The following is a 72,089-nucleotide window of genomic DNA, read 5'->3' on the forward strand; positions in this document are numbered from 1 at the left end:
TAGTTTGCATATTAATTCAAGTTCAGCAGTTTCTCTTTGAAGTCCGTTTTTGAAGCTTTTCTGTTGCAAAATTGCCAAACCTAAGAGGAGAAGGACATTTATGCTTTATGTGTTTGAGGCCTCAATTCAGGAAGAACATCCCTGTTCAGGACTGCTCTTAGGCACATGTTTACATTTAAAATTAAGCATGTGTTTAAGTGCTTGCCTGAACTGGGGGCTGAGAGAGCATAGAATAATGAGGTTCTAGAAGTAATATCATGTATAGCTTGCAAACAGAATTTCTGAGAAGTGGCTGAAATGTTGCTTGCTTCTCCATTATTTACTATGCTGGAAGTGTTGTGGGATCCAAGGACCAAATTCTACCTTCATTGAATTCACTGGAATTGCATGGGTGTAACTAATGATAGAAGAACAGGAGTACTTGTGGCACCTTAGAGACTAACAAATTTATTAGAGCATAAGCTTTCGTGGACTACAGCCCACTTCTTCGGATGCATATAGAATGGAACATATATTGAGGAGATATATATACACACATACAGAGAGCATAAACAGGTGGGAGTTGTCTTACCAACTCTGAGAGGCCAATTAATTAAGAGAAAAAAAACTTTTGAAGTGATAATCAAGATAGCCCAGTACAGACAGTTTGATAAGAAGTGTGAGCATACTTACAAGGGAGATAGAATCAATGTTTGTAATGGCTCAGCCATTACAAAAAAAAAACTTCAAAAACAGACTCCAACGAGAGACTGCTGAGCTAGAATTGATATGCAAACTAGACACAATCAACTCCGGTTTGAATAAGGACTGGGAATGGCTGAGCCATTACAAACATTGATTCTATCTCCCCAATATATGTTCCATTCTATATGCATCCGAAGAAGTGGGCTGTAGTCCACGAAAGCTTATGCTCTAATAAATTTGTTAGTCTCTAAGGTGCCACAAGTACTCCTGTTCTTCTTTTTGCGGATACAGACTAACACGGCTGCTACTCTGAAACTAATGATAGAAAATGTTACCAGTAGTGCGGGAAGAATCATAAGTACGGTGTGCCTGAAGTGTCACTTATATATAGCCAAAGAGTTTCCCAGCTCTTTGCTGAAATATGGAAACTTTGTGAAAGCAAATGAAAATTAAGTTCAGGTAAATTTTTAATCATAATGATAATTTCTGTATAGAAACCAGGATGCTGGTGGTCAGGTCATTTTCATATATAAAATATTTTTTCTAATGTATTTCCCATAGGCCAAGTTGGACAGATGGGTTAAACTAGTTCTGCTCCAACAGGAGAAAGAATTCCAAATGGATACTTGAGAGTAAGTAGCGGGTCTTAGTTACTTCTCTATCTTCAGTACATTAAAATTTTACATTTAGAACACCACTCAGAAAAATGTGTTCTGTAAACTTCACTCCAGCAACTGTAAAATGTGCCAAGAATAACTTCTGGCTGACCCCAGTCTAGCAGAGCTCCAATTGGCTGGGCCAGAGGGAGGTTCCCGTTTGGCATTTTGTTAGATCCACAAAAAGACTTAGGCATTGTTAATGCTCAGTGTTGCAGCATCTTATTTCTGAATGCTTTTCCACCCAGTGAAATCTACAGCCCTGAATTAAGTGCCTAGGCTCCCTACACATTGCCTGAGGAGGAGAGGGGTTTTAAAATAGGAACCACAAAAGCCAGCATGCTAAGGAGAAAGCTGCCTAAGCTAGCCAATAGAAGATGGTGAAGAGAGTGGTGGGTCCTAAGCCACACCTCTCAAAAGGACTTAGGTGTCTAAGTCCAGGCTGGAGGGAGCTGCCAACCTTCACGTGGATTCATGACCCCTCTGCTGGAATTAGCTATTCCATGGAGTTAGATATTTCATGCGAGAAAGGCTGTAGCCTTCTATATAACCTTTAGCTCAGTGGTAAATACACTCACCTGTGATATGGGAGACCCAGATTCAATTCCCCTTTCTGCCTGATGTGGAGAAGGTATTTACACACTGTTCAGGTGAGTACCCTAAGAAGTGGACAATAGAGTCATTCCCACTCTCTGGACCAATGCATATGAATTATTTATAAACCGTGAAAGAGCAACAGCAGAGACTGAGAGAAACCCACACCAGAACATCCCATAGCCCAGAAGCTAGAGCACTCATCTGAGAGGAATGAAATCTCTTGTCGTCAGGCTGGGGAGCAGGCGGGAGGGAACAAAACTGGGCTGTCCCACATTCCAGGTGAATGCCCTAACCCCTGGGCTAAACATTATAAGAGAGGCATCCTCCACCTCCTCCATCTACCCCTGGCTATTCTGTGTGGAGTCAGGTATGCTCTGAACATGCCTATGGGTCCTGATCCTGTAGTCAACATAGGTGGGGGAACATCAAGCTTGGGGATCCTGGTGGGGGTTAGGTGCCCAGACTGAGGTGGCGGTGACAGAAACACAGCATGTCAACATGCTACTGACAGAAACACAGCTTCCCAGGGAGCATTAACTTTGGAAATGTAGGCACCTAGAGGGGAGGAGGCAGTTGAGCAGGAGTTTTGAGGATCTAAATGGTGGACGTAGGTGCCTAAGTCCTTTTGTATATCTAGCCCTTTGTGACTTGCTTACCAGAGCTGCTGCTTTCAGTCCAAGCAAACAAACCAGATTTCGTTTGAATCAGCCTGAACATTATCACCACTGAGAGAGGATAAGCTAATCCAGCCACCAGGAAGGAGTGAGGGGTGGGGATGACAGAAGACACTGTTAATTGGATGCCTATTCCCCTGTCCAGCCATCTGTTTCCAGATGCTATAGCATCATAACTCTGAGCCCTGCCCAAGAGAACATGGCAGTTGAGTTGAAGGCCACACAGTCGAGTTCCAAGAATGTCAGTGTTTTCCTAGTCTGAGTTTAGCCTCATGATGGAACAGAACATTCTTACTGTACAGTTACAATTAGAGTTATTTATTGACTGGGATCTCAGTTCATCCCAGAATGCATCTGGCTTCCACACTGCAGAAACCTGAACAAGGTTAGGGGGAAGCACTCAAAGCTGATTTCAATTACAGCCTTGCCTAGTCTCCCACAGCAAGAGTAGCAGCTGCATATTTTGTTGCATCAGACCCTGAATGATTCTGGGTCTCAGACATGAAAATGGGAAAGAGGAAGATGTCACATTCAAGAGCAAAGGGTAATACTATTAATTAAAATGACGGTTAAATTCTGCCCTGAGATGTATTCACATAAGGGAGCTTTATCTATACCCTGGAGCCCATTTGTGGTTGTGCTAGAGCAGTGGTTCCCAAACTGGGGTTCGTGAACCCCTGGGGGTTTGCAAAATGTTACAGGGGGTTCTCAGGAAAAAAATCCCTAATGGTGGACAGAGCTGTCCCTAGGGACCCCAGGCAGCACGGGGCGAGCAGCACGGAGCCCCTGGACTTCCAAGAGCTAAGCAGATCAAAGCAAGCATATCTATCACACTGAGGAGATTTAAACTTCAAGACTCCTTATAAGAAATGGAAAGGGAGGTGGATATTTTTTGCTGTTTTTAAAATTAAATAGGTAGCTAGTCTTGTTTTTTAAATTATTATGAAGAACAAGTTTAAGCTTTGTTGTAATGTGCGTTGTTTGCCTGGACTGCTCAAGACCTGAATGCTTGTGTAGGAGCAATTCTTTGAGATGGCTTCTTAAATACCTTCATGCTCTTTCACATCTGATACTCCTTGATGAAACATAGGAGCCTTGTCTTATAACAGGCTTATTCAAAGTGATACAAGCTACGAAACTGAGATCTTGGAAGAGTGTTGCCATTTTCATAATGTAATAGAAATACTGTAATGATAAATAATAATTAATAATAGTGTGTAATAAGCATATCATAAAACAAATTTTATATTTCCAAGATCACTGCTTTTATAATTTATACTCAGGTAAGGGAGAAAATCCCTGGAAATATTCATTTTGAGGCGGGGGTTCACGAGACTTGACATTTTAATGAAAGGGGTTCACAGGTTGTTAAAGCTTGGGAACCACTGTGCTAGAGTAAAGGGGCCATGAAGTATCTCCTGGCCAGCTATAAGGGCCTCTCCAGTAAAAGCAGAGCCAGCACCCCATAGGAGCCCTTGGCACAGGTTGTATGTCAAAGGCAGAAGGAGGCATAACTGGGTCATTACTCGCCAGTGGCCCACAGGGCCATTGTAGCTGGCCCACAATCTAAAGCAGTCCTCAGGGCTGTTCTAAACTTCACCACTGGCCAAACTGCCACCTGGTAACCCTATGATTGCCACCTGGTGACAAGCCAGTTCCCTTCCACTGTCCTGGACTCTGTGCAGATCTCAGAACGGGCTGCTGATGAATCGGGGCCTTAGCTCGCAACTAAGTCCCATTGATGTTAGCCTGTACAATCAAGGAATGACAGCAGTTTGTTTACTCTTGTTTTTATTGTTTTAAAATGGTCTCCAACTGTTCACATAAGCCCCCCCCCTTTTGTTTTTTTACTTTTAGGGTGGGCAGAGTGAAGGAGGCTAGAATTTGACTGGCTGGAGCACAAAACTAGTCTGTCTGAACAAGTGAGAATGTGGCTTTTTAAAAATGGGTGCAGTGAGCAGTGGCATCTTATATTACCAGCTGGTTTTACAAAGCAGGCAATTTACTGGAACTGTCCTGGCTAAATACCAACTTGCCAGTTTAAGTCCCACACTCTTCATCTTCACAGTAATTTACAGAAAGTAGCAATAATCAGTACTTTTTCCCTCAAGTTAAACACAAAACTACTTCTAACCAGTCCTGCTGGAAAGGCTGAAATTGTGCACCTTCGAGATTAAACATGGTGTATTTTATCACCAAAACTTCACCTCAGTGTTATTTCAGTTGAAATCTGCAAAGAAATGGCAACTTACCTCTGAATGCAGAAGCAGTCCTTTTCTATGTGTTACTATAATGACTGAGATGGGGGTGAATAATGTACAACCACTATTGAACTCCCTTTTCCTGCACCTCACCTTAACTCCTGTTCAAGCACAGGCCAGAATTCTGTCTTTTCAGGATTTTCCAGAAAGTATTAGAAGAGGCAACCCCAGGCAATTGTTTTCAAAACGCTGCATTTATATGTTAGTAACAACTCCTGTTCATCTTCAAAGAGAGGGTACTGCAAAATTTGCTAGTAAACAAATCTTTAATACGAACAAAGAAAAATGTTGTAAACAATATTTTGAAATAACTGTTAAACAAAAACTATTAAGTAGTAATTGCAATATTTTTTTTCTAGATAGTTTTTCATAAACTCTCTCTGCTGCTATTAAGACTGTCAGACTTCTAGTTAAACCTCTATGTTTTACTTTAGCCAATTGAAATAATCAGGGTGTGGGCAGTCATGCATAGTGGTCAGAGCAAGAGTCAGGCCTAATGGTCAGAACCAGGGTTGACAACCCTGTATTTCAAAAATGAAATGAAGATGAAATCACAGATGAGATGGGCAGGCCATGTTACCAGGATGTCAGATGAGGGACATCAGATGGGGAGGGATAGCTCAGTGGTTTCAGTATTGGCCTGCTAAACCCAGAGTTGTGAGCTCAATCCTTGAAAGAGCCACATAGGGATCTGAGGCAAAAATCCATACTTGGTCCTGCTAGTGAAGGCAGGGGGCAAGACTTGATGACCTTTCAGGGTCACTTCCAGTTCTATGAGATAGGTATATCTCCATATATGACTACCAAAGATCTTTTATGGTGAAGGAAAGTGCTCTCAGGGAGGCCAAAAGAAACATTTCAAGGACTCCCTCAAGTTATCTTTGAGCATTTCAACATAAATCCAGAGTTTTGGGAAGATCTTGCTCATCATTGTTCTACCGGGTGAAGTCTCGTCCATACTGGAGCTACATGCTCTGAGCAGAGGAGAACTACTGAGGCAGAGCAGAAGTGCTAGTAGCGTAAATCTCGCAACAGCAGCATGTCCGCAGTTAATCAAATAACCCATAGTGGCATTTCTTGTTCAGTGTGCCAGAGACAGCTCAAAGCTCAAATTGGCCTGATCAGCTACTCATGTGTTCACAGAAACCAAACCAATCAGTGATGTCCTGGTCATTTTCGAACTCGGACGAACAACAACATTTCAAAAATAAGGGACTGTTTTCTTAGCACCCTTGCCCCACCCCTCCTCTCAATATTCTTATTCTTATTATTTATTATTAAGAAGAAGAAGCACTCACCTACATTCCCCACGGGTACTTCTTTCTGCTTTTTGCAGTACTCAGCAACTTCCGATCTTATTATACAGAGATGAAGAAATAAGGGACATCCCTTGTAATATGGGACTGTTGGCAACCCTAGTGAGAACAGACGGTCAAAACCAAAGACAGTATCAGGTGCCAGGCCAGGGGTCAGAGCCAGTATTAAGGTAAGGCAGAGGAGCAGGGTCCTGAATTAAGGGCAGGTCATCAGGAACTGGGAGTAGATGGGTTCTGCAATGGGAGGACAGGAACCGGGAGCAGGCAGGGAAGCAGGAACTGGGAGCAGTCAGGAATACAGGGCTCAGGAGTCAGATAAGCCAGTGGGATTCATATTTGCCACCAGCCAAGGATTCCTCGAGTTGCTCAGAAAACTTCTTGTTGTTACTTCCTGGTTTATATAGTACTCCCTTGACAATTGGGGCAGATGGCCCCTCTGCAAGCTGGCCTTTCCCTGGACCATTCCCTAATTACTCAGGTGAGCTGCTGGGTGTCAGTTATGGCCTGAGTAGTGCCTGTGGGCCTGGGTTTGAGGCCTGAGATCCCTCACACCCATAAATATAACAGTCCTATATCTCTGATATTCTCCAGGGGTGATTTTTCCAGTCTATTGTGTGCCTGGATTCTGAATTCTTGGTTGAGGAGAGCTGGCTATGGAACAATCTTCCAGAAGAGATCAGGTGAATCCCTTTTTGGGAAAATGCTTCAGAAAACTTCCTCTTTGGAAAAAGCCTTTCTACCATAAAAATGACATTTGCAACACTGACACCCCTCCACTTTTGAAGGATACAATCTGGTTTGCTGATATCTCATGTGAAACCAAGGGGAAATGTATCCATGCTCCTCTCAGCACTATACTGAAATGTCAAAAGATTCACCTTTCAGCATAAAGACTCAAGAGCAGAGAAGAGAAGTCATTGGCATCATCCCTTGAAATCGCACACCTAGCCAAGAAGTCAAATAAGGAAGGAGTTCTGCCGTCATACTGATTTTTAAACACTGTATTTGAGGGACCCACCTATTAAAGATTTTCTTATTCTAAACATTACATCCTAAATTTTCAAAAGTGAAGATTTATCCATGCAGCCACATGCACTAGGATTCATAAAACACATGTAGACTTAAGTTTTCAAAAGGTGCTAGTGATTTTGGCTGCCTCAGTTTTTGGCTACTCAATTTGATCCCCTCTAGAAGGGCCTCAATTTTTCAAAGTGCTGAGTATGCTCCTTCTGAAAATCCATCATCTTTAAAGTATGTCAACTTTGGCATCCAAAATCACTAGCTACTTTTGAAAACTTAGGTACCTGTGTCTTCTGAATGTCAGTTCACGTGACTGCATGGATAGATCGGTGACAGCCAAAGGAGCTGAGTAAGACTAAGTGACTGTAATGACTATTGGTGCTCAGATTATTCTGTCATTCTGGGGTCTGGTTGAACATCTTGTTGATTTATGGCTCTGGGGATCCCACACTTCTGCATTGATGCAGCAATACTGAATGTACAGTCTGCAGAATTCTCATGTATATTTTCTTAATATCAGCATGATGCACCTTAAGCATGGTTAGCAGATTTTATTTGTGGCCCAGATAGCGCTTGAGATGAGCCATTCATACAGCCCTTTGGCCAATATCTTTGTGATCTTTTGAAGATGTTGGGAATAATTATTTTGTATCTTGTTGGACATTTATATTTCATATTATTACATAACTGAGATCCTTGGCTGCTGGTGAAATACTAGAGAAACTGCTGGAAGATGCAGATGTGAGGATATAGGACACTAGGCCATAGGTGGCACGTGAGTCTTTTGTTTGGGGATGCTACTCCATAGTTTTGCCTTGTATTTACTAAACCAAATGATGTACAGGAAAACTCACGTGCAAAGGTGGTGGGCTTCCTGCTTTCCAAAGCTCATTTGAAATCTCTAGTAAATCAGTACCGCTGACAGATTTCGAATGCAGGGGCGGTGGCCAACTGCATAGGCAGCACCAAAGCCTCCCTCTGGAGCAGGAAGGCAGCCTGAACCCATGAGCAGGTGGATGGCAAGGCCGAGGGCAGACAGCAGGACAGGGGGGAGCCAGGCCACCCACCCGGCAAAGGCAGGAAAAGGAAGAGGGGCATCCCCCCGCCATAGCATGGAGGGTTGCTGAAAAGTGAAAAACAATGCAAATGATAAGCCTCCAAAGGGAGGTGACACGCATCCCCCCCTTCATGGCCAGCCTCTTTTTCCTGATTATTTGGGCAAATTATTTTGGGGAGGCTTAGCCTCCCCAAGCCTCTTATATGCGCTGCCCATAACTAGGGCATTTGGAAACGTGGTGAATTGAATGTTTTCTGAGCTATGCCACAGTGGAGCAGTATACAAACAAGCTACTTGTTTGCTGTTATTGGGAAGTGGAGGATATTTCCCCCTATGCACCACAAAATTTGTTTGGCAACTTCTGGCACGCACACTCCTGCTTCCATATGTCTCATCCAAAAGCACGGAGAAATGTATCCACCATTCTCACATCATTACACTGAAATGTCAAGAGTCACCTGTATAAACAGGAAAGTACTTGGCATCATCCCTCAAAAATACACACCTAGCTGAGGAGCCAAATGGGGCCAGCCGTCAGAAGGAAATTATAAATCTTTGTCAATGAAGCGACAGTGGTGTTCAGAGTACTGTGATATTTTCCATTTCCATTTATTATGCTTTATGGGTGTTATGAAGGTGATGGGGTTCCCCCCCCCCCAAGCTATTTGGGGCTCATCAGATGCCTAGCCCTTTAACATAGTTTAAGCATTTTGGAGATGTCAGGAGGAATTTTCTGTCTGACCTATACCTTATGTGATTGATTGTTCAGCTGTTGCTGAATCAGAACAGAAAGTGTTCAAGGTACTGTGATGTTTTTTGCACTGCACCAGCAGAATGCCCCATCATTCCTGCTTGGTTGCTCCAGTCGCTCAATCTTCTCTTTACATGGCTAATGTGTTAAAAGCACAATTTATCCTTTTATTTGTAAAGACTTTAAAGTCACTTGATTTGGGAGCTTATATCTTCCATTACCACACACCCCAGGTATGAAAATGTATTAGTTCACAGGGGCAAGAGCAGCTGACGGCACCAGAGGGTTGTCATGAGGTATCAGAGGCAGACTCTGATGCTTAGGGGAGCAGCCGAAGTGTTTGCAATAAAACAGAACATTGATAATGTTTCTCTTGAAAATCCTGGCATCTTGGGGGCACAGAGCAGAAAGAGCCATATCTCAACTACTCCAACATATGTGTACGTTACTCCATTGTGGTTAAGCTGATGATTAAACAGAACTGAGTAACCATTGTCAACAAATATGAATGGGATTTTTACTTGGGAATATAGTTCAAGAGTTAAGAAACCCTAGTATATTTAAACCACTGGGAAGTTATTTGTCCTATGAGAATTTACATGGATATTTATTAATAAAATAATTGTTTTGCTTTTAATTGGCAAGTGACTGTGTAAGTAATCTTTAAAAAAAAATTTGTTTTGAGTTAATTCCAGAAGGGGTTCAGGCCATCTTTGGGATATAGTCCATCTCTGCCCAATACAGACTTCACTCTTTTTAAATCAAAAGTGCCTTCAAATTTTGACTTTAGGGTTTAAAGATTACAATCCTGTTTCAGTAATCCATGAGATTCAATATTTAGAGCCATATTCTGCCCTTGACTCATGCACAGAATTCCCATTGATTTTTTTTATTTGTATTAGCTTTGATCCCAGAGTATGTGCCTGACTGAAAATGACCAAGGTCAGAAGAACTTTAGTGAAAGCTGCTCACAGTATGTGACATTTGAGCAATGTGAGCATTGCAACTCTTCTTGTTTTGGGTGACTCAACTAACTAAACAGCCAATAAAACAAATACTTACTGAGGTTTGTGTCCGAGTACCTTCTGTAATAATTACTGAATGACAGGGTTGGGCAGATGGAGTAGTAGGGGATTGGCCTGTACACTAAGATCAGGTTACATAAAAGGCAGCTGCAGCAGGTTTGGGAATGTTAGTAGAATATATCCCTGGGGAACATTGCTCAGTGAGTTATTGGATTCTGGAGCCATGAGTGGGTGCCCATTTTGGGGGAACAAATATCAGTGAGTATATTTCTCTATTTACTGCATAATGTCAGTTAACAGGATAGATACAATGTGAACGTTAAGTTTAAAATTCAAAAGGAGGATATTAACTACCAAGATTTAAATAACTATATAGACAACACTGAATGAAGGAAGCTGGACTAAGAATTCTTTTGAGCATTGGCTATTGGGATATAGTAGATATGAAAGTACTTAGATACTATAGTGATGTGTATGCTATAAAGGTTGAAGATAGATACATGCTGTTTATTTTGCTTATCATATATGTTTGCGAAACTGAGCCACCGAAGCAGATCAGTGCTTAAATTTTAGGCACAATTACTGCTCTGACATTTTTAGCTCTGTTATTTTATTTAGTAATTTTCTTTTATTCCTAGATTTAATTTTAATAAACTGTCTTTGGAGGATGAGGAAGGAGAAGACAAGTCACAAGAAGGGCTGAATAAAGCCAGCAAAGGTGGACTTATCTATTGCGACTATCTACATGTAAGTGTGAAGATTGGATTATGTTACTGCCCTGATGCCTGTTACAATTTGAGATGTTGACATATGGCACTTTCTTTTCCCTCCTTCTGCCAGCGAAGGCCAACAATCAAGGCAAGTCCTTCTGATCCCTGTTCCACTCCCAGCACTCAGGATGTATCCACAGGCATCTATATCTCTTGTCCTTTGAGTTAAACTCCCACCCCAGATTCCATGACAGCTCACATACCCGTTAATATTAATGGGATGCTTGATTATTTTTTAACTTGTTGAGAAAACAAATTGTTGTTTAGTCAGGAATTATTTTAGCCCTGCAGCTAAATTGTGAATGGAGAAGGGTTCAAGTAGAGAGTTACACTGAGATGCATATAACACATCACCTTGATAAATCACAGCAAAGCAGAAGATTCATTGTTTTGGCAGATGGTTACCCAGGGCAAACTTTCAGTATGCTCAGCAGGGGCTCTGCAGTTCTCATTAGCCATTGTGATTAAATCCCTGAGCAGTAATCTGAAAAAAAAAAAAAAACATCTAAGTGTCTGTAAAATGTTGTAAATTTAGCTCATGGACCCAGTTCTTTCATCAGTTGCACTGATGTAAACTGAAATAAGTTAAGTTACTCTAGACTTATACAGAATTTGTCCTAAAATTTATATAATTACATTTAAAAAAACAACCTTCATTAAAAGAACAATGTCAAGCACTCAGAATTTAGGAAATGCCAGTAATATGATTCCCGGGCAACTTTGATTCAGCACGTTTGTGTGTCTGCATACAATACGGTCTTTAATAAGATGATCACCAGAGCATTTTTTTCTACAGGACTTCTGCCTCACTGAAAATGAATTTCATTCACATATGATTTATAGACTACATTAGCTATTTTCCTTTCCCATCCCTTCCTTATCTTCTTTAATAAAAAGCAAATGAAAAAGCTGTTCAAATGGCTTTCTGAACTATACTGCCTGAAAGAACGCATGAGTATCTAAAAGTCAATAGATGGCTAGATTTTGCCATTTTTCTTCATGTTAAAGATTAATAGATTTTAAGACCACAAGTACTCATTGTGATCATCCAATCTGGCCTCCTGCATAATACAGGCAATTTGCCTGAATTAATTCCTGCTTCAAGTTCAATAGTAGTTGTTGAACTAGAGCATATCTTTTAGAAAAACAGCCTATCTTGATTTAAAAACTTCCAGTGATGAAGAATCCATCACAACCCTTGGTAATTTGTTCCAATGATTAATTGTCCTCTCTGTTGAAAAATTGCGCCTTATTTCTCATCTGAATTTGTTGAACTTTAACTTCCAACCATTAGATCTCATTATAGTTTTGTCTGCAGGACTGAAGAGCCCTCTATCAAATTTCTCTTCTCTATGTAGGTATTTAGAGTGTGATCAAATCACCCCTTAACATTCTCTTTGATAAACTAAATAGACTGAGCGTCTAGACTTCCAGTATCTCTCATAATTAGGGCCCTACCAAATTCATGGTCCATTTTGGTCAATTTCACAAGCATAGGATTTTAAAAATCATACATTTCATGATTTTAGCTATTTAAATCTTAAATTTCATGGATTTGTAATTAAATATATGGAGATATACCTATCTCATAGAACTGGAAGGGGCCCTGAAAGGTCATCGAGTCCAGCCCCCTGCCTTCACTAGCAGGACCAAGTACTGATTTTGCCCCAGATCCCTAAGTGGCCCCCTCAAGGATTGAACTTACAACACTGGGTTTAACAGGCCAATGCTCAAACCACTGATCTATCCCTCCCCCCTTAAGGCTTGACCCAAAAAGGAGTTGGGAGGGTCACAAGGTTATTGTACAGTGGGTTGCAATACTGGTACCCTTACTTCTGTGCTGTTTCTGGCAGCGACACTCTGCCTTCAGAGCTGGGCAGCTGGAGAGTGGCAGCTGCTGGCCAGGAACCCAGTTCTGAAGGCAGAGCCACCACCAGTAGCAGCACAGAAGTAAGGGTGGCATGATACGGTATTGCCAGCCTTGCTTCTGCGCTGCTGCTGGCAGAATGCTGTCTTAAGAGCTGGGTGCCTGGCTAATGGGCACTGCTCTCTGGCCACCCAGCTCTCAGATAGTGCAGAAATAAGGGTGGCAATACTGTGACCCTCCCAAAATAACCTTGTGACCCCCCCCTTCAGCTGCCTTTTGGGTTAGGACCCCCAATTTGAGAAACGCTGGTCTCCCCCATGAAATCTGTATAGTATAGGATAAAGGCACATAAAAGACCAGATTTCATGGGAGGAGACCAGATTTTATGGTCCGTGACACGTTTTTCATGGCCATGAATTTGGGAAGGCCCTTCTCATAAGGTATGTTTTCCAAATAGTACTTTACTCTGCCAATAGCTCCACTGAGGGTGGGAGAATCATATTTCTTTCATCTACTCCCAGATATAAACAACAGAAAAAATCAATGGATTGGCTCACTATTAAAGTGCAGAATAAATAAAATGCAACTAAAAACCTGTGGGTTTTTTTTGTTTTTGTTTGTTTTTCGTAATATTCACGTAAGTTCCCATCAGGAACATTTTGTTGAAAACCAACAGTGGAGTTTGAGATTATTACAAAAATTCTTTCTTTTAAAGCTGGACAAAATATTGAATGCTCAAGAGCTGCAGAGTGAAAAAAAAGGAAACAAGATCCATGATGAGCATCTTTTCATTGTGACCCATCAAGGTAAGCTACAGGACAGAAAAAGGTTGTTGTCTGGTGCAATCACACCATTTGTCTGTTTGGTGCTAAAACATACACAGAAATTGTTTTGATTTTGGATACAGTTATAAATTCCTACACGAATACCAGCTTTCTCTTCCATTTCCATGCCAATACAGTATTTGTGTGTGTGTGTGTGAGAGTCCATAATCCATACTTGAAGAGTTTTAGTAGAGAATGAGAATACCCCTCAACATAATTAATTATATACATAAGAATGGAGATGGCTTAGTGACCTAAATCTCAGGTTTAGAACACCTAGACTCCTCAGAACTGTAGCTTCAATTGTGGTGGAGCAGATTCAGCCATCTAAAATAGTAAAATGAGTACTACGCTGTTTACTGTATTTGGGTCTTTTTTAGAAGACTTCCTAAAACTGAGGTTCTGTCTTAGCTGTTTGGACATTACACATCTTATGGTGCTTTGTGTAAGAGGACTGGTTTGTTTTGGTAGCCTGGCCAGGTTTTCCCCTCTGCCCAACTGTTGTTAATATGCTATATGCCACCCTAGAGTTCTAAAAGTGAATATACTGTAATTAGTTCTGTTAACAGTCTCAGGTGGTAAATTAGTCCATGCAACAATGGTCTGAAGAAGGGAGAGATTCTTTAAACAGCAGGTACATTTGTAAATCAGTATTTCTTACACCCCAATCACATGGAAATAGAACATTAATTTTAAATTAAGGTTTAACAATAAATTTGAAAATTAACCTCCTAATCTACTTGCCTAACTTCTTTCTACATACCAGCAATGGCAATGAAATTAACACTAACAATGCCTTTCTTATTGTAGCTTATGAACTTTGGTTTAAGCAGATTCTGTGGGAACTGGACTCAGTTCGGGTGATCTTTCAGAATGGCCGTGTAAGTTATATACAAATATTTATTGTATGAAAACCCAAGCCTCTTTCTGAAAGCTTGATTTTTACCAAATCAACACATACCCCCAAAATGAGATTTAAGGCTGAAATTCAGCTCTTTAGTGATACCACTTTGCCATTATGATAGTCCACATATTTTGATCTGTAAAATCATGCACTGTTCTGAGGACTGTATCCTCTAAAGTAACTGACCCACACAGATCACTCTTCAGGAGCAATCACTTTGGACAAACTACTCAAGAGCTCTGATGATGGTTATCTGTGTGGGTTGCAAATACTAACCTAGAATTATTTTACTGCCAAAAAAGCATGGCTAAGAGAAAAATTATAAATAATATACTAGAGGACTTTTTCCTGTTTTATATACCAGCAATTTTATACAATTCAATGTCCCATAGGCCATCTATCTGCCTATATTTTTTTACAATAGCAAAATTATTTAAAATTATTATTTGTATGTTGAAAGTGTCCCTTACCTCTGAAATTTCTGATCCAGAAAATATTATGCAAAATATTTAATGTTTTTTTTATCCATCAGTATATAAATTGCTGGTAAATAAAATAGGAAAAAAATCTCTAGTATTTGGATGTGATTTGATGAAACTGGTGAGGGGAATTATCAAATCAACAGCAGATGCTTATATGATGAAACTTGAAAAAAAAAGTGAATATTTTGAGCATTTATTAACACTGCCCCAAAGTGAAATTCTTTATACACTTATGAATTGTAATGACAAACTCTTGAGTTTCCTCTGATGTGTTGTCAATCAGAGATGGCTGCTGTATGGGATTTTAATAATAAACTGATAGTTGTAAATGAAAATCCAGCACTTGTGGATATTATAAAGACACGTAGCATTGTTTGGAAGTAGACCTTGTAGTAAAATGTGGGGGAAAAGATGCAAAAAGTTTCATGAAAAATTAGCCCCCCCCTTTTTTTTTTGCTGAAATTTAGAATGTTGATTATTTTTTTGTTGAAATCTGAAATTCAGAAAATTTTAACCATCTCTAAAATGGGATAAGTTTCTCCATGAAAGTAATATTTTGTTGAAATGTAATTTAAAATGTTGTTGAAAAATTGAAATTCAGAAACCAGTGGGAGGATTATGAAAAAGATTAAAATGTAGCATTTTCATCCCTCCTTTGGTATTTCTTGGTTATACTCATTGACTGCCTTAGCAATCTCAAGTGGAATCCTGACCCCATTGAAGGCAATGGCCGTGTTGACACAAAGTTGACTTGGGAACTGCTCTGCAGTTCCTTCCCCACTCACTTCTCCTATTTCTTCCTTTATCCCCCCTTCTGTTTGCTAGCAAGCATCTTCTCAGCTGTGCCACACCACTTTCTTAGCCACGTTACCGCTCCTGTTTCTTCTGGCCTGCTTCTCCATTGACTCTAATTGAATTACACTGTGAATGACTTTGGCCTAGACTTTCAACTCTTTCAGAGTGGTAGCCGTGTTAGTCTGTATCAGCAAAAACAATGAGGAGTCATTGTGGCACCTTATAGATTAACAAATTTATTTGGGCATAAGCTTTTGTGGGCTAAAATCCACTTTATCAGATGCATGGAGTGGAAAATACAGTAGGAAGATTTATATAGCAGTACATGAAAAGATGGGGATTGTCTTACGCAGTGGGGGGTTGAGACAAATCAATTAAAGTGGGCTAGTATCAACAGGATGAAAAATCACTTTTGTAGTGGTAATCAGGGTGGCTCATTTCAAACAGTTAATAAGAAGGTGTGAGTAACAGTAGGGGCAAATTAGCATGGGGAAATTAGTTGTTTTTTTAGTTCTTGTAGTGACTCATTCAGTCCCAGTCTTTATTCGGGCCTAATTTGATGGTGTCCAGTTTGCAAATTAATTCCAATTCTGCCATTTCTCATTGGAGTCTGTTTTTGAAGGGTATTTTTTTTAAAATTGCCATTTTTAAGTCTGTTATTGAGAGTCCACGGAGGTTGAAGCGTTCTCCTACTGTTTCTTGAATGTATAATTCTTGACATCTGATTTGTTTACTGCTATATATATCTTCCTACTGTATTTTCCACTCCATGCATCTGATGAAGTGGGTTTTAGCCCATGAAAGCTTATCCCCAAGTAAAATTGTTAGTCTATAAGGTGTTACAACTCTTTCAGTAACTTTTTGAGTTAAAAACATGGGAAAAATAACTCCTTTATAACTGACCCAATTAGAATGAGTAAGCAGCCAGAGCAAAAAGCCCTCACAGTTGATCTTTTGTGTATATATAAAGCCTAAAAAGTATGATTTTAGTTATATGCATGAGTCTACATTAAATACAAACTTTGCTATTGATTTTTACACGGAATACACTGAGATACTGCAGTGATGGGTGAATAACATCCTAAAAGAGATTGATGGGTAGAACACACAGGTATAAATGGCTTATCAGCTCAACATTCTCAATCTGGTCATAAATATTTCTTTTCTAATAAGGTGAGAGATGAGAGAAACATGCTCAAGGTTGTTGCTCGAATGCACAGAATTTCAATGATCCTTAAATTACTTGTGGAGCAATTTTCAGTTCTAGAAACTATGACTGCATTGGACTTCTTTGATTTCAGGTAAATATTATTTATTATTTATTGATTAGCATCAATGCTTATGTAACTGTCCTCACTAGAGCTAACAGTGCGGTTTGAATCCAGGGCTTTCAGAACTGAAAGCCTGAGCCTCTACCACTCAGCTGAAGAACTAAATCAATTAGGTCAGCACCAGGGCCGGGTCCAGCGTTTTTGCCGCCCCAAACAGCGAAAAAAAAAAAAAGCAAAAAAAAAAAGGCTGCGATCAGCGGCACTTCGGCGGCAGCTCTACCACCGCCGCTTTATTCTTCTTCGGTGGCAATTTGTCAGCAGGTCCTTCCCTCTGAGAGGGACTGAGGGACCTGCGGCCGAATTCCTGCCGAAGAGCCGGACGTGCCGCCCCTCTCCGTTGGCCACCCTAAGCACCTGCTTGCTGCGCTGGTGCCTGGAGCCGGCCCTGGTCAGCACAATGAGTGTGTATTTGGAAGAGAAGCAGCTGTATTAATAAAAGATAAAGATCAATAATGGTCTCTAAATTGATTGCAAGTCCAATGTATTCTGAGGTTTTTAAACAGATGTTTGTCTTAATTATTTGTATCTGACTTTGCTAGCTGAGATCACCATTACAAAACTAAACTAACAGTATGTAAATAATCAAAATGTCCTGTCATTTGGTAATGCCAAGTTAAAACTTAGCAATTTCCTTACACTATTCACAGCCACATGTTCTCTGCAACATTTTATGTCAATTCATAAACTTGTGTGGGTGAGAGAAACCCATGCTCCACATCTAGAGCATGAGCTAGATGTTTTAACCCACTGGTTCTGGGGCTTCACACATCTAAACTTAAAAAGGTTTGCAGTGGTCCTGGATCACTGAAATATAATGTTTCCAGAGCCTGTGGAAAGCAGCATGTTGCTGCCAGCTTTTTGCCACTGACCCTCCATCTCTCTTCACTTCCCCATTTCCCTACCAGGAATTTCTCCTCTCCATCTACCGATAGAAGCAGACAGTATTACCTGGAAGCTTGTATAGCTCTTTCTGGCTGCTGGCCTGGCTTCTGGGATCCATCTGCCTGTCTCGCTTCCAGGAAAGAACTCCTAATTTCACACCCAGGCTCCACTAAGGCTCCATGCACCCCCATTTCTAACTTTCCTGTGGTTTCCACTTGGGTCACATGTGGTCATGTCATCCAGCTCCCATCCCTTCATGGATCCTTTTGGCAACTTATATATTTGCCTTCTAATTCTCCACTTTTTATTACCACTTCATAATACCCCAGAAAACATCACTCATGGTCCTTAAAAGTTGCCATAATCCTTTTCTCCCATTTTTAAATTAAAAAAAAAAAAAAAGCAGGGAGAGAGAGAGAAAATAAGTGGATTAACCTTCTATTTTGAGAGATCCTCAAATGCAATTTTCAGAAATGTATTATTGTATAATAGGCAATTATACAACCAAGTCAACAACTTTCAATTCCATTATTATAACCACGGTATCCCTTATTTTTGAACCACTAAATTTGCCAGGAAATGGGAATCCTGGCTATCCTTATTAATTAATTCTTCCAACTTGCCAACATGGTTTAATTTTACATCAATCCCACATAATAAAAAACTAGCCATGGTGACACCGACACCTTATCCTTTTGTCCAGAAAAAAACCCAGACAAAACATTGTTCTGATCTATGGAATAATTTAAACACCAATGAACATATTATAGTTTATTTTAATTTTAATGACTCAAGACACCTTTCTTAATACCTGTTTGGCTATGTATGTTTAGAAATAAATTAATATTCATATTACATTTCCTTCTGAACATGTTTTTTAAAAAAATATTGATTTCAATATATAATTTGTTGTTATTTACTTAAAAATAAAGAAATCAGATTTTCATTGTGATATCTGGGTTGCAACAAAGGAAAAGTCAATGTTGCGGTATATCAGAGCGTCTATTTGATATGCTTTTAATGTTAGAAATGTCTATATAGTTTTTTTTAGTTATTGATAGGAAAACCACAAAATACCCTTATTTTTGAAATAATATGTCATTACTCTATCTTTTTCCATACCCAAAGAGATTACTTAAGCCCAGCATCAGGTTTTCAGAGCCTGCAGTTTCGCCTGTTAGAGAATAAGATTGGTGTCCCACAGAGCCTGAGAGTCCCTTATAACAGAAGGCATTACCGTGATAACTTCAAGGGACATGAGAATGAACTGCTGCTTAAATCAGAGCAGGAGCCAACACTTCTGCAATTAGTGGAGGTAAGTGTTTAAGTGTAGACCTGCCCTATTTTAAAGTAGTATTCTTACCCTATTTTTGGAAGGAGAAATTGATTTGAGCGAGAAATTCCCAGTTTCTCAAAGGTATTTAGGCATTTTATTGAAATCAATGGGAGTGAGATGCCTAAACACTTTTTTGGGCTGAAGTGACTTGTCCAGGTCTACAGAGGGAGTCAATGTTAGATGGGATCAGAAGTGCGGAGTTTGTCTTCCAACTCTGGGATAATTTAAGAGTAACTCATGATCTGTATCACCTATTTGCTTTATGTTATTTTATTTTTAAGGCATGGCTGGAAAGAACACCAGGACTAGAACCAGAAGGATTTAATTTCTGGGGAAAATTTGAAGTGAATGTGTTAAAAAGTCTACAAGAGGAACTGGCAATGGTTCAGGTAAATTATGTATCCTTAGTCTATCAATAAGCATAAGATATGTGATAAAAGAAGATCCTGCCATTTTAGTTAACGTTTTAACCCAATCACTGTTCCTTTCCCTTGGTTCATTCAGTCTTAAACAAACTTTGTTTTTAAGGAGCAATGGAACTATGCACTTGTTTCAGGCATATATGGGCCAGTTTATAATTTGACTTCTAAAACGTGTGCTATTTGAGTGATTTTTTGATTGCAAAAAACAGGGTTGAAATCCTGACTCCAGTGAAATCAATAAGAGTTGTGCCATTGACCTCACTGGGGCCAGAATTTCACCCCAGGCACTTGAGTCTGAAGATCAAAGTGCAACTCTTCTAAGAACAAGCCCATGGGAATCCGTATGGAAGGAAATGTTTGCATACACTATTGTGAGGTGGAACTGTGCTGTTTCACATAGCTTTACTAAATGGTACATATGGGTTTGACAAGAAGGGATTTCCACATACTGATATTGAACTTACTGAACTATATATGAATATTAGCATGAGAAGAATGTTTTGCTTTTAAAAACAAATCATTTAGTTGCTCAAGAGGACAAAAAATATCTAGATGTGAATGATTATGTATCTAACAAAATGCTCTCGTGAATTTTGAGAATTAATTTCTGGAAATGAATTTCTTTAGGTCAAATCACATTTTTAATGAAAAAAATAATTCTGTATTCAAAATCCAGGAAATTTTGACCAGCTCTAAGATTGTCTTTCCAAATGCTGGGTTTCGTTTTCTTTCTTCATTCAAATGAAGAAACTATAAAATCAGACTTCTAAGAACTTAAGGACAGATTTAAAAAAAAAAAGAATTAATTATGTAATTGTGTTCCCATCTTGTGCATGTATTGATCTCAACTAGGTATGAAAACTGGCTAACTGGTGTGGTGATTTAAGTACATTTGTGCATGCACTGGTTGTAATAATTGTGTTTTGCATAGGCAGTGGTATATCTAACTTGTTTGAAAACATGGTCCTTACCCCAAATGTGTAAATTCATAGAGGTATGATGCTGAAAATTGCAACTGTATAATAAATAATTCAAAAACTGTAGGCCTCTTCTAAAAACAATTATTTTGTTTTATATTTTAAAGGCCAAACAAGAATCAGAGGAAAAAGAGGACCTACTGGCTGAACTTCAAAAACAAAAAGAGATTCTTATTTCATTATTTGATGAAAAACGCCATGAACATCTTCTTAGTAAAGGTAGGTTATGTTCACATCTGGAAAAAGATAATTTGATAACAGTAACTGGACCCCTTGTGAAAAGAAGTTTAAAAATACAAGGAAGAAAGTTATCTTAGAAAGTTACTTGTGATTTGCTTTTTTTAAATCTTGAGTGTTATGATGATTTGGCAATTTTCCAAGTAATGGTGGAATTCTGTATACAGCTACTTTTGAAGCAACTCTGATAGCTAAACACTATAATGTATAGTTTTTTCCTACCATATATTTTTGTATACTATAGTGGACTCTGGACATTTGCAGGAAAATTAATGCAAAAACTAATAACATCTGTAATTTTGCAGGAGAAAGAAGACTCTCTTATAAAGCATTGAAAGGAGCTTTAATGATTTACTTCTACAGGTACAGTAAGGTGATATTTCTGCAAGATTTAGTGGGAATGGTGACAAAAGGAAGAAGTCAAGGGTAGCTGATGTATTATACGATTTGTTGAAAAGCTATTCTAAATCATATACTGTACTTTAGCAAGGTCCTTAAATTCTCCTAAGGCCAAATTGCTATAAACATGGAACACAATGCAACTCACATTTTAGAGGGTGAAAGCACCTATTAAAATACTGATTTTTCTATTGGTAGAAGAAATTTAGGGGGGGGGGGAATTACCAAAGTCAGTGCTATGCACACTTGAAGTGGTACTTTGACAAACATGGCATAATAAGAAAATATCAGTACGGTAATAAGAACTTTCTTTGTGTCTTGTATTTCATTTTTCAAGAGAGGAGCCTCGCTTTCAGGTTCCCTTTCAGCTTCTTTCTTCTCTCATGGATATTGATATACTCATGACCAAATGGAGATGTAAGTTTCCCCTTCTTTATCGTGGTAGTATCTCTTTTAGGTACAAGATTGTTTTTCCCTTTATTACTATAGTTGTAACCAAGGTGTGTTCAATTAGAATTCAGAAGACCTCCTCCCCTTCTTATTCTAAGGACAACTGCTTTTGCTTTGATCTGGAGGGCAGGTGTGACACTTCCTTAGCTGTTGATGCATGTACATGGAACAGCCATTGCCTTCCTTTTGAAGCTAAACCTATCACCTCCATGATGTGCCTAAAATTGGGGCAACATCTTTTTTTCTAAGAGAATTACTGTATATTTCCCAGTTTCTCCCCTCACCTCATGACTCTTCTCTACCCAAACATTCTTTGCACTCTCATAGCCCCTGTCTACATTACAGGGTGAAACATGTTGCAATCTATAGGATGACAGTTAACAGTACTCCTTACTCAATATGCAACATGCTGAAGAGTGATAAAGTCTCCCTGATGACCTAGTAGGTCACCCTCTCTATGACCTTTATCTCTGATGTCCCAGGAAAATGGTCATAAGCATTCCCCTGAACCTCACATGAAACTGTGATACAATACAACTTGCTATCTGGCCAGCTTTAATTGGAATTTCAGTGGTCAACACCATTATAACCAAACCCTTGTTTGTATCCTAAAGCAGCAACTTAATATAAAAAGTAAGTTATAAATGCCAAATTCTATTGATTTCTGTTGCTTAGACAACCATGTCTGCCTGGTGCACAGAATGATTGGCAGCAAGGCTGGCACTGGAGGATCATCAGGCTATCAGTATTTGCGCTCAACAGTGAGGTAAGCATGAAGAAAAAATATTTAAACTTCACAATATTATTCTTTACCACTCCTTAATCTGCATACAGTACATTAAATTAATATGAATAATACTTTTCATTTCATCATATCCATGTAAAAAGTATTTTAGTATTAGTGAAAGAGTCCAGAAAAAAAGAGCATAGGCCCAAACATATTGAAAATAAGCAATTAGTATTACATAACCAGTGTCTACTGACACTTTGAACATTGGCGTCTTTCTATAAATAGCTGTGTATAAATAGCAGGAAAATGGTGACCTTTTATCTTAAAAGCTAAACTATTCTTTGAATTTAGGGACCGGGAACACTTGAACATATGCTGGTAAAAGATATTAGCTTTACTGTTTATGGCTTTTCAGTTCCTTTTTGTGTTTTGTCAGTCAGCTTGTGAGAAAGAAGAGGTTTTTTTTTTTTTTTCCAAGTGACAGGAGGGGATAGTCCATAGAAGTCAATGCAGATATGAAGATTGATTTATTACTGAAAATGCACAGTTTCAGTCATTTAATATTTTCTCATATCCAGTCAGTCGGTCAACGCTAAAGCTTATATCTGTACCTACACCTTGACAGTTGAGTTTTGTGCCTGGAGAGCAAAATGCAAAAAACACTTTGGATTGTTTGAAGCATACATGAAAACATCTCTTCGTCTAGCTGTAATCTTTTTGTTTTGTTTTTTTTGGTAGAAGGTATTATGCAACTATTAGTTTCAAACACTCTGTTGCTTTTGGCAACAGCTCTAATATTGATTTAACTCACTCCCCTGAAATGATGTTTGAGATAGTAATTGTCTGTAATTTTCATCAAACAGTCAAAGTAGAAATGCACCAGGTTTGGGGTTTTAGTACAAATGTAACTTGGGCTAGGGTTACAAAAGGCGCTTAGGCTTCTCAGTGAACCTAAATTTCAAGCCTAAATCAGCTAATGACTGAGTAGAAGCCATGAAAAAACATGGTTTTGACATGAAGGCAGTTTTGGTTGAGTTTCACTTTGTGGCTCATTTAAGAATGAAAAATCATGGAGATTGAAACCACATGAATCCAAATCAACTTTGTGTCATTCAGCTCTAGTCTGAACTGCCACACTTGGTGGAAAAAAATCTGAAATCATAACTAGTGGATGTTTTCCATTAGAAGATCATGGGGGTTAGCTTGTGTAGTATACTATTCAAACACATTGGGAGTCCCCAGGACCCTTTGTAATGTAATTTGATAGATCTGAACCAAGATTAGGCTTTGTAGAGCCAATTATGGCCTCTCTAGGCTACCATATTAAAGTTAATGCATCTTATTTTATTTTTTCAGTGACAGGTACAAGGTGTTCGTAGATTTGTTCAACCTCTCAACATTTTTGGTGCCGAGACACTGGATACCAAAGATGAACCCAACTATTCATAAATTCCTTTACACAGCAGAATATTGTGACAGCTCCTACTTTAGTAGTGATGATTCAGATTAAAGAACCCTTCCATGGTGATCAATTTTAAAGAACTTTGAACTGTCATATGAACTGGTTTTGACCTTTTGTGAGGTCCCTTAAATTTATTAAATGTTACAAAGCATGTATATATATTTATGCACGCCAGGCTGTAAGATTTAAAGCATGTGATGAAATTGTGGACACATTATAAATACTATGATTTAGAGATACTAACTACTACATTTTCATATTGAGGTATTTTTAAAACATTACAGAAATAAGAAGGCAGAGTTTGCTAAAGAAAACAATATACAGAGATATTAATGACACTTAGCAATACTGGATCATTATTATTATTAGCATTAACCACAGTTGGATTTCTGTGGTTAATGCTAGGGATTCATTTTGCTCAGTATCTTTACAGAAATATTTCTGTTACCAAAAATCACATAGGATTTCTAAAATTTCTTTGGATTATTTAAACTAAATTTACTCTTCTATATTTATGCTTATTTTTGCATTTCTGGCAGCTCGGACAATGAAAGTGGACTAATCAGTTTTACTTTTGTTTAGTTCATTTCTTGTCAATTTTCAGGTTTTCACGCAGTAGCAAATGCTTGAGGATGATTATTATTTACTTTTAAAATATGTCCCTGTTGGGCATTTTTATTGTACTGAGATTTTTATACAGCTACATTTTAGAAAGTCTAAATATTGAGCTAAATTGGACCTGACAGTGTCCCTAAATAATTTATATGGAAAGAGAAAAATCTTGATTCTTATGTCATAATAAAAGTGTAATAACTATAAAACAGTAACAAAATAAATATCTGATATTCTGTTAAATACTTGTTATATACTTTATCTTTGTCTCATACTTCATTTTTTCACTTCAAATAAATGGCTATTAAAAACTTAAAACTCTTTCTTATTATTAATTCTTTTTATTTTAAAAGGAATTTAGTTGTATAAAATAGTTCCAGAATGAAGGCATTAGAAAGAGAAGTCCTTTTTATTTATCCAAAGTACCGGTATAGTAAGGATAGCAGTAATACAAAGTTCCATCGTACCATTCTGCTAATTTGCCTCAAATCAGGACTAAAACACATTACCTTATAGAGCGTGGAGACGGTAGGTATTTCTGTCCATTAAATCTTTGTATTTGAACACTACAGCCTGTTGAGATTGAGTCACAAATTATCAGGTTAAGTTTTTAATACTCTTCATGCTTGTTCACTGGGAAATAGACAGACTATCAATAGCAGTCAGATGGCAACAACTTTTAAACATAAGACCCAAACACAAAAAAATTCATTATTGCTCTTATCGAACCTCAGATGGAACCTGTACTGATGCTATTCTTCCAATAAGTAATAAATGCTACTGCTTAATTGTTCTCACCAGTCTTTCATATACAAGGAAAACTTCTCTTACAGCAAATGGGCTTCATTAGAAAGCACAATAAATCCTGCATCTTGGCAGGGGGTTAGACTAGATGACCCTTGCGGTCCCTTCTAACCTCTGGTTCTATAATTCTATGAAACAATAGAAAAGTGTTCCAAATGGAGGCATTGTACTCCGCCTCCTTTGTGTTTTAGTTTCTAAAGTCTGCCTTTCAGAAACTGGATGCTATAGTAACTGCCTGTAGTTAGAACCCTTTTTAGTATCTCCACTGAGTGGCCTTACCTCACTGGTGTACAAAAGTGAAGTTGCAACCTCCCTCTTAATAGCCTAGACACGTGTATTGCTACTAACTCAATTTTGCTAGCAGAACAAGTTACCAGCAAGACAACTTAAAGTAACACTACTTTTGCACTTAGGAATTTTCCCTCCTATATTTTGATAATCCAAGATCTGATTAATAGATTCATAGATTCCAAGGCCACAATCGACCATTATGATCATCTAGTCTTACCTCCTGAATAACACAGGCCACAGAAAAGCATCCAATATTGATTTTAAAATGGTCAGAGAGAGATAATCCACCATGACCCTTGGTAAGTAGTTCTAATGAATAATTACTCATTGATACAAAATTATGCCTTATTTCCTGTCAGAGTTTGCCTAGCTTCAACGTCTAGCCATTGGATCATGTGATACCTTTCTCTGCTAGGTTGAAGAGCCCATTATTAAATATGTGTTCCTCTTATAAGTAAAGTAGATACTTATAGACTCTAATCAAGTCACCCCTTAACCTTTTCTTTATTAAGCCAGAATGACAAATGGAGCATAGCATCAACACAAACAGCAAATATTCTGAGACATAGGATAAACTGGGGAGAGTTAGCAAAACTGTAAGTAAACAGAAACAGCAGCCATTACTGGAACTTCATAAAGGTTTTCTTATCCCTTCAGTACACTTGGAATATAAGAATAGGATACAAGTGAATGTTCAAAATTCTTTATTTAGAAAGAATATTGTTAAAACACATATTCAACATTGTAATTAGCAAACTGTTCAAATTTAACATAGTGCAAAATATTTGTAAAATCTCTTCACAATTCAACTAAAAGTTACAAATGTGTTTTTATAAAAAATGTAAACATTGATTCACAATTATTTCTACACAGCAAAAACTGACTACCACAGACAAGAAAAACAAAAATTCGCAAAAGTTACTAAATAAATAAATGATACTGGAGTGTTTTAAAATTCAGAAATGACATTGCTTTCTACTCTTATGTTCTACAGATCAAAAAGTTCAATGCCTTTATAATCACGGTTCAGAGATTTCCTCTGACCAACACATGGAGAAGGGCAGAGATAAATGGGTTTTGTATAGAAACTAATCCAGCAATCTGTGGCTAGAGGGATGATCTCTATGACAAGCCAGTTAAAGGTGCTAATTGGGGAAATACAGAGAAAATGAGGTATCTCAGTAGCCATTCTTTATTCTCCTGCTAATAATTAGCAACAATTGATGATTAGCTCTGAAAAAGGATGGACTGTTAAAAGACTGATATTAATATGTAGAACACAAATTTAGTGAGTTATAGGCATCTTTTAGCTATGACAATCATAGTCTGAATTTCCCTTTTGCCTTTGGCAGAAGTGTAATTTATCGAGGTAGAGAGAGGAGATTGAAGCAGGTGCTACTCCAACACTTTTTAAAGAACGAAATGGCCCATTTGCAATCTTACATGCAAAGAGAGGGTACAGCAGATATGCTTTCATATCTCAGGTTAATTATTGCTCTCTGAACTAATAGGTAGTCAAGTACATTGGAAGACAAGAACTATTAATTCATTCTGAATTCTCCAAAATGCCCTGGCACTCCCCCCCCCCCCAAAATTTCCTGCCTTGAAGAGCATAAAAACTAGATTTAATAAGACATGAGAGGCGAGGGTCAAAGACACTCAAAGGAAGAGGGTGAGCAGAGATGAAGTTACATGGTTACACAAGAAGGCATATATACATTTTGATGGTTCCATCACTATGTGGTGTGGTCCCTTTCCTTCCCCATGCTTCTTTTAGCCTTCACAATACAAGTGAGCTGTTAGGAGAGATTATAGTGTAGTTGCAACCTGCTTGTTTAGGTATATAATGCAGAGTGGCCCATAAGAAAACTGAAGAGGAGAGGCAGAGAAAGCAGAAGAGAGAAAGTCCATGTTAGTGCAAACAGCACCTGCTGTCAAACAAAGTTACAAGAAAGCCAATTCAGGCACTTCAGAAAGTGCAGGAGTGATAACAAAGAACTGTCATTTCACACAAGGGTTTTGAAAATGAAAGACAAGAGGAAATGGAAAGACACATCATGTTTCTCCTCATATTAAAGTGCCTTCAGACTGCACCCTGCCATACCGCTAGATTTCTGGATTAAAAACTTTCAGCAAACAACATTATCTCCTGTCAATTCTTCCCTTGTTCCTCATTCTGAACCAATTGTGATGTTAGTGACATTCTAGGACTCGCTGCCAGGATTTGTAAGTGGGCATTATTTGGAACCGAGAAACTTCCAGTGCTCCATGCCGTTCCCATTTAAAATATTTCAACAGGCAGTGCATAAAGCTCAAACATCCAAACTGACCACCAGAGCGTGACTCTTGTTTCATCTTTCTTTCTCAGAACCGAGGGTCAAGGGTCAATCAGATTTAGGGTCACAGACTCTGGAAGCTGAAGTATCTTCCTGAATTCTGGATGCGCCATGTCTGTAATGCCCAGCAGACCAATCCCTCATACTAAAATAGTTTTTAAAAATTTTGAAGTAAAATTTCTTCATATTGAATAAGTATAAATTTATGGAATACCAGTATCTGCCAAATGACTGCCAGCAGGGTGTTTTTTTGTTTGCCCAGTCGGTGTCAAACAAACACAGATGAAACTGTATCTGCTATACCTAGAAGAAGTAAAACACAAACTAGATGTTCAATAAGTATTAAGAATGCATTTATTTCAAACTAAACTTGCTGTTCATAGCCAACTGAAACTTAACCCCCAAAAGTCCTACTTCATGAGCCAGTATAGGTGAAATGCAAAGAAAAAGGAAACAAAACTAAACTGTTTTGCCTTTTACTCTTTTATATTGTATGAAAACAGCTACAGTTCTCACCTCCTCCCTCCCTCCTTTATTTTCACATTAGAGCTCTTCGGTTCTTTTCTTGGGGAATTTAATGCAACTCTGGTGAACTTACAATGTGTTAGCACAACAGGATGTTGAAATGTGAGCTGTAGTTTTCCTAGTCTAAGACTCAAAATCCTTTCCCTTTTCCCCTACGGACTGGAAAAACTGCTGGTAAAATTTTACCATTCCAACGTGCTGTCATGTTCTAGGTCCTCCACAGATTACGCAAGGCCCATTACAGAGAAATTTGTGGCCCCGGTATAGCATGTTTTCTGGGGCCCCACCCTCCCATTTTACCCCCATTTCATCCAAGTTACAGATATTTGAGGGGCCCTACTACAATTGTCCCTCCTTTCCTACTCTCTTATTAGCCCTCCTAAACATCCTCCAGGAAAAAGGTAGTGGACAGATAGGGTGAGTTAAACAGCCATGTGTAGTGAGTGGTGGGCATGCCACGTTTTCGCCACCAAAAGCTCCAGGAGAGAAAGTGACTCAGCAATCCTTCCTGAGGAAGCCCAGAGTGCAGGAAGTCCACACCCGTGTTCATTTCAACTCTCTTTGAGTGGCTGTACTTCTCCCAAGGGTGCACCAAAGAACAGTCCCTGTATTCTATCTGAGTGCAATTGTGACAGGCTCGTGTCCGAAATGAGGAGGGTGGGAGATAGAAGGGAAGGCTTCTGCATCCATATAAGGGCCTATCACACTCTAGTCCTAAATCAGAACTAATGTCTAATTCAAAAAAAGAGACATTCTGAACAGAGAAAAACTAAGATTAATAGATTCACAGAATTTCTACTGCTCCCCTCTGGTGAATTTAGGGCACAGGCAATTTGGTTTTGTTTCTTTGCTGAAGAAGGTTAAGAGACAACTGGGTTAATGTGAGAATTATTGAATTAGTGAGCTTTAATTTTACTGATTGTTCTCTTGGTCCACCTCTACAGCCAGCTTGCTTTAGTTATCATGACTCAAATCAACAGTGTTACCAGGTAGCTAGTTCATACAATAATAAATGAATATTATCAAATTTAAACAGCTAAATAAGGGCCCAAACTTCCTTCCAAGTGGGACTGGGTCTTAGGGGCCCAATTCGTGTTGCCCTGATCTTTGTGTAATCACATCATTGCAAAGTGGGTGCAAAATGTTATCCAGTCTGATTTGATACTAGTTTATACACTAGTGCAAAATGAGTAATTGACCAGCCAAGGTACTGAGCAATCATGAATCAGGACCTGTATGTGTGAGATATGGGGTTTTATGGTAGGTAAGTCCAAAAAACTGACACACCGAAGCTGAGACAGACTAACAAACCCAGCATTGCATTAGTTGCTGTTAGGATTCCTGTACAAAAGGTAGACAGAATAACTACTAGTCCAATTATTGTAATCAGATGTGAGACCCTCATTTGGGAATAAGGGTCTGATCTCGTGAGCTGCTGACGAGACTTCATCCCCTCACAGAATCAGACCCTAAAAAAAGTTCAAAATAAAAATGGCAGATGGTCTTTGTCAGGAGACTTGGTGAAGGGTAATTTAGGGACTATTCTTGAAGGAAAACCTACAGGCAAGAACCCTGTTTCCTTTGCAGAATCACCGGGCAGCGCACAGGTATAACATGTTTGCAGATTTGCTTGCAGGACTGAATCCTTGCATAATAAGGTTTTCTTTGCCCATTTAATTTAACTAAACTAACATGTACTTTAACTTGTTATGCCTTAGAGCTTTACATTTCCAAAGTGCTTTATAAATATTAACTAATCATTTAAATGTATGAATTAGCTCCACTAGCAAAGATTCAGAAGGGTAGCCATGTTAGTCTGTATCCACAAAAACAACGAGGAGTCTGGTGGCACCTTAAACCTAACAGATTTTTTCTGGCATAAGCTTTCGTGGGTAAAAAACCCACTTCTTCAGATGAATCTTTTTATCCACGAAAGCTTATGCCCGAGTAAATCTGTTAGTCTTTAAGGTGCCACCAGACTCCTCTGTTTTTAGCGAAGATTTTGTTTTATTAACGTGTTCTTTTTTACCTGCACTCATCTCGTCCTCTTTTTATAAATAAAGTGATTTTGTGTTTTTATCATCTGAACTTCTAGCTGAAGTGTTTTCTAGATCCTTTCACTTATATGGAAAAATATAGCCCAGCATGTGCCTTTACTGTTCAAACCAATGTTTTGTTTGTTTGACTTACCACAGACATTGCTACCTATTTTAATATGAGCATAACCATTTATTCCCCATGTGTGCCCCCACGAGTTGCGTACAATCCAGTAAGGGATGCTACCTGTAAAAAGAGAGATTTTTTCATAAATAATTACAGAAAATAGCAAATTTGGGAAACCCGATAAAACTCTTAATGCATTGTCTAATTTATCAGTCATTATAATGTTTCACAGTTTATGCTGACTTGATGTAATGATAGTGGAATCTACTATTAACAGTATAGCCAACAAGCTCATGTCATACTGCTGCTGGTACAGCATAGCCTCATTCTTGAGAAACTAATATTGAAACACTATACTTACATCATATACTAGATTAACAGAATTTGTGCTAACCTCTATTTTTATTGCTATGTTGTCAATTGTGCTCTGCAAGGATGCTCTGGGGGTCTGTCTGCATGGATCACATTGCAAGTACAGAGCCTAGATGGGCTCAACATTTAACTATTTTTTGTTTTTAAGATAGATAGCTTAAATATACTAGTTTCTAACCTCTTTTTTTTAAATAAAAGACAACTTTATTCTGTGAAGCAAAATACATATAAAAGCCACAGTTTTGTGACTCTAGCTAATGAAATTTTTACCTGTTCTATCAAAACCGGTGATGAGAACAGCATGATTTGCTTTTCCACTGGAGCAGTGATACTGTATGATCCCACCCAGATAATCCTGCCAGCTAACTGCATCTACTGTCACTGCCAAAGGTCCACAGTTAACAAGCTTCTTCATCATTTCGTCTTCCTGGCCACTATGAAAAAGATAAGTCATAATCCAAAACTGTTAAACTTTAATGTGTCAAAACAATCTCCAAGTCACTCAGCTGATTCTGTCCAATTTAATATTCAAATAACCAAGCTGTTTCCTGTAAAAGTTAAACTTCACAGGTTTATATGTCAAGATGAAACCAGGGAAGGTAGGAGATACAAAGCGAATAATTTGCCTGTATTAAAGAAATGATAATTAAGTAGATTTTGGGTACAATTGCAGGGGAACAGCAGGTACTATGTAGCTGCGACTCTCCTCTTCCTCACTTAGAATGTGGCTTTTGACAATCCATGAAATATGTTAACACACTACAAAGAAAACCTTAATGAGTCTTTAATATGTTTTTTGAAGCTCAAAGCAGCTTTCCGCCCAAAATGTAGGCTTTGGACAACTGGTAACTAAGGCTGTATTAGAATATGTATTAAACATTACATTTTAGCTAACAAAATGAGCAATTCTAATGAAATATAACGAAATATTTTAGTGTAAAAGGATATGCTATACAATGAATGTGTTGGTAACATCACTGGTCAATCATTAATAGGAATTTCTAAATTAGTTTGTCCACTTACACTTTTCTATGGTTATTTTAAATGTACTGCTCTCAGAACAAAATCAGTTAAATTAAGTGATTAACACCCTCTCACAATTTTTTTTACTGGAGTTATGCAATGGTCCTAAAATATTCTCAGCCACTCTAAGTATGTTTAATTTGGTTATTACCAAAATTATTCAGTAATAAAGCTATAGAATTACTTATTTTTAGCTATTTATGTTTGGTTGTCATCCTCTTGCTACTGGAATGATTTTTCATATGTTGTTTCTGAAAGCAAATTGTATTGTACTGACAATTAAAAAAAATTAGAAAGTCAACTTAGTACAAAATTAAAAAGAAAACAAGTTGTCTTTACCAATTTCAGTCAATAGCAGTGTTTGTTCAAGTCACAGGCTGGAAAGTGAGGGATGTTTGCAGTGGAAAGGAATGCAAATAGATATGGACTGAAGTAATCAAATGCTTACTGATTTTTTTTTTCAGTGAAGTTTGATGACAGCACTAGGATCTGTTGTTCATGAGGTATAAGTGACTTAACTTTCAAAAAGTATACGCATAAAATTGAAACCAAAGAGAGAGAGTGCACTTTGACTTTTTAGTAGCTGAAAATGATTTTTACTCTGATCCAGACCTGAAGAAGAGCTCTGAGTAATTCAAACACTTCTCTCTCTCACCAAACAAGTTGGTCCAGTAACAGATATTACCTCTCCCACCTTGTCTCTCTAATATCCTGGAAATGACATGGCTACAACAACTGCATTTTACTCTTACTGTGATTTAAAAAATCTAGACCACAAATGCCCAAATGAATATGATTTGATATACGGTGGCAGGATTAACATATACCTGCATGATTGACTAATGCCATCAGTAAAAATAACCTTTGGCTGCCCAATGCAGTGAAGGCTCTGACTTCACTTCATAGCCCATGGACACAGGAAAAAGGTACAGCAAATAAAAAGAATGAATAGTGGTTACCTGAAGTCATACGCAGTATAATCTGTGATTGAAACTCCAAAATCAGAGGGCTGGAAATAATGGCACAGTCCTGTTTGAGCTTTAAAAGTGTATTCAGAATCTTTCACCAATTTTACTTGTGTCTGTAAGAAGATATATTAATGAATGTTTGGTGCTAAAGCCAAAGAGGGTATAAAAGCTGGTGTCTTGAGTAATCTCCTGGCATTGCAGAATTCCAAGTGGTGTGGAGCCTGTGCATTCATGCACACTAACCCCCGACTGAAGTTTTAAGAACCACTGACCCCTCATGAGAACCTCTGTAAAATATTGTATTTACAAACAATTCATCTTATATGGCCAAAACCTCAAACCAGCATCTGAACAGCTGGGGCTGAGCTGGCAGGGGAGCACTCATAGAGGAATCCTTCCTCTCCAGCCACAGTGCAGCTGTGGACCTTCTACACAGACTACTTCCACCTACTGGCTAATGAAACACCATCTGTACGTCCTGTATGCCTTTGGTGGAGGGCAGAAGATCGATGCAGCAATGTCTCTATGCATTTCAGCTTCCTGAGCTGCTATGCAAGGAGCCCATGCAGAATGGGGATGCACACTCCATATAATGAAAAATTAAATTTCTCATCTGGAGCTGTTACTATCCTGGCTCACATCCACCTTATTCTTCAGGATGGGAGAGCTCTTTAAATAGAATAGTTAGGCATGTAAATCCATATTATGACAGTTAAATAAATGGCTTATTTTACAGTGGCATGGAGTGCCTGCCCCTTCTGTTTGTCTGAATGGGAGCTTAGGTTCTTAACATCACTGAAAATCAGGCCCTAAAATTCATGGTGAATTGAAATGAAGATGCTGTTGAATTCCAGATGCTGTTTTGCTCACAGTGCATCCCTGGGGGCTGATTTGTTGAATTCATAAGCAATGCATTTAAATCTTCCCACTTATACATAGCTACAAACTTTGGTTACTCTGGATTCCATGTGAAACTAACTAGATTCCAATAAGTTAGACATGCTGTAATCCATGCATGTTTTGCGCTACCTGCTGTTTTTTGTTTTTATAAAATACATTAGTATGGAAAATCTATAAGGAACAGTTTAAGATTTATGAAAAGACTCAGACCTGATTCAGCCAGCTGAGAGCACTAACAGTAGAGCCACCATGGCAGCCGTAATTGTTGTATGAACAGTCAATGACCTGCTGTACACTGAGTTCTTCCAGAATATTCACTTTGATTGCATAGGCAGATTCTATTCCACCCACAACGCTGAAAGCCCAGCAGCCTCCACACTGGGGGGGAAAAAATCCAATATTTGTCATTGAACAGTTTTCTGCCTATAACTGCTAAACAAAACAAAAAAAGAAAAGGAAGTAGTTTAAATATAGTATGTTTCTTCTTATTGTTTTAATTATTGAAGCATCAGCCAAAAATCACTGTAAAGTGTCTTCTTGTATCCAATATCATATTTTAAAATGAATTTAGCCTTTTTACTATTTGTTATAGAACTGTGAATTTTCTTCTCCATGATTTAGCATTCCTAATTTCCTATTCTAAGAACTCTTTCTATACTCCACCCCAATTTGTCTTTGCTAACACTAAAACAATCTCTTCAATATACAGAACCTAAACCACTCTCTGTCCTAGAATAATATTCTCCTAATCTGGGTTTTGACTCTTTTGTTACGCTGGAACTTTTTTTTTTTTTTTAAACCAAATAATTTTTTTTTTGTTTAGAACTAGATGGAATTTTTTAAAATTAATAACATGATGTAATTAATAAGGATATATCTAGTCTATTTTCAACAGTTATGTTTAAATAATTCTTGTTACAGAAAGTTGCTATGACTAGTTTATATTTTGAAAAACAACAACTAGGTGAAAGGATGAAAGGACAATGCATAAAGTGTGAGGCACCAGGCATAAATGATCTGAGGAGCATGATTTAGGGTATGTCTTCATCACAATAAAACACCCGTGGCTGGTCCAGATCAGCTGACTCAGGCTCACGGGGCTTGGGGGCTCTAAAATTGCAGCGTAGATGTCTAAGCTTGGACTGGAGCCTGGGCTGTGAGACCCTCCCCATGCACGGGTTCCCAGAGCCCACACTCCAGCCCAAGCCCAGACATCTACACTGCAAATGTATAGCCCCGCAGCCCGAGGCCCACGAGCCCGAGTCAGCTGACCTGGGTCAGCCATGGGTGTTTTATTGCAGTGCAGACATACCCATAGGGTCTATTATATTATGAAGAGTCAAAAGAGAGAATAGTACTGGGCCAGGTTCTCAGCTTTATACAAGTTACAGATAATGCAGCACTGAATGAGGGGCATCAGAGTGAATAATGACTCCCTGATTCTCCTCCTGGTCTTCGATGCAGGTTAGAGCAGCCTAGTGTTTGCTTCAGCCAGCTACGGTCTCCAAGGGACTCTAACCAGCTGGAGATAGCTGGAGCCAACTTTGCTCTGGCTACCCTTCTGCCCTGCCACTGATATGTCCCTGCCTGCTCCCAACAGACTACCTGTAGGGTTTGTGGAAAGAGAGGCACTGGAGTTGAATTCTACATCCATTGGAGACTTCCCCACACTGAGGGAATTCCCAGCAGAGGGTCTATGAATCATAGAATCATAGAATATCAGAGTTGGAAGGGTCAATAGCTGCTCCCTTTTGAGCCACTAATAGATACAAATAACAAGGCTGAGTAGTAAATCTTTCTCATTCTGTTTAGAAAAATACAAAGGCTTGAGCATGTAAATCTGGGGATGTAAATAGTTTTAGTCAATCAGACTGGAGATTTAAAAACCATAGATGTATCAAGTACATACTTTTATATAATTCTATAGCTTGTAGACATTTTAACTGACCTCTACACAGGTAAAGGTACTCAAATATAATGTATATGGGAGTAATTCTTTTCCTTATACTGGTGTAATTTAAAAAGCAGTACATAAGCAAAACATATATTATATAAGGTATTTTTGTTCTGATCATACATTAGAAAGTAATGTTTGTTGCCTATAATCAAAGGAGTTTAGAAGTCCTTTATATATTCCAAGAAACTTCATTATGCTGTAAAATCTAGCTAATTAGAGCTTTGTCTTATCAATACTTTTACATCAGTTGGATTTCCTCTTTTTAATGAATTTACACATTTATTGGGTCTATGTTGTTATTTTTTTCAGACCAGCCCTCCCATACACTTGTGAAAACAAACTGTTTAAATCTCAAGAGGCTTTACTGTTGCATGTCAGCACTGCATTCAAAGAACTGCTCTTGAGTCAGTAACTCATACAGTGTAGAGCAGAACCGATCTCAATATCAGAATTTCCATCCCAAATTCGGATAAAATATCGACATTTTTCACAGAACAGAATGTTCTGAAAAATTTGGATTCAGAAGCATTTAAGTGTTTTGTTTTGACACTTGTATTGAAGCAAAATATTCCAACACTCCTAAATCAGAACATTTCATTTCAGTTTTTCACAGCAAATCAAAACATTTCATTTTAACTGAGTTCAGCACTGAGCTGTGTCCATCTGAGGTACAGGAGCATGTCAGGGTTAGGGTGCCTCATGACCCACTTGCTCTCTGTGGGATGGACTCCCTGGTCATGTTTTGATTTAGGATGACCAACTTGAAATAAAATATTTTGTTTAGATTTTCTCAAAGGAAAATAAAAAAATGTTGGCAACATTAACATTTTCTTCACAGAAAATTTTGGTTTTGCAGAAGCCACATTTTTCTGTCAAAAAACCATTAGACAGAAAATTTCCAGCTAGCTCGATACATGGTAGTCACATCATTTAATGCAATTAAGGCAGTTCCAAATATTTTATTGCCATTGTTTTGGGAAATTATCCCTGTCCACCTGTATATCCCCTTCTGATCGCTATGATCATAGTAACTTTTTAAGCTTAATAGTGCCTTTCATCTAGAAGGATCCTAAAATACTATACATAAAAATAACACCCACCATTGAAAAGCAGCCATTTCTGAGGACGAATACACCGATATTTTTAGCAGAGCACAGCAACATTAGTGTATAGCAAATAAACAGACACTACGTGAGAGTTTTAGGTAGGCAAAATATAATCTCTATCATTTGAATTTGAACAGGACCCTTAGATTAAGCCTACCTCCAGTCAATGCCACTCTACAAATTAATCAGGCAATGATGTACGCTGAGATGCATCATATGCCATGTAGAACTCATTTTCAAGCCTGAGCATGCTACCAGGAACAGTCCAGGTAGGAGAAATGTATTAATCCCAGTCCATAATATGTGCAACGATAACATACTGGATGTTAGGAAGAAAAGAAAATACAGAACTTACTGTTTGCTGATTTCTCACTTTGGTGACCACATTCTTGTCCCTCCAGTCAAATTTTGTTGGTAACGGTGTTTCCTTTCTCTTCAGCACTTCTGTGTATCTGGGAACTCTGTAAGGTCTGCTTCTTAAATAAATAGCTAAAGAGAGACAAACAAGCTATTACAGTTTAAAAATTGTTTATAACATTACAAAAAGAACACTAGAAAGTTATTAAAATCTATTTGTGAGCTGTAGTTTTGAGTACCATACCGCATTTTAAATTCTTTTCAAACATATAAAGATAAAATTCAAGTAATCCAAAACAATCACTATATTCTAGATCTATTTTAAAATATTTTGAATTTCTAGCAAAGGGGAAATCTCTTGAATTTGAGTGTGGGACTCTCTATTAAGGGGTTCTATTAGAGCTGGTAAAAAAAATATATATTGGCCAAAAATTGATTTTTGGAAAACAACCTGATTTTTTTCACTTTTAAATTTTTCATAAAATTTGTTATTTTTCATTTTGGTGGAAAAAATCCCATTCATTCTTAATTTTTCCCTTCACTCCCTCCTTCCTCCCCCCCCCCCGCTCACTGGAAAAAGGAGGGAGGGAATAAAAACAATGAATAAGCACTGAAAAATAAATGGCTGTCAAATGAAAATTTTCATTGCAATTGAAACCTCATTTTTCAGCAAAAATATTTTTGATCTGTTCTAGATCTTACTAGCCAGTGCCAGTGTCTATTTCACTCATCATTTCAGTCTAGGCCATCATTTTTCCTTCCAAAAGGCTGATGGATTGAAAAAACAGCCCACAAATTTCAATAGCTAAACCCACCACGATTTTGGCCACCAGAGATATCTAATTGCAAACAAGTACAGCTGTGGCATGGCAAAGTTGTTTCCAGTTTAGATGATGCACAGTTTTCAGTTGCATAAAGTGATGAAGAATAGCTTCACAAGGGAAGGATTTAACTCCAGAAGTGTTTAACATATACATTTATGAATGCAATAGGCAATAGCCACTTAAGCCACACATTTATCCAGGCCTAGTGGACAGGGACACAGGAAATCTGGGTTCTATTCCCAGCTGTGCCACTGGCCTGCTGGGTGATATTTGACAAATCACCTTGCCTCTCTGTGCCTCAGTTTCCCCGCCTGAAAAATGGGGATAATGACAGCTAATGATAAAAAGTACTTTAGAAGAGCTAGGCATTATTACTGTGCTGTAAAGAGGTAACAGTCAAGACAGTTTAAGATTTAGGGCAAAAGAAGACTGATTTTTTAAAAAGTCACAGGCATTAATTTTACTCTTTTTTGTATCAGATTTTGTAAAATTGTTTCTTTGTATGTCTGTACATAAAACCATACTCTATGACCTTCCACTTGACATATAGTTTTATTTGTGTGGTGGTGCTTGACAGAGGTTTGGAGGGTTGGCAATGGACCTTTCATCCAAACCTCTTTCACAGATTGGCAATTCCATTGTGTCACCCCAGTATGGTCAGATCCAAAGCCCATTGAGGTCAGTGGTAGTCTCTCTCTACTTCAGTGAGCTTTGGATCAGGCATTAAATTGGAGAGTCAGTCCTACAAAGCCTAAACATGATTTAACACAGCTAGACCAGCATATATAGCAAATGTGTGTGTTTCTTTAAGGACCATCACAATGCAGAAGTATTTTCAATCAGTCTTTAAGAATACCTAGATGTTTTCTCACTCAGCATAAAAATCAGTTCAGCACAATTCTTTTAATACTTCATGTGTAACAGATCAGCCTTTCAATTGACAGCTGTAGCTAAAGGACCTTCTTAACACCAACAGAAAGAAACAGACAACTGTATGGTTTCTGAATCAGGTTCAAGTTCTGTGACAATCCAACCTTGCAAACCCAAGCGAGTGTGGAGAGCACTGCTGTAGCATTCAGACATACTTACAAGCAGAGACTTTAATCAGTACTAAATATAGTTAACATTTTACTAATTTGAAACAGTTTGTTAATATGACACAGGAAGAGGGAAGGGCAAAAATTACAGAGCAAATTAATAAAAATATGAGATTAGCAGCATGCTAGTTCTTTACCTTTAAAATCTTCAGCAAACAAGTGAGAAAACTGATTTATTCCATAGAAAGCAGTCGTGTTGTCATCTGATAATAAAGAATTCAAACTCCTAATTCTTTTAATACTTTCCTAGAAAAGAAAATTACAAATTCCTATTCCTTTTTAGAAATGTAACCATCTTTGCAGGGCTTGTAGAGTTTGCCCAACATCTACATGTCTGAGTACTAAGCATATTAACCAAGGTGAAAACCACCAGTGCTTGCAGCATTTAGGGACAAAACAAAGTTGTGTCATCTTTATTATGTGTTGTATTTAGTTGTAACATTTTCTATCAACTTTCTGTGTTTTAAACTGTCTCTTACTTTTGTTGTAGTTTCTTTCCATTCTTGGCTTCACTTTACTTTTTCTTTCCTCTATAGAGCACAGTATATCTTTTCCTCTGCTGCCTTTGGTGTCTCATTTTTTCTTTTCCTTCTCTCTTCCTAAAACCCTTACATCTTTTTTTCTTTCTTTCTCTACATCACATACCACTCTCTCTTTTATTCTCTCCTCCCATATATATTTTTTCTCTTCTTCCACTACCCCTTCCCTCTCTCTAAGTATAGGTTCACATATAGATATTTAGAATACTTTGCAAACTTTATTTTGGGTCAAGCAAATATGGCCATTTTGAAAAACAGAAGATGTAAGTTATCTGGTATGGGAGTTGCTGATGTTCTTTGTTTTGTTTATGTTTAGTGGTTGTATGCCTTTGTTTGGAGTTTAGATATTATACTCTATACATGATTTGGCTCAATTTATTCAGCTGTGGGCTACTGGAAATGCATTTTTTAATATTATGGATGGGCAATTGTTTTTGAAGTAATTTTTTTCTTGTTTCTAACATTTTATATACCGATTGTATCTCTCTCATACACACATACATACACACACAATCTTCTCTCTTCTAACTTATCCCATCAATTCCTCATCTCTCCCCTGCCCACTCCCACTTACGCATCCAACCAATGTATTCATTCACACAATGGACTAGAAAAGTTTAACACAAACGAAATAGCCAGAGAACAAAACCTAAAAGGGACAAAGGCTGACATGAAGGAAGCCCCTGTGACTAAGTGAAAAGCCAACTCTCTGCCAACCTGCTGAGAGTCTTACCAGTGTGCTGAATCTAATCTGTAGACTGGCAGGAAAATACTGCATCACTTTGTACTGAGTTCACATTTGGAAGGTTTTCTATGCAACCACATGGTTGGAAACTTAATTTGTATTTAAAACTAGAGATTTAAGGTACCAGAGAAGCTGATGAAAATTACACAGGAAAGCTCTCTACTTGGGCAAGTCAATATTTCAAACTTTGTTCATCTGTTTATTATTTATTAAGCATTCTAAGTGAGCACATTCACGTTCAAGACCCATTTATCATTACAATCCCTGTCCTGAAGAGTTTATGGTATAGAAGACAACCATAGAAAGAAAGTTGGAGAACCAGTGGAAGGGTTTATCTTAAATAACTTTTTCAAAATATTTTTCATTGTTTTTTCTATTGTGGACTTGAAAAAGCAGTGGATCTTTAGAAGAATTTTTGAATCTAAAATCATGCTTTTTTCCCTCCTAGAAGTAAGGTTCTATTTTCTTAGTATCTTGCAGAAGCAGTATATTTTACAAGCAAATTTTCAAACACTTATGGTCAAACATAAGGGTTGTGGGCAAAAAAAGGGTCAAAAAAAGGGTTGCGGGCAAAGTAGGGCCTGTGGAGCCTAATGCAGATTTATATACTAATACAAAATGGACTGCAGATATTTGCTCTGGTAGGTCTGGGTTCCTAAAACTGCTGCCCAAGGAGCTTCTGATAGCCTAGAGGAGTAAACAGTGCACAAAAGGGTGTTATAAGGGGAAGCTGGCCACGAAAGGACAAAGTGGTCTGCAAATTGAAAAAGCTGAACAAGAACTGCTGCATCTGATGACAAACATTCATGTCATCTCTGGTACTTGCTCACTTATTAACTTATGAGTATCCAGCAGCTGACTTGGCTACTTATTTGAAAGAATATCAAATTGGAATGACAGGTCATTTCTTTTTTTAAAATACCCCAGAAATCAAAATACTCAATAGTTTGAAGATGCATCAGAATATAAAGTAGTAATTCTGCACCACAGAATATTGTGAAAAGTATTTATGCAGAAAGATGCAGCAGTTACTGCTCAACTGTATGTAACATTACAAAAGTATTTAAAAATATTGGACAGCATCAGTCCACATTAAATAAATGCAAGGGACGTGTAATTATTATACATTTTATATCCTATTTCCTAGATTCTGAGGAAGAAAAAAGCATGCTACAGGACGCTCACTACAGCTGCCCTAAAGGACCAGGAAGAGGGCTCCTTGACCGCTACATACATTTGAAGGGAACTAAGGGCCAGATTTTAAAAGTATCTAGATGCCTAAATACTTCAAAAAATCTGCCCCAAATGATCAGGAAATGTGAATTTCTAAAAGGTTTGCATCAAAGAATCTCCTTATAAACTACAAAACTTAGTAAAACAATCTGACTTGTTTCAACTTGTTTTACAGCCGCAAATTTTAGGATGAAACCTTAAAAATTTGAGATTCTGACATATATATATATATATACACACACACACACACACACACATGAAAGAACCCATGGCACCACTTTCCATAAAAACAAGGATTTTCCTTTTCACCGTTTGCGTAGTGCTGCTCTCCAAACCAACAAAACAAACAGCATCGAAGAGATCACCTCCCCCTCCAAGCCACACTTCTGGTCAGCAGAGCCCCTGGAGTTGGAGAGACCCTCTTATAGAAGAGGTGTTGCCAACATTACACTGTCTGTGAGAGGCCCTTGTCTTTGGCATTTCTTCCATCCCTCCACCCCAAATCTGTTGACATTCAGCTCATGCTGCAAAGTGCATCTTTTTACCAAGGCTTTTAGAAAGGGAGGGGTTTCGAAAAGGGCTTGCATATATGATATATGGGCATATGAGGGTGTTTTGGGCTACGGTTGCGGTAATATTTAATTTGCTCTTTCTAGCTGATCATTTTGGGGTTTTGCAAAACTGCTGGTCATTTTTTACATTCGTATTTTTTAAAATATTAATTTGCAAGGTCCTTTGGGATGAAAGGCACCTATGTACATGTAAAATATCAGCGTTAATAAAGGAAAACAGCACTATTATCTGCAAATATGAGGCAGGGAATGAGTGACAGGGGATGGATCATTTGATGATGACATGTTCTGTTCATTCCCTCTGAAGCACCTGGCATTGGCCACCGTTGGAAAACAGGATACCGGGCTAAATGGACCTTTGGTCTGACCCAGCATGGCCATTCTTATGTGGCCTCTATGAGTCCAGAATTTCAAGACAATGAGAGGGGAGCTGGCAGAGTTCAAGTATACAGAATTTAGTCCCACAACCTTACACACTGGGCGTGACTATGAAATTCCAAACTATGAAAGGAGTCTGCTCTGCATCAAACCTGGAAACTAGAAGAGGAGAGTAACAAATGCCACCATCATCTGACTGAGAACTGGGCAAATTCAGAGGGTTTTGTTAGATCAAGGCTGACACCTTATGGGGGAAATGAAAAATACAGGTAGTAGTTTGGGGAAAGCTTTCCTCCAAACAGAGCCAGGGTTTTGTGGCCCAGGAAATCCATTGCTATGCCTCTACTTTTATTTTGAAGGAAGATTTCAGTTTTCCTTTTCTTTAAAATGTCAATGCAAACTTTAGTACACAATGGTGAATGAGGCCCAAAGTGTTTTCAATCCTCTGACTAAATATCCTTTCCTTCCTGAATTGATCCATTTGTAATCACTTGTCACTTGCAATGTGTTACAATTCTACTCATTCTCCAGTCATCCATAAAATTCCAGAAAAAACAGGGTAGACAAGACATGATAGGTCCAATTCTCCACTATGTTTTGGCTGGTGTTATCTATTTATATCCATGCAAAGAATGCATAAGCTGTAACCATTCTGATTTGCTGATATTTCACACCCACTTAACACATTTGTAAATCATTACACAAGGTGAAAGATAGTGGAGAATAAGGCATATATTTAATGTGAAAAGCCAGGCATCAATTTAAAACAAATTTTAATTCTTTCTTTATACATCTAAAAGCAAAAAACCACAATTTCCTCCTTTTCCATATTACCTTTAAAAGATGTGTGAGGCACATAAGACTTGTCCCCATTTCCCCACATACTACATAATTCCCCCACCACATAACACTGATTGAATTTTACCTATACTCTTTCCTGACAGCTATAGAATCGAGAATGGCCAGATATTCACGATGGTGGGGGGAGGAGGAAAGGGGAGTTTGGTGCTTGAAAGAGGCTGACCCTTAACACATGAGCCTGTGGGGTTGGGGGGAATGTTTTAGTAGCAGTTTATGACCATGCAGAGAGAAAGCTTTGGGAGCTGAGGTGGGGAGAGGGCAGTAGGTGGCAGGTATGGAGGCTGAGCACCAAAAGGAAGGGTGAGTGGTGAATATGGAGGCTGAGAGATTGGCAGGCAAGAGATCTGTGTGGCAAGTATGGAGGCTGAGTGGCAGGCTGGGGGGTAGCAGCTATGGAGACTGGGCAGCTAGCAGGGAGGAGGGATGGGTGACTGGGTGGCAGGAGTGCCTGGCAGATATGGAGGCAGCATGGGAGGCTGGGGGGTAGCAGCTATAGAGACTGGGTGGCTGGCAGGCAGGAGTGCCTGGCAGGGATGGAGGCTTAGCAGCCAGCTGGCAGGCCAGAGGGATGTCAGCTGGCAGGCAGACAGGCAGGGTGGATCATGGATGGAGGCATGGAGGCCGTGCAGCAGGCAGGATTGGTGGTGGGTATGGAGGCAGGGGGTGGCTGGCAGGAAGGGTTGATGGGGAGTATGGAGGCTGAGTTACAGCCAGGAGGGGGTGGCTGGCACATAGTGGGTCCCCTTCCTGACCAACTCTGGCAAGCAGAGGCAGCGGGTGGGAGGCCCCGGACTGGATAGGGGCCAGGGCAGGGCGGGTGGCTCTGGGGAGGTACACGGGCAGGGTGGGTTGCTGGCAGGGAAGCGCTGGGGGTGGCAGGGTGCAGGACGGGGAGGCTGTTTGGGGGAACTGCAGGCAGAGACAGGGCGGGGGTGCGGCCGGAGCAGGAGCCGATCTAACCCCTTCTTTAACACCCACGGGTGAGCGCAAGAGCAGTCGGTACCTACCCGCAGGGCGGCCTCCTCCCGCCCATCCCCGCTGCCCCAGCGAGCCCGAGTGAGGTTCCGGGAGTCGGGCAACTCAGTGCGGCCGCCGCTGCTCCCCCGTGGCTGGATCCCCGAAGGCTGTGGGAAGGAGCCGCGCCCGCCGGGGAGCAGGCGGCACAAGAGCCAGAGCCCCAGCAGCTTCATGGAGCCCGGGGCTACTCGCCGCGCCAGCGGAGGAGGGGGGTCTACTTTCCCTTTCACTTTCCGGGCTCCAGCGACTCCGCCTCCTGTCGCTGCTGGTGGGAGTGCGCCTCACTGGAGCCACCCCCTTTACACCCCCTGGCTTTAGTCTGACTGATACTTTCAGCAGGCGCCCTGCAGCGTCCCACTCCCTGCTGTAGGAAGGGACAACTAACCTCATGTTTCAGCCCTTAATCCAGCTGATAACTTTTGGGGGTGATAGGTTTCAGAGGGGCAGCCATCTTAGTCTGTATTAGCAAAAACAAGGAGGAATCCTTGGGGCATTTTAGAGACTAACAAATTTATTTGGGCATAAGCTTTCATGGGCTAAAACCCACTTTATCAGATACATGGAGTGGAAAATACAGCAGGCAGGTATAAATACACAGCCCATGAAAAGATGGGCGTTGCCTTACCAAGTGGGGGGGGGGGGTCAGTGCTAACAAGCTAATTCAATTAAGGTGGAAGTGGCCTATTCTCAACAGTTGACAAGAAGGGGTGAATGACAAAGGAGGGAAAATCACTTTTGTAGTGCTAATGAGGCCAATTAGCTTCAGATTGGTGGGCTGTCTGTAAGTAAGAACCCCAACCTGAAGCTAATACTCACCAGCAACTACACACCACACAACAAAAACACTAACCCAGGAACCAATCCCTGCAACAAACCCTGGTGCCAACTCTGTCCAAACATCTATTCAAGGGACACCATCATAGGACCTAATCATATCAGCCCCCACCATCAGGGGCTCATTCACCTGCACATCTACCAATGTGATATGTGCCAGCAATGCCCCTCTGCCATGTACATTGGCCAAACCGGACAGTCTCTACGCAACAGAATAAATGGACACAGACATCAAGAATTATAACATTCAAAAACCAATAGGAGAACACTTCAGTTTCCCTGGACACTCAATAACAGACTTAAAAGTGGCAATTCTTTGAGAAAAAAACCTTAAAAAACAGACTCCAACGAGAAATTGAAGAACTGGAATTAATTGATGGTATATCACATTGGTAGATGTGCAGGTGAACAAGCCTCTGATAGTGTGGCTGATGTGATTAGGTCCTATGATGAGAATAGGCAACTTCCACCTTAGTGGAATTGGCTCGTTAGCACTGACCCCCCACTTGGTAAGACAACTCCCATCTTTTCATGTTCTGTGTATTTATACCTGCCTACTGTACTTTCCACTCCATGCATCTGATGAAGTGGGTTTTATCCCATGAAAGCTTATGCCCACATAAATTTGTTAGTCTCTAAGGTGCCACAAGGACTCCTCTTAGGGGTGAGATTCTCCCATGGGTCAATTATCACACATCTAGATTCTACCTATTGTGGGGGGTTTACAGCTTTTCCCAAGGTCTGGGACTGGCCATTGTTGGGGACAAGATACTGAGATAGTTGCTGCACTATTGGGCTGCACTATTGGGCTGAGCCAGTCTGGCAAGTCCTATGTTCCTCATCTTTCCTGACTACTTTAAAAGAGCCTTAGGATTTCCAGCACAATTTTGTTTGACCCTTATACGGTTTGACCCTTATACGGTTTTGTCTTGATTAAACAACTTTTTTTGTTTGTTTGGGTTTTTGTTTTTCCTTATCTTGGGTTGTCACTTAATCCTGCAAACAATTATACACATGCTTAACATAAGGACTTCAGTCCCATTAAATTCAGTGAGACTAGTCAGGAGTTTAAAGTTAAGCATGTAGGTATGTGTTTGCAGGATTGATGCCTATGACTGTTTACACTCTGAGTGTATGTGAAAAGGATAAAAATCCTTTTGTAAATTTCTATCACTTAAGCTCTAGAAGGTGAACATTTTAGCTATCTCAAAAAGAACAGGAGTACTTGTGGCACCTTAGAGACTAACAAATTTTTGTGGATACAGACTAACACGGCTGCTACTCTGAAACCTGTCATTAGCTATCTCAGGTTTTATTTATAAATAAGTAATATGTTTACATTATTACATTTATTGCATTACTTTTCAGCTGGTTTGATTTCATAAACATTTCTGCTCCTTCCCTTATGTATTTGTTAAAGCATAATAAAAATGTGGAAAGGCATTCTCTTTCCTGCCTCACTGGCCATAAGGAACCTAGTCAATCTCGTGATTCTGTGGATAGGAAGTAGGGTTGTTTTACCGACTCTGAAGGTGAATGGTCTGAACCATGAAGCTGTTTACCTTTGCCTGTACACTATAATATAACTACAAACTTTGTGTCATAGTACCTGCTTTTAAAAATCAAACTACAGTGTTAGTGCTGATGACCATTTGTGACATTCAGTGCTTCTGCTGACAATATAAACATAAATTTAAAAAAATGCTATCTAAATGCAACGTAAGACTTGTAAATTTCAGTTTTGGACTACTATATAAAAAGTGTCTACTTACAAGCATTTGTTCAGGCGTCAAAAGTCAGAAGTTACTTGTCATAGTAGCACCTCCAGTGATGCTGAGATGAAATGTTGCAATCAAAAATAGCTGCCTTTTCCTCTCCTCTCTGCCCCCAAAAGGTAGGAAAACAAAGAGAATAGGGTAACTGAGAAAACTGTCAGAAAAAAAATAATGAAAGTAATGAAAACCGTCAGTCAATGATACAGGGCATAGTTCTACTACCACTGATTAGAAGGAAGGGTCGGGGAATACTTTGGTGTATTGGATGGGGTAAGAGGTACTGGAAAGGGATGTTATCCCTGTGGGGGCAGAGTTAAGGTTGTGATTAGTGGACTGTGGTGTACACCAGTTGTGGTAATGGTAAGCTATGTGTCTGTGCGGAAAACAATAGAGAGTATGTATGCTCATTTATGTCCTTTCAACTGCCACATTCTTACTCTCCTCAATGCTAACACTGGTCTGATTTGCCATTTGCCAGCTAATGGTTGATGATTTGCTGACCGTGGAACTGTAGAGGGAGTTTGTATTGTAGTTGTACTCCTCACTGAAGTGCAGCTACCTGTTTTGTAGGGGTAGGCAGATGAGGAGCCTGGTAGCTGAAAGTCTGTGGGGAGTTCAGCTACCAGCTGGTCTATCTCTGTAGTTCTTTAGCTGGTGAATCTCCTTTGACTTGCCAGTTCCTATTATTAATCTGATAAGTGTCATCATTACAATGGGATCAAATACATTAGCCTACCTTCCATAGAGATGCTGTAATGGATTTAAGACCAATGAACTATGCATTATTTTCCTAAACTTTGAGAAAAAGCTTAAAAATCATTTACCCAATCATGCTGTGAAGAGCCCAGTTCATGCTGGAACATTGTTTGAACTTTGTTACAGGAAGTGGATATTTGTCGATATGTTGTAGGGGTACTAAGGCATGCATATTTTGAGTTTGTTCAAGGTTTCCTTATTCTGATTTAAGATTGTTTGGACTACAAAGATTATTGAAAATGCTAGACAAGCTGCTGTAAACAATTTAGATGCTTTCCATGGAATGTGTAGCATAAAACCCAGAATAACCCAAAGAGTGGGCAAGGGCTTATTTTATCTATGTTTTTACTTTTGTTGGGTTGTGTTTTGTATCTGTCCTTTTCCGCTTGTCTTTATTTTCTGATCCATATTATAAGTATCAAACCTATTGAATGTCAGGCCAGCATGTTTTTCGGGTTTTATCAATGTACCATAGCCAGTCCAAGGTTTGGTTTTGTCTGTTTCTCAGACACTGTCTCTGCGAGTTCCTACCATAGAGAGAGAGAGAGAGAGAAACTTTATCTATCCATGTGACTACACCTCCAAATCAGCCTTTCCAATCAGATTTTAGTTGGTTCAGAGATCCTGGCTACTTGAGGAAAAAGCCACCACTTCAGCCTGCAGCTGACAATGGTTGCCAGCTAATTCCCACCAGACTGCCAAAGAAGCATCTGTTCTTTTTTCCTTTTCCTTTCTCCTCTTCTTCTGATCTTTGTGTTTGTTTGTGTTTGGTTGAAGAAAGTTACCTGACAAAACCAACTTTCTAACTAAGTTGAGCACATTTTGGTTGTAACATGAGTAATATTCCACCATCTCAGAAGAAAGTTGATAAACAAAAGTTGATTTTGTAGTTTGCAATTTTTCTGACATACTCGGACTAATAGTGAAGAAGATTAACTTACTATTTGCAATTAAAAAGTAAGGCTGAGACAGTTGAAAAGAACCCTAATATTAGACCTGGAATGCAGAGTTACATGTACACCTCAGAATAAACCAGTAATCACAATGGAATCCACGGAAGTTCTTGTCGCAGATAAATCTGCCAGCGCTGTAAAGTGATCATATCTGACTTTATGACCTCTTTCCTTACCCCCCACATAAGCAGTGTTCAGGAGTGGGCCAGGGTTGTGACCATGAGTGGGAAAGTGTAAGACTAGAGTTCACCAAACTCCGGTGATTCTGGCCCAGCGGAACAGCTGTCAGGGGACCATTCCAGCTGCTTAAGTTAGAGCAGTGCTGTTTTTGGTACTCTAATTCTCTTTGGCTAGAATATCTTGAGGCACATGCAAGAGTTTGGAGAGTTTGAACCATTCAGATTCTGATAGTTGTTTCCCTGATGTAAATCCAGAATTGATTTAAGTGAAGTTACCACTAATTTACAGTGGTGTAATGGAGAACAGAACATGGATGAACACATAATAGAGGATTAGAATGGGAACTGGATATCAGGAATAATATCAGTGATAGCAAATGTAGAGATGCAAAGGTTAAACAGATGAACAATCAATTATTGCAACCACAGTGTCTGCTTTTAGAAATACTATTGGAAGATGTTCCAAGGGCTCAATGGAATCTGACATCATTTAGACAACTTGATGAGTTCTGATCTGATAAGTATAAGATGTAATTATCTTTTTCTAATTCAACCAGTAGATATTTTGCACTGGGCAGAAAAAAATGCCTGATCCATGTGTCCTAGTAGATAACTGGATTTGAATGTAGACAATTACCTAAGATTTTATGATGGAAGGTGTCCTGGCTCATAAGCTAGTTGTCTACTTTCTGGTCAGGAACACACACACAAAAAAATGCTTGAAGAGAATCCACATCTCTCCAGATCAGAGATAATTTAGCATAATGTGATTCCTGATCTTGGCCCAAAGAACAGACTGAATTTAATCACCACATACAAGATCAATGAAATTATTAATCAAAGGATTACAAGGCAGTTGGTCTGAAAAGATACATCTTTAGCAAATTCAACTTATTGCAGTTCCCTGAGCAATTGGTTGTATCTTGCTAGTAAGCAAATAGATACATAAAAGTTTTTTTCTTCTTAATCTTTGTTTTCTAGGGTGTAATGATCTGAATAGCCCGATATCATCAAGTTCCAATTCGGGCACTCATTGTTGCTGCCCCACAGGTTGCATAAATCACAATATTTTTAATCCATTAGATAGGACACATTAGTAGAAATTACAAGAAAGGAATGTCCATAGACAGGGAGAAGGAGCTGGAGGAATGTCTCTTGCCCTGATTGCAGAGAGTGGAGATATTGAACCTTAACAACCAAAGTCTATAACCATGATTTTAATCAGACAGGATTCTCTGCATTAGGGGACTTACCAATCATTTTGTCCTCTTTGTGGGAGTTTAGGGCAGCCCTGACTCTCTAATGAAATAACCATGAAGAAACTATGCACCTAAAACTCAAGGAGTTTCCTGCCTCCTTTGAGGGTTTCTTCCCAACATAGGAGAGAATCTGGCTTTCTGTATATTTTCCCCTCTCCAGTTCTACAGTAGAATGAATTGAATTCAAGCTCACAATGCAGAAGCCATTTGAACTTTTTGGTTTAAGTGCAATGCTGTTTTATTTAAAAACATAAAATCACTTGCATTTATCAATTCTCAGTATTTTAAAAATAGAGGACATAATGCTATATCTGCTCAAGCAGATCATAGTGTTCTTAATGTGACAGTGTACCCCATAAGGCTTTATGGGGAGGAAGTGCTTATAAATGTATAAAGAACAGGAGTACTTGTGGCACCTTAGAGACTAACAAATTTATTAGAGCATAAGCTTTCGTGGACTACAGTCCACTTCCTCGGATGTATGCTCTAATAAATTTGTTAGTCTCTAAGGTGCCACAAGTACTCCTGTTCTTTTTGCAGATACAGACTAACACGGCTGCTACTCTGAAACCTATAAATGTATGTATGACATAACTGGGATATGTTTTGTGCTGCCTGTGCCATGTAACATATCTCCATAAAGGTTATGGTCTACTATATCTATTCATCCTATTTGTACATATATATATAATTTTCTACTTAAGGTTAAGAATATGGGCTGTATGCTTGCTTGGTTTCTAAGTAAGCTTTGGGAGGCATTTGGTCAGCTTCTTTAGGAAGGAATTCGCCAGGTTAAGTACCTGATCAGGAAACACTTGGAGAACAATGCTCCAATCCACATAAGAAGTCTTCCTGGAGACATGCCAGATACCATGTGGACAATGGCTTTGGCCTGTGAAGACTGAGTCATGCAGGGACATGTGACTTGCCCAGGTGACTCCAGAACTCCATCTTGGAGCTGGACTTTGCATAGGAGGGAGGGGTCTCCACCCACAAGAGAGTCTATTTAAATCCGTGGGAGACCCCTCCATTTTGTCTTCAGCTGGCTAAAGAAGGAGCCTCTCCACACACCCCTTCCCCCCAGATACTTGAAGGAGATTCATACAAAGGACAGTAACTACAGGGGGTGTGAGTGATTGCTGGACCCAGGCTAAAAGGAGGTTAGCCTGTAAAAGGGAGTGCTCTGGAACTGGTGAGGAAATTATCTGTATTTAGTTTGATTAGACATAGATTTGTGCATTTTATTTTATTTTGCTTGGTGACTTACTTTGTTCTGTCTGTTACTACTTGGAACCACTTAAATCCCACTTCTGTATTTAATAAAATCACTTTTTATTTAGTAATTTACTCAGAGTATGTATTCATACCTGGGGGAGCAAACAGCTGGGCATATCTCTCTATCAGTGTTATAGAGGGCAAACAATTTATGAGTTTGCCTGCATAAGCTTTATGCAGGGTAAAATGGATTTATCTGGGTTTAGACCCCATTGGGAGTTGGGCATCTGAGTGCTAGAGACAAACACACTTCTGTAAGCTGTTTTCAGGTAAACTTGCAGCTTTGGGGCAAGTGATTCAGACCCTGGGTCCGTGTTGGAGCAGATGGGAGAGTCTGGCTCAGCAAGACAGGGTGCGGGAGTCCTGAGCTGGCAGGGAAAAGAGGAGCAGAGGTAGCTTTGCACATCAGGTGGCCGCTCCCAAGGGGGTTTCTGTGATGCAACCCGTCACACTTAAAATAACTGAAGGGTAGATAGAAGCACTGCTGCATATGTCCAAATGAATCTTCAGAAAAGTTATTTTCTTCTTCCTTTCTCTTTCTGATAAGTCATTTTCAGCATTTAAGACTATATAGAAATAATGAGGACTTTAAAAAAGTATAAGTTTGGTTTTATTTATCATTTAAAAATGTCCACTGGATTCATTTTATTGGAATTTATATTTTAGCCATGGAACCTGATACATGGTTTACAGTCCATACAAATATATATACAAAGTATTCATTTGAAAATTTTCATGCCATGTCATTTCATTTCAATAAGAGTATTGTACGGTTTATAATTATTGTGAAATTTTTGCAAGAAAACAGTGGGTTAACATTTGCATTATTCAGCATCAGGATATAACAAGCATTACATATCTTCAGCATCACCCCCCATCTGGTTAAACTACCTCCACAAAGTTAATCAATATTTATAAAATCAGCCTTTCCTGATTACTATGTCACATGACCCAATGTTATTTGGTAGTGTAATTATAACTGTCAGAGATAAGGCTTCTGTGAGAATCTTGATTTTGAATTTCCTGACTAGGGGGTTTAAAATCTCAGATTTAAAATAGCATTCACATCATTTTTGCACTGAATAATATAATTGCTCATGACAGTTCGTTTTGCCAGTCACTTCAGAAACAGCACAAAGATGTACACATTTAAATATAACTTTGACATTAATTCTAATGGAAACTTTAAAGTTGTTCCACTATGTCTTGAATACTGTGGGCCAAATTCCCTTCCAGCCTAACACTATTGACCTCAATGAAGTTTTGCCAGCAGAGCATTTGGCTTTATACCAGTACAACTGGGAATCTATTATTTGCAAGTTTCAGAGTAGCAGCTGTGTTAGTCTGTATCCGAAAAAGAACAGGAGTACTTGTGGCATCTTAGTAAATTTGTTAGTCTCTAAGGTGCCACAAGTACTCCTATTATTTGCAAATGATGCTTACACATTTAACTATATTTGCTTAATTTTAATATATTTTTCTCCCTAAAATAGACAATTTGGCACTACCTGATGACTACACACAATTGTTCTAAATATATGCCTCAGTTGTCCTGCTGAGGAAAGATATTTTACTAACTCATGCACAGACAATCTCAAGATTCAGTATGAAGGAAATATTTTACTTAGCACATGAGGGCAGCAAAGGACTTTTGAAAATACTTGTAGAAGATGCTGTTATAAAACTTGCCTTTATTGGAAAAGTACATGTATCCCAGGCTAATTTACAATAAAAATTCTGTGTGGCAGATCAGGAGGAAACTGTGTTTCTGCTGGGTTTGCCCTCTGTGTGTGCTAAACAGGTGTGTCAGTTTATCTTGCTCATGGGGACAGAGAGACAGTGTTAATAATAATGCTTGTGCCCTTCTCTGATGACTCTCAGTTTTATCTGGGAGAATGGAAGAACAACAAATAACAGAAGGTAGGGGACTGACTGACAAAGCAAAGTACTGATTTGTTGTTCTGCTTCACAATGCTTTATTTTTCCAGGCTGTTTTCCTTATAGATCTAGATAGATACAGATATAACACTTAATTGTGTACTGAGTTACTCCAGTGTAAATCTGGACATACTCCATGGAAATTAAAAGAATTTCACTAGTATAAGTAAGATCAGAATCAAACCCATAAAGAGGGATACATAATGGTGTGATATAAAATCTTCTTGACATGAGTTTGTATAGACTGTATTAGATAGGAAAGCCATGCATCAATTACACAGATAATCCCAAACAAGCACCATTAAAACCTTTTTACTGTACCATTCTATTGTGTATTTTATGTCACAATATTTTACAGAAAAACTAGTTTAAGAAATGTGTAAAATTATATTTGGCTGGTTTCGGCATTTAATTGATCTTATTGGTGTTTTTCCATATCCTTTCACCTTCCTGGAAAGCCATGTCCTCTTCACTTCAGGGGTCCAGCATCATAGTGTGGAAAGAGAGAGTCCTGATAAATATTACATTTTAGGAACATGTAAAGCTGATGTTACAGTTTTAAGGCTAGTACCTTGCTATGAGCCAAGCACTATGTCTGATTACAAAGGGGGAATTCCCAACTTCTTGATGACATAAAGGACCCACTTCTGTCTTGTCCTGAACCTCAGAACAGTGTTGTTGTTGTGGGCATTGCGGGGGGAGGGGGAAGAGGAGCAATTCCACATGAGCAGAGGGCAAAAAATAAATATTTTGTAGCCTATTTTCTTTTAAAATGTTGCTGTTTAGAAGATACCCAGAGCTTTAAATAGTTTCAGCTAAGATTTGTTAATGGCCAGAGTGTGAGGAGATCAAAGATAAGAATTATATGCAGTTTTTACTTTATCATAGCAAATGACACAGAGAGGTAGATTTACAAATTAATGCAGTAAGTTATGTCTGAGATGATGAGATATGCTCTGTTAGAAGGTGTTAAACCCATAGCCAATAATGAGCTGTGTTAAATAGCAACTGCTTAAGGCACTTGGTGAGATAATGTTACCTTCAATTCTGATAGAGAGTTAAACAGCAGTAACCAGGTCTATTAACTTTTATGAACCGCAATCTCATGGAAATAAGATGTTAAAATAATGTGCAAAATTTGCCAAATTGCTTCTTTTTGTACTGTACTGTCAGCAACCTTTAAGAAGAGACATTTTATGTCCACCTGCAAACTCCCAAATGACACACCTGGAGGCAAACTGTGGCTTGGTCTACACTAGGAACTTATGTCAGTATAACTGCATCACTCAGGGGTATGGATAGTTATCTACACTGATCCCCAGTGTAGACAGTGCTATGTTGACAGGAGGGTTTCTCCCTTCAGCATAGCTACTGCAGGTCGGGGAGGTGGAGTACCTACATTGATCGGAGAAGCTCTCTCATCAGCATAGGCAGCATCTTCACTAACTGCTACAGTGGCGCAGCTGCACTGTTGCAGCTGTGCCACTGCAGCTGTCCAAGTGTAGACAAGCCCTGAGCAATTTTTCCTAAGAATATTTGTTGTAATGACTTAGTAAGTCGAAGGGCTTGTCTACGCTACAAAATTAAGTCAACCTAAGTTAGGTCGACGTACAGCCACCACAGTAATTAAAGTGGTGGTTCACATCCACACTATGCTCCTTCTGTGGGTGGTACACATCCTCACCAGAAGCGCTTCCACCGACTGAAGTGAGGCATTGTGGGACACTGACAGCCGGAGCCTGGCAGCCCTGAGACTGACAGCCTCAGCTGTCAGTTCCACATGGGGTTCTTAGCTGGGGCTCCCCCCCAACCCTGTGCTGACAGCCCAAGCTGTCAGCTGGGTCTGGGGCTCACAGCTGCCCCTTCCTCACCCCAGGTTGGGCTGTCAGCACCAGGGTGGAATGGGAGCAGCTGTGAACCCCATGCGGAGCTGAAAGCCAACTGGCGATGTACGTAATGCAGTGCTACACAGATACTTTGTCGCCCTAAATACATCGCCCTAAGTACTATGCCTCTTGTGGAGGTGGAGTTATTAAGTCAATGTGGTGGGCAACTTACTTTGGCGGGAGCACCATTGTAGTGCAGACACTTACAGGTCAACATAAGTTGTCTTACATTGACCTAACTCTGTAATGTAAACCAGGCCTAATGCCTTGCCTGTTTTGAGAATATGCCCTATGCCAGTTACCAATGCAGTTGCACTTATATAAATCCTGAGTGTAGACAAGGTAAACCAAAATTGCACTCCTGGGGTTAAATCCTGGCCTTATTGAAGTCAATGGGAGTTTTGCCATTGACTTAGATGTGGTCAGAATTTTATCCCAAACACTTACCCAATATCAAGCTCCATGATGTGAATCATGAATGAAGGCTGAGACTGGGACTTATTCTCAGTGTAGACAAGACTAATAGTATGTCTACACAGCAAAAAAAGACCCGGGGCAGCGAGTCTCAGAGCCTCAGGTCAACTGACTCAGGATAGGGGCACACACATTCCTGGGCTAAAAATAGCAGTGTAGAAGTCCTTGCTCGGGCTGGATCCTGGGTAGGGTAAGCAGGTGTCCAGTTTTTGACCTGAACACCTGGTCAAAAAGGGATCCTGGCAGCTCTGGTCAGTGCTGCTGTACAGGCCATTAAAATTCCGGTCAGCGGTGCTGTGGAGCTAAGGTAGATTAGTCCCTACCTGTCCTGGCTCTGCGCTGCGCCCCAGAAGCAGCCAGCAAATCCGGCTCCTAGGTGGAGGAGAGGGGGCCATGGGGCTCCGTGCACTGCAACTGCCCCAAGCAACGTCTCCGCACTCCCATTGGCCAGGAACCGCAGCCAATGAGATCTTCAGGGGCAGTCCCTGAGGGTGAGAGCAGCACGCAGAGCTGCCGGCCATGCCTTTGCCTAGGAGCCAAACACGCTGGCCACTTCGGGGCTCAGCGCAGAGTCAGGACAGGCAGGAAGCCTGCCTTAGTCCCGCCACTATGCCACTGACCGGGAGCCGTGGAGGTAAGCCTGCGTCCCAACCCTGTGCCCCAGCCCTGAGCCCCACCAAAACTGGAGCCCCCTCCTGCACCCCTCATCCTCACCCCTAGATGGAGCCCTCAACCCCCCTGCATCCCAAACCCCTCACCCAGCCCAGCGCCCCCTCCCATACCCTGAACCCCTCTTCCCCACCACCAGCCTGGAGACCCCTCCTGCACCCCAAACCCCTCATTCCTGGCCCTACTCCAGAGCCCACAGCCCCAGATGGAGCCCTCACCCCCCCTGTAACCCAACCCCTAGCCCAGAGCCCCCTTCCACACCCTAAACCCCTCTGTTCCATCCCCCAGCCTGGAGCCCCCTCCTGTACCCCCAAACCCTCATCCCTGGACCCACCCCAGAGCCTGCACCCCCAGATGGAGCCCTTCCCCCTCCCAGAGCCCCATCCCATGCCCTGTACTCCTCTGCCCCACCCCCGTCCTGGAGCTCCCTCCTGCACCCAAAACCCCTCATCCTCAGCCACACCCCAGAGCCTGAACCCCCAGACAAAGCCCTCAACCCCCCCTGCACCCTGTCTCAACTCACAGTCCCCTCCCGCACCCTGAACCCCTCATCCCCAGCCCACCCCAGAGCTCACACCCTCAGCCCCACCCAAGAGCCCTCACCCCCTCCCGCACCCCAACCCGCTTCCCCAGCCAGTAGTCCCCTCCCACTCCCTGAACCCCAATTTCTGGCCCCACCCCAGAGCTCACACCCCCTGTTAGAGCCCTCCTGCACCCCAAACCCCTGTCCCAGCCTAGTGAAAGTGAGTGAGAGTGGGGGAGGGGGAATGTAGTGAACATGGGGCAGGGCCTTGGGGCAGAGGCATGGTCTCAGGGAAGAGGCGAGGTTAGAGTGTTTGGTTTTGTGTGATTAGAAAGTTGGCAACCCTAATCCCGGACTCTGAAACCTGGTGAGGAGGGGAGCATCACAACCCCAGACTCCAGCCTAAACCTGAATGTCTATTCTATTTTTAGCCCCACAGCTCAAGTCTTGAGAGCCCGAGTCTTTTGACTTGGACTCCGACTTGCTGCTGCAAGGTTTTTTTTTTTTTTTTTTTTTTTTTTTTTTTTTTTTTTTTTTTTTTTGCTCTACTTAAGTTCTACATTGTGTATGGTAATTGCAGTTGAACAACTATATTAGACATGTTTCTTCTGACTGTTCTTGAGCAAGAAATTGCTGGTTTCAGTGAGCGTCATTTGTAGTGTATCTCTAATTAAACACAATTATAAAAAACGAACACTAGACATCTGACTTAAATGTAGGAAATTCTTAGTTAAGGCTTCTTATTCCAAACTTAACCCATACCATTGTGTTTGGGTGACACTGTGCTTTGAGAATAAATTGAGAACAAGCATGCCATCCATGCACTAATACTATACTGTATTTTAATGTAGGGTGGATTTTTTGTTTGTTTGTGTGTTTTAATATCTTTCAGGGTTAGCCAGAGTACATGGATCTGGAATAAAATTAAAGCTGTAACTGAAAGGATGTTAGGGTGACCTCTGTGGATCTGATAATGTTTAGCTCTTGCTATAGATTCAAACCCCTGAGAGCCACAGCTATGCCAACCTCACCCTGGTGTATACACACTTAGAACAAAAGAAGAATTATTCTATTAGCCTAGCTACTGCCACTTGAATAGGTGGATTACCTACAACAACAGAAAAACCCCTTTCATTGCTGTAGGAAGCATCTACATTATGGCACTACAGCCACCGCAACTATTAAAAAAAACTATTGAAAATTTCTTATTGAATACCGTACTTTCCCCAACAATTCATTTACACCTATGGTACTCTGCTGAGAGGTGAGGAAATAAACTAGATGACCCATGAGGTACCTTCAGGTCCTTATTTCTGTTATTCAATGACTGTGCTTTCAGTTGAATGCCATCTTTATTTTGGGCTATTCGTTATTCAAGTGTTGCTATTTGGAAAAAACAAGTAATAAAAATGCACCTCCTACAAAGAGCTCAGAATTATTACACTGATTAAAAAGTGGGAGCCAAAATTAAAGGTAAATATTCATTTACTATACTGAAAGGCAGAATTCCCAGGGGCTGAGATAGGTTTTCCTTCACTGAAAGGAATGCAATCATTTTATGAATAAGAATTTGAGCGTATCTGCAACTCGGAAGGAAGTACCACAATGAACTAAGCTCATGTAAATTTTAACAGCATGAAAATCACTCAGCCAAATCAATTGTGGGGTTATTTTTTTGTTGCATACATTTGGATTTAAACAATATTCAGAATGATTAAAAATGAAACATTGACTGTGTTGTAAAATTGATGCATTTTCCAATGCTGTAAACAAATGTGTTCTCACAATTTATTTTGTGGGCCTCATTCTGAATTTACATGGCTGTAAAACAAAAATAGCTCCATTGATGTCAATGAAATTGCCCTGGTGTAAGATCAATGTCCTAGAGCAGGGGTCGGCAACCTTTCAGAAGTGGTGTGCCGAGTCTTCGTTTATTCACTCTAATTTAAAATTTCGTGTGCCAGTAATACATTTTAACATTTTTAGAAGATCTCTTTCTATAAGTCTATAATATATAACTAAACTATTGTATGTAAAGTAAATAAGGTTTTTAAAATGTTTAAGAAACTTCATTTAAAATTAAATTAAAATGCAGAGGCCCCCCCCGGCCGGTGGCCAGAACCCAGGCAGTGTGAGTGCCACTGAAAATCAGCTTGCGTGCCACCTTTGGCACGCGTGCCATAGGTTGCCTACCCCGTCCTAGAGAGTAGAATCAGGTCTTATGTATTTATTTAGTTATGGACCTTGGCTTGCAGCTTCAGTTGTTAGGGGGAAGGGTAAAATCTTTTTACAGCCTCTAGTCTTTCTCTTACAAAACAGCAATTTCAGCTTTCAGTATAATTCCCTAAATGGTAGTGCAAGTGAAGTTTCCCAGAAGATTAAATTACATTGTTTTGAAAAAATTAGATGATGTCAGAAACCATTCCACAAAGAAACAAAGTTCCATTAATTACTGAGGAATATTTACTCTATTTGGGATTATTTTAAACATTTTAAGAATGTATTCCACCCTTCCTATGTTACTAGGTCTTAAAATCCTAATTTTAAAGGAATATTGTCAAATCTATCAAGCTTAAAGTTAGATCCATCAGCATTGTTTTGGTTCCTGAATATATTGCACTGCCCTTTGGCTTTGCCCATGGAGTAGGGGCTCTGAAAGTCACATTTTCAAAAGAGCTCTTTTACCACTTAGATTCCTAAATGATGTAGCCAGATTTTCAAAAGCTCTCAGCACCAATCAGCTCATGTTATTTGCTGTTTTGATGTATAACTGAACAGATGGAAAATTAGAAGAGCAACTGTCTCTGCACATGCCTCCCATGATGGAGAAGAAACCTATTACTTCAGGTTTGTTGTAATTGGGTCCTCTAGCTGAGAGGCTGGGAGTTTATTAAAGTTGCAACCTTCTGTCTTGAGGGAGACTTAGGAGAACATTAAAAAAGGTCATTCCTAAAAAAAGGCTTTCAAGAAATATATCCATCTTAATAGAGAAATAATTTGATATTTTCATTTTGTCTCAATTTTTTTCTTTTTGGTATGTTTTAATTGCCAAACAAAGTATAAAACAAGAGTTTACTCCATTCAGTCCATCTTATCAAATTGGATGCTTCAGGGCAGCAATAAAATAATTTTGCATTTGAAACATCACATTTGTTTTAGGGTGACCAGATCACCCAAGACAAATATCGGGACGCGGGGAGAGGGGGGGTGACGTGGGGGGGGGGGGGGGGGGCAAAAAACCCACCTTCCTCCGCAAGCGCTGGAGGGAGGCCCGAGACACTCAGGGGAAGCGCGGGGCCGGGGTGAGTAACAGTCCGGCCTGGTCCCTTGCAGGCAGGACTCAGTTGGGTGGTAGGGCGAGGAGGGGGGCGGCCAGCGGGGCCAGGCGGCGGCTGTTCTCACCCCCGGCCAGCGGGACTCGGGAGCAACCGCTGCTGCAGCTCCCACTGCCGCGGGGGCAGGAAGCGGCCATGGCGCTCCGCGGCTGCAGCTCTGGCGCCCCCGAACCCCCCGAGCCGGGGCCTGCTGCGGGGACCCAGCAGCGCGTACGCTGCGCCCAGCCCCTGGCCAGCATCTGGGCTGCTGCCCAGCTGGTGCTATCCCGCGGCGGCCCCAGAGCGGGGGCAGCAGGCCCCAGCCCCCCCGTCCCGCAAGGGAACGAACGGGGCTGGGCTGCCGATGCCTCCGCCCCGGGGCCGCCGCGGGATAGCACCAGCTGGGCAGCAGCCCAGACGCGACTGGCCAGGGGCTGGGCCCAGCGTACGCGCTGCTGGGTCCCTGCAGCAGGCCCCGGCTCGGGGGGTTCGGAGGCGCCGCAGCCGCGGAGCGCCATGGCCGCTTCCTCCCCCGCGGCAGTGGGAGCTGCAGCAGCGGCTGCTCCCGAGTCCCGCTGCCCGGGGGGGAGAACAACAGCCGCCGCCTGGCCCCGCGGGCCGCCCCCCTCCTCTCCCTACCACCCAACTGAGTCCTGCCTGCTCGGGGCCAGGCCGGACTGTTACTCACCCCGGCCCCGCGCTTCCCCTGCGTCTCCCGGGCCTCCCTCCAGCGCTTGTGGAGGGAGGGGGAATGGTGAGCCCGGGGAAGAGGCGGGGATTCGGGGAGGGAGCCAATCGGGGGAAGAGGGGGCGGAGTCGGGGGGGGGGGGGGTGCGAGTACTTCCGGGCTCTAGGTTCCGGGGCATTTCCTTGTTTGTCCAGTGTCCCGACCGCACGTCGGTCAGGACGCGGGACAAACAAGGAAATATCGGGACAGTCCCGATAAAATCGGGACGTCTGGTCACCCTACATTTGTTTCCACAGAATCGCTGATGCTAGGTTTTGAGGGGGAAAATCCTTAATATTAGAGGTGGTCAGAAATGTTTGAAATTTCAGTTAAAAAGAAGAAATTCTTTTTTGTCAATACATGTTTTCTGTTTTCCAAACAGCTCTAGCTAACACAGGTATACCTGAAGGAGCATATTGCTTATGGAAATGTATTTGTATGAGTGTTCTTCGTTTGTCAAGTTTCAGAGTAGCAGCCGTGTTAGTCTGTATCCGCAAAAAGAACAGGAGTACTTGTGGCACCTTAGAGACTAACAAATTTATTAGAGCATAAGCTTTCATGGGCTACAGCCCACTTCTTTGGATGCATATAGAGTGGAACATATATTGAGGAGATATATATACACACATACAGGGAGCATGAACAGGTGGGAGTTGTCTTACCAATTCTGAGAGGCCAATTAAGTAAAAATGGCACCCTAACATCAGGCTTGTCTGGTTATGTGGACAGGTGTTAATGTGTAATTATGATCAGAATACATTCCTGCTTGTCTATTTAAGATAAAGCATTCTTTTTATTTTTCATGGCATGTGGCCATCTGGCTTTGACTCAGCCACTGCTCTGCCTGTTGACAGGTTACCGTGTAGAGATACTGTTTCTTTTTCATTTCTGGTGTTAGATTTCCTATTGTATAATTTAATGTAACCTGAATTTCTCTTAGTTATGGTTGAAGAAGAGTGTTGTATACTGGCCTGAAACAATATCAATAACACTCCTTAACTCAGGTGGCAGCAGGCGGTGCAACAACAATTTTGATACTTCCTAACCCTGAAACAATGCATCAGCTCTGTGGATTGTTCAGACGTCATCAGTTCAAGGCCTCTAAGAACTGAAGAGAGGTGCCCACCTTATTGTTCAACCCTCTGCAGCTATGTCTGATACAACTTGCTCTAATAAATGTCTTAGTGCAGTAGTAGTAGTATTTAAGTTTGATGATACATGATTTTGCTATACCTTCAATGTTTGATTAAATATTAAGAGGCTGATTTTCCACTGCCAGGCATTTTGTCATCATTTACCCCCCCATATAAAGTGAATGCAAAGTGGGTGTAAAATGCTTCCAAATCAGATTTTTTTACACCCACATCATATAGATTTAAGGGACTACACTAGATGCTAGGCAGTGGAATTTATTTGAGTGCAATTTAAATGTACTTTGAGTAACTTATTACCATTATGTCAACATGAATCATAGCAAATGTTGATGTAATTTATCTACCCCTATTTTCCGGTTAGCAGGAAGAATAGGTAATTCCTAAAATACAGAATACCGGTCTGTCTCATCTTACGCTGGGGTTACGTTCTACAGTCAGCACCTAAAGCGAAAATCGCCTATAGTCAAAATTACATTGAGTGTAATGGCGGGCGGAATTGCCCGCACTACAGAAACAGTATTTAAATTATTGTTTTTCTCTTTTTTGTTTTGTTTTGGTTTTGGTTTTGCCGACCGTGTAAAGCTGAAATCGCACATGTTAAATGCGCCTAAGATGCGACAGACCTGTACATTCTCTTCAGTATTAAAAGCTCAGACTGACTGGCCCCAACAGTTAAATAATTGAGATGTTCTTTGCCTTAACTGTGCATTGTAATTTGGAGCTGATTCTATCCTGAAGCATGTGGAACTAAAGACTGTTGGGGTCAGTCCAGAAGAAAAATAACTGCTCTAGTAAGAGGTACTTAATTAAGCCCAGCTCTGAGAATAGAGAATATTTTTAAGATGCATTATAAGCAGATCTGATTAAGGTTGCCATAAGATTTTTTTTCTTCCACTTAAGACTCCCAGATCACAACTCTGCCCTCTATAACTCCAATTCTGCAAAAATTCCTGCAGAAACCAACTTTTAAATTCACTTGATATGAACATTTGAGCATGTAAGCTTAAAATTTGTTTTCCTTGTTCATTTGTGGTAGCCAAGTTCATTTGCACAAATGTTTATGAAAAACAATCACAAATAGGGCACCAACATGTCTGAAGTAAAAACAAAACCTCTTTAGAAGATTTGAACAAATATTTGTGGGAAACATTTTTCAATATTTGTTCAAATATACATAAAACTAATGTATTTGTCTCAAACTGGACTTTCACTCCAGCCATTTCAGCCAGAGTTTTAAAAATCATTGCCATCTCAGACCACTGATATGTTCAAATTTTCCTAATAACTTTCTTTCTTTCAAAAGGGTTGTTTTGTTTTGCTATGTTTTTTAGGAGTGTGATGTTTCTAATTATGCTTAATGCAATCCTTTACAATTTGAAACTAATCTTTGTTGCAAGCTAACTGCAAAATCTGCATGTAATGCAATAGGACTTTCTACAGCACTAATTAAAAGGTTCACTAATACTACTTTTGATTGATTAATTTTTTTGGTTGTCTTGAGAAGAGGAGATAATTCTTCAATCTCTTATGCAAGTCAAAATATGAAATAGATTAACACACTTTGAAGGACGAATCTATTTGTAATAGACATAAGGGTGACTCTTGCCCAATCTCAGTTATGGTGCTTAACTGCAAAGGCAAACTTTAAACAGAGACTGGTCTGTAAGTCATTGGTAAGTTATATATAGGGTTACCATATTTCAGCAAGCAAAAAAGAGGATGGGAGGAGCCCTGGCCTAGCCCCGCCCCTGTCCTGCCCTAGCCCCGCCCCTGCCCCTCCCACTCCCCCCCCTCAGAACCCCCAACCCTCCCCCTGCTCCTTGTCTCCTGACTGCCCCTCCTGGGACCCCCGCCCCTAACTGCCCCCCAGGACTCCACCCCCTACCTAAGCCTCCCTGCCTCTTGTCCCCTGACTGCCCCCTCCTGAGACCCTCCCCCAATCCTAACTGGCCCGCTAGGACTCTATCCCCTACCTGTACCCTGACTGCCCCAACCCTTATCCACACCCCTACCCCCAGACAGACCCCTGGGACTCCCACGCTGCATCCAACCACTCCCCACCCCCTGACAGCCCCCCCCAGAACTCCCGACCCATCTAAACCCCTCTGCTCCCTGCCCCCTGACACCCCCCCCCCGCTCCTTGTCCCCTGACTGCCCCCTCCTGGGATCCCTGCTCCTAACTGCCCTCCAGAACCCCACCCCCTACCTAAGCCTCCCTGTTCCTTGTCCCCTAACTACGCCCCAAATGCCCCCCAGCACCCTACCCCCTACCTGTACCCTGACTGCCCAAAACCTTATCCACACCCCCACCCCCAGAAAGCCCCCCCCAACTCCCGACCCCCCGTCTCTTGACTGCCCCCTCCAGAACCTCCCTGCCCCTTCTCCGACCCCCTGGTCCCCTTGTTGTTGGCCTTCGGTTTGCCTAACGTCTCTGTAAACTTGCTCAGGAACTGCCTGAGCCGTTCGTCCCGGCACGCTGGGCAGCAGTGGGGGAGGAGCTCCAGACTGCCGGAGGCAGGGAATGTAGGGAGGGAGGGAGTGAGCTCTGCTGCAGGGGGGAGGAGGGGTCTCTCTGGCTGTCGGAGCCCCATGTAAGTGACACCATCCGTCCGGCTGCCCTGTTACCGCACGCGCTCTGCGTGGGGGTGGGGGGAGAGTCCGGACATTTACAAATTCCCCCCGGACGCTATTTTTAGCTCAAAAAGCCGGACATGTCCGGGGGAATCCGGACGAATGGTAACCCTAGTTATATATATCTCAACTTTGCCTGTCTAGCTTTCCTAAAGTACATTACGAATGTCTTCAGTGAGTTTTGGCCTATAATCATTTTGTGTGGGAATGGCCCTTTTGTTATTAAAACACCACTTTTGTGCACTAGAAAGGGGAGATCTGATGAGACCATAACAATCTAATATGCACACACTGCTTGACACATCAAGCATCTTTTATGAATGTATTCAATTCATTGCAGAGTTAGGCCCCAGGCTGTGAAATGGTCTTCAGTAACTGTAAGGAAAAAATAGAGTGATTCAAATGCAAGTTTAGCCCCAGAATACTGATTAGTTGCAAGTGTTTTGTTCTTAGGGAGATTACATGGTTTTTGATATCCCACTTTGGTCCTTTCCAGTGCAGCTGGGTCTTTGCATCTATTCTAGAGTCTGATGATGCAGCAGCATCACCATGAGTCTAAGGCCTTGGCTACACTTGCGAGTTACAGCACTGTAAAGCCTCCCCCAGCACTGTAACTCACTTCATGTCCACACTGGCAGGGCACTTACAGCGCTGTATCTCCCTGGGTATACCGGTGCAGGTACTCCACCTCCCCGAGAAGCATAAGAGATACAGCGGAGTGGCTACGACTCATGGGTGTGAGTGTAAACGCTTGCAGCGCTGTACTAATCACCTTGTCAAGTGGCCAATTCTCTCCATTGTTGTGACCGGCTGCGGGAATGCGAAGTGCGGGTTTCAAAGCTCATACCTCAGAGAAAAAGCAAACAATTTGCTGTATGCTTTGAGTGAATGAATGAGCAGGGGGCCGGGAGTTCGGAACTTGCAAAATAGAGTGCTAACACGCTCCAAAAAGCACACTCTCTCCCCCCACACTCCCTGTCACACTCCACCCCGCCCCCATTTTGAAAAGCACGTTGCAGCCACATGAATGCTGGGATAGCTGCCCATAATGCACCACTCCCAACACAGCTGCAAATGTTGCAAGTGTGGCCACGCCACTGCACTGTCAGCTGTCCATGTGGACAGACTGCAGCGCTTTTCCCTACTCAGCTGTATGAAGACAGGCTTACCTCACAGTGCTGTACAGCTGCAAGTGTAGCCAAGGCCTAAGCATAGTAGTAGTGTAAACTTATATCTGCTGAATGTGTCCTGCATACTGCTAAATATGCACATCATTGTAAGATATTTGTTCACACTCATAGTAACTTGTGAGAGAAATAATTGAAAGGAATGATTATATTTTGTAAATTTTGTTACTATTTCATTTTTAGGAAAAACACTTTCTGTATGAATAAGTTAACTTGACAAACTGTGGTGGCCCAGTAATGGCTTAGATTGTACTTACCTAAAAGTAAAACATCAAATTAGAGCTGGTAATGCATTTTTGGACAGCCCTTCAATAAATGATGGAGTCTCGCTGGGACTGGATTTAGAAACACTGTTGCTGATTTGTAAATGATTTATCTTCAGCTTCTTTTGAACAAGAACTTGTGAGAGAGCAGGAGACAAAAATATGTCCAGTACTATTTCAGGAAACAGGAACTGAATAATTATTGTATTTCAGTGAGTGATATATGGGCAAAGATTTCCCCCTGTTTAATAGTACTAATCCGATTAAAGGCCATTGGATAGCATTTTTTTTTTTACTATTCAGATTGCCAGTTTTCAAAGTACTATAAAAACTATATATTTTAACCATAACTTGCAGAAGAATTACCAGTAAGTGGCATCTCCCAGTGTGTTAAAAATGATCTAAAGAGGGGGGAGGGATAGCTCAGTGGTTTGAGCATTGGCCTACTAAACCCAGGGTTGTGAGTTCAATCCTTGAGGGGGCCATTTAGGGAACTGGGATAAAAATCTGTCAGGGGATTGGCCCTGCTTTGAGCAGGTGGTTGGACTAGATGATCTCCTAAGGTCCCTTCCAACCCTGATATTCTATGATATAAAATTGTTAAAATAGTTTCATTGGGATGGATGTGAGCTGACTGACTAGTATACAGTACTTTTTCTTTAAGCTTTATCATGCTGAATGCTCCACTCAGGAAACAGTGGGGGTCAAAATGCCATACTGTTCTCACCTGCTATATATACAAGCATACATACACATAGCTTCTTACATACACAGATATCTGTGTATTTACTATATCTGTGTAGACATCAGTGAATTATTGTTTATATGCAAATAAAATTTAGTAGCAGGGTTATCTAACTCATATTTTGCAACATTTTATCTTGCATTATAAACCAAAGCAGTAAGATAAACTTCAAAGTAATAAAAAGAATACCGAAGTTTGTTTAAAATGATGTTCAAGTGGGTTGCTATGGAAACTGCCAAGAAAAGGTTACACTATTCTTGTAGCATTCTGTGTTAGTTTTTTTCAGAAAACTGTTACATAACTGGAGTTTTAAAACAGCCAGAACATTTAAGTGTTATATAAGTCTTTTCACATTTAACTCTATCCATGTTCAAACTAGAATGCATTTTAAGGTCAATAATAGTTAAATAATGAAGAAGTCTATGTTGTGGATTTTAAACAGGTCTGGAAAACAAATTATTAACCCTTTGCAGCTGAAATGGTTGGTTTTAAGGTCATGAACTTCTTAGAGAGAACGTTAAAAATTGACAAGTCTGAAGGTACACATCTGGGAACAAAAAAGTAGGCCATACTTGCAGGATGGGGGACTCTATGCTAGGAAGCAGTGTCTCTGAAAAATATTTGGGGGTCATAGTGGATAATCAGACAGGGGAATCTTGAGTGGGAGCACAGAGATTATTTTACCTTTGAAATTTCACTGATGCGACTGCTGCTGGACTATTGTGTCCTGTTGTGGTGCCCACAATTCAAGAAGGATGTTGATAAATTGGAAAGGGTTCAGAAAAAGAGCCACAAGTTGATTAAATGATTAGAAAACATTCCTTATGTTGATAGACTCCAGGAGCTCAATCTATTGAGCGTAACAAGGAGAAGGCTAAGGGGTGACTTGATTACAGACTATAAGTACCTACATAGGGAATAAATATTTAATAATGGGCTCTCCAATCTAGAAGAGAAAGGAATAACATGATCCAATGTCTCCAAGTTAAAGCTAGACAAATTCAGACTGTTGAACATTTTTAATGGTGAAATTAATTAATCATTGGAACAATTTATCCAGGATTGGGATGGATTCTCCATCACTGACCATTTTAAAACGAAGATTGGATGGTTTTCTAAAAGATCTGCTTAAGAAATGATTTTGGGGCAGGTCTATGGCCATGTGCTATACATGAAATCAAAGTAGATGATCACAATGGTCCCTTCTAGCCTTAGAACCTATGACTCATTGGGTTTGTCTTTTTGTCTTTCAATGTTCTACCTCCATGGACAACACACTTGCTTTTGAATGAGTTCTTTATTTTAAAGATCTTGCTTGATCAACCAGCACAAACAACCTGTAGGTTTTGATTTAAATTCTGATCTCAGATGTGCTGCTGCGCATTACAGTAGCTGATTTTACCATATATGCCTCTCTGGTCTGTGTGATCAGTGAGCTTTCTAAAAATGTTTCTAGTACTGTACCAGGCTTAATATCTTAGATGAATTGCAGACATAAATAAAATTGACTTGTTTGTTCTTTTCTGAGGTCTATATTATCCCCTTCCCAGGGAAAATTCATGAAAGAGGGATAGAGGAAACAGGAAATTCAGCGAGGAGTAGAGGTTTCCTCCTAACCTCAGTGGAGGGGGTTATGAAGCACCAAATCTGCAGAGCCCAGGGACCCAAAAGGATCTCTGCTTCCAACCCACTGGGTCTCTGAGCCTCTGCAGGTGAGAACTGATTCTCTTAGAAGCTTTGTCAATCACATCATATTCTCTGGTAACAAGGCTTCATCCTCTGGTAACAAGGCCCCCAGGCACCATGCAGTGTGGCTTCTCTCCACTTCCTCCTCATTCTGTCCTGGTCATGTCCCTTTCTGACTCTCAGAACCTTGATTTTACATAATTAGGATGAAGGGGCTTCTGTGGACTCAGCAAGTAAGGGGATCACATTGCAGAGTCTTATGCTCAACCGGCTTCCACACCTATCCCACTTCATCTACCTGATCTAGTTCCCCTTCTTTCCTAATACTGGTGAGAAGAATAAGGCCATGATTTTGTGCCACCATAAGAGCAATACTGGCAGCACTGAAATACCTGCACAGGTATTTATTACATTTTCTTGGGCCTCTTTTTAATCTTATTATGAATTCACTTTATTAAGTCAACATATGAAAATGACAGGGTTTTAAACACTGCCATAATCTCATCAAATCTCTCCTGGTGAACTAGAAATGTACAGACTATTCTGAGACGTATAAACAAGGGCATAAAAGATTAAAGCAGTTGAGACAGGCATAGAAGATGTGATGCTTTCATTTCCTTTAAAAGTTGTCATCCCTAGGGGAATGCATTAGCAAAGACAGAAAGTAAGGAGTGTTCTGTATTCTTTATGAAGGGTGACTGAATTTCAGATAGTGGATTATGCACCACAGACTGACATTAATTATGTGCTTGATAATTTTGAGAGGAAGGCAATCTCTCTGTTCATACCATCGAGGTGCCAGTTTGAACATACTGGTGATTTTTCTCCCTGGAGTCTCCTCTCTCAGGCCTGGGTGTATATCATAGATCCCCATAGACACTGGAAACATTTGATACAGAGATGGTCTTATAGACAGCCTGCCTTCCTGCTTGTGATTCCATAGCATTCTATGGCTACTACAGCAATTGCTTCCCTGGAAAAATGTTAGGAAACTTTAATCTATTTTTTCAGCTTTTTAAAATGCAATATAGCAAGAGGAAATAATAAGGAGTCGTGGTTTGCCAACTCTCTGTGGACCACTCATGTTCCACAGATCACAGTTTGATAACCCCTGCCCTAATAGGATAGTTTAGTAGCTCTTCATACTAGATGGTCCCAGTCTCCAGTAGCTAAACACAGCAAGTCATATTTTAGCATCAGAAAACTGCAGTCAAGATTAACTGCTGGAAAGCGTTCATTTAATGGATGGAACCTCAGACTCAGATGCTCCTCTGATTTGCACTTTGTGTAGTGATTTACACCTGTGCAAAGAGAGTATAAAATACTACCAAGTCAAAACACTAATGTGTTGCGCTCATTTTTTCACAAGTATAAATGACTATGACTATGTGTAAAACATTGGAGAATCAGGCCCTGACTTTTCTTGTCTATCCAATCCCGTGTTCTCCTCCTATCAAGGACTGGGCATTTATGGAGGAATACAATATGCTTTAGGAAATGACAACATTAAATATTGCCATGTTTTCTTTTCTCTACTTTAATTTATTAAAATTCCTTTGTGCGTTATTAATACTATTTTATACAAGCATAGAAATATTTATTTTGAAGTAAGAGAATGGGACAGATTCTAAGGTGTTTACATGAGTCTAAACTGGTGTAACTTACATCTTTTTCAAACTCCTTTAAATGTATATGTTACCAGAGCTTTAATTCCCTCTATACCTCCTTAGACTTATCTTGATTTCCCATGTCTGACTTACTTTGATTTTCACCCACTTACCAGCATGTAATTAAATGTCCCTCTTCCATTACATCTCTGAATATGGCTCCCTGAGCCTAACAAGTGTAAGGGAGTCTAGGTTTCTGTAAATCACATGTCAAGGGACCAGAATAGTGGCGGGAGGAAGAAAAGTAAATAACAGGAGAGCGTAAGAAAATGTTAGTTTCTTATGCTGGGCTGCTATTGGGCAGTGTAACTTAGACATCTGCTTGGCTACCTCAGGTTATGTCTAAACTATGAGCTAGAGGTTACCCATATTGCATACACATACTCGTGCTAGTTCTCATCAATCTGGCATGAGTATAAATAGCAGTGCAGCTGTGGTAGCATGGGTGGTAGTAGTGGAGGCACAGCTGAGCCGGGACGAGAACATACGTACCAGTTTCAGGTGGGTTTGTACTCCACGTGGCTCAGTTATGCCTTTGCTGCTACTATCTGTGCTACTGTGGCTATATAACTATTTATTATCATGCTAGCTCAATGATATATACATGATGTTATATGTTTGCATTACAGAAAGGAGCTCAAAGAAATATGTCTTGCACTGGGAGTAGTAGACAGTGGTACTTAGTTCCTGTAGGAGCTTGCTCCACAGTCTCAGACTGGCCCCTGAGAAAGCGCTGTCTTCTGTACATAGGAGTTGTACCCTGTGGTAGAAAGTTCCCCTGTCTGAGGAGCAGAGTTGTCAGTCATGGTCTTCATCCTGGTTCTTTAAGGTGACCCTTTAGATATACTGGCCCTAGCTATTGAGTTCCTTGAAGATAAAAACCAAGACCTTGAATTTGACTCAATGTTTTAATGGAAGCCAGTGTAGAGAATGGAGGACAGATGTGAGGTGCTCACGGTAGTATGCATTGCTGAGGAGACTTGCTGCAGGGTTTTGTACTAGTTGGAGTTTTCTAAAAGCTGATGGCATCATTCCCAGGTATATTGCACTGAGGTAGTCCACACTGGAAGTGACAAAGGCATGTACAACTAAGATTAGGTCATTATCTGCAAGGATGATACAGAGTATCCTAGCCAACCAGAGGTGGTAGAAACTTTACTCACAGATACTGCTATGTGAGAGGTTATCATCAAAGAGGACTCTGGGAGCTCTCTGACATGCTCACACAGAACCCCAGGCTCACTCCTAATTAAGTTGGTCTGTGTTCCTCTTCAGAACTTGAACATCAGCCCAAATTCTGGAAACCTGGACTGATGAAATTTGGACAGCATCCTCCCACCCTACCTGCCCCTTTCTTCTCAGTTTGACTCCTACCTCTCCCAGCCCCCAGGGCTTCCTTATAAATATTAGATATATTCAGACGGACTAAAAGGCTTTTCTATGGGTCTTCATCAACCCACTCTTTTGCAGATTTTCAGAAGGTCACCAGGCAAAATTGAATTCTCCTCACAGTTCTACTGTACGGGGAGATTTTGGCAAACCAGTAAAGTGCCTAAAACCACTATTGCTTATTTCTAATAGTAGTCAAGTTAGCAGGCCATACTG

General features: G+C 40.3%; 2 protein-coding genes across 4 annotated transcripts; one reads left to right on the forward strand and one right to left on the reverse strand.

The window, feature by feature from the left end:
- Nucleotides 1–10,134: 10,134 nt before the first annotated feature.
- On the forward strand, nucleotides 10,135–24,839 carry TDO2 (tryptophan 2,3-dioxygenase). Of its 2 annotated transcripts, XM_005299329.4 has the most exons (12): nucleotides 10,135–10,299; nucleotides 10,680–10,788; nucleotides 13,394–13,484; nucleotides 14,313–14,383; nucleotides 16,857–16,984; nucleotides 19,025–19,211; nucleotides 19,514–19,621; nucleotides 20,739–20,850; nucleotides 21,174–21,231; nucleotides 21,605–21,684; nucleotides 22,393–22,483; nucleotides 23,804–24,839. In XM_005299329.4, exons 1-12 carry the CDS (start codon nucleotides 10,265–10,267, stop codon nucleotides 23,955–23,957), a joined length of 1,224 nt encoding a protein of 407 aa, XP_005299386.1. In that variant the 5' UTR covers nucleotides 10,135–10,264; the 3' UTR covers nucleotides 23,958–24,839. The 2 variants fall into 2 exon arrangements, with proteins under 2 accessions (XP_005299386.1, XP_065452552.1); XM_065596480.1 differs by lacking the exons at nucleotides 22,393–22,483; nucleotides 23,804–24,839 and having other exon boundaries at nucleotides 10,144–10,299; nucleotides 21,605–22,099.
- Nucleotides 24,840–26,303: 1,464 nt separating this feature from the next.
- On the reverse strand, nucleotides 26,304–45,061 carry CTSO (cathepsin O). Of its 2 annotated transcripts, XM_005299328.3 has the most exons (8): nucleotides 44,580–45,061; nucleotides 39,382–39,490; nucleotides 37,322–37,455; nucleotides 34,114–34,281; nucleotides 32,995–33,116; nucleotides 31,283–31,446; nucleotides 30,668–30,760; nucleotides 26,304–28,255 (listed from the first exon to the last, which is right to left on the reverse strand). In XM_005299328.3, the coding sequence occupies exons 1-8, from the start codon at nucleotides 44,760–44,762 to the stop codon at nucleotides 28,221–28,223; spliced, it is 1,008 nt and encodes a 335-aa protein (XP_005299385.1). In that variant the 5' UTR covers nucleotides 44,763–45,061; the 3' UTR covers nucleotides 26,304–28,220. The 2 variants fall into 2 exon arrangements, with proteins under 2 accessions (XP_005299385.1, XP_042698093.1); XM_042842159.2 differs by lacking the exon at nucleotides 30,668–30,760.
- Nucleotides 45,062–72,089: the final 27,028 nt, after the last annotated feature.

Source organism: Chrysemys picta, chromosome 5 (genome assembly GCF_011386835.1).
Source record: "Chrysemys picta bellii isolate R12L10 chromosome 5, ASM1138683v2, whole genome shotgun sequence".
Classification (NCBI taxonomy): domain Eukaryota; kingdom Metazoa; phylum Chordata; order Testudines; family Emydidae; genus Chrysemys; species Chrysemys picta.

Coding starts and splice junctions, on each gene's coding strand:
- TDO2 (XM_065596480.1), top strand. CDS start 10,265: ATGAGTGGGTGCCCATTTTGGGGGAACAAATATCA. Junction 10,300..10,679: donor TTTTGGGGGAACAAATATCA/GTGAGTATATTT, acceptor TTTTATTCCTAG/ATTTAATTTTAATAAACTGT. Junction 19,622..20,738: donor AGGAACTGGCAATGGTTCAG/GTAAATTATGTA, acceptor TATATTTTAAAG/GCCAAACAAGAATCAGAGGA.
- CTSO (XM_005299328.3), bottom strand. CDS start 44,762: ATGAAGCTGCTGGGGCTCTGGCTCTTGTGCCGCCTGCTCCCCGGCGGG. Junction 33,117..34,113: donor CTCTCAGCTGGCTGAATCAG/GTCTGAGTCTTT, acceptor ATCTTCTTACAG/ACACAAGTAAAATTGGTGAA. Junction 28,256..30,667: donor AATAGGTAGCAATGTCTGTG/GTAAGTCAAACA, acceptor TACTTCTTCTAG/GTATAGCAGATACAGTTTCA.